This window comes from Prionailurus bengalensis, chromosome E2, assembly GCF_016509475.1.
Source record: "Prionailurus bengalensis isolate Pbe53 chromosome E2, Fcat_Pben_1.1_paternal_pri, whole genome shotgun sequence".
Classification (NCBI taxonomy): Eukaryota; Metazoa; Chordata; class Mammalia; order Carnivora; family Felidae; genus Prionailurus; species Prionailurus bengalensis.
The window spans coordinates 32821618-32891796 of record NC_057352.1 but is presented as its reverse complement, the minus strand read 5'-3'; the positions used below and the strand labels follow the sequence as shown (position 1 = coordinate 32891796).

At 51.7% G+C, this 70179-nt stretch overlaps 1 protein-coding gene and 1 long non-coding RNA gene across 4 annotated transcripts; one reads left to right on the top strand and one right to left on the bottom strand.

The window, feature by feature from the left end:
- Positions 1-34335: 34335 nt before the first annotated feature.
- IRX5 (iroquois homeobox 5) lies at positions 34336-54797 on the bottom strand. 2 transcript variants are annotated; one of them, XM_043599215.1, is made up of 4 exons: positions 54098-54797; positions 52626-53031; positions 51678-52457; positions 34336-34450 (listed from the first exon to the last, which is right to left on the bottom strand). In XM_043599215.1, the coding sequence occupies exons 1-4, from the start codon at positions 54344-54346 to the stop codon at positions 34386-34388; spliced, it is 1500 nt and encodes a 499-aa protein (XP_043455150.1). In that variant the 5' UTR covers positions 54347-54797; the 3' UTR covers positions 34336-34385. The 2 variants fall into 2 exon arrangements, with proteins under 2 accessions (XP_043455150.1, XP_043455151.1); XM_043599216.1 differs by lacking the exon at positions 34336-34450 and having other exon boundaries at positions 51114-52457; positions 54098-54794.
- Positions 54798-56369: 1572 nt separating this feature from the next.
- Positions 56370-67089, top strand: LOC122494212. 2 transcript variants are annotated; one of them, XR_006300125.1, is made up of 3 exons: positions 56370-56782; positions 61829-61895; positions 66811-67089. It is a non-coding gene; the product is annotated as an uncharacterized LOC122494212 (long non-coding RNA). The 2 variants fall into 2 exon arrangements; XR_006300126.1 differs by lacking the exon at positions 56370-56782 and adding an exon at positions 56939-57070.
- Positions 67090-70179: the final 3090 nt, after the last annotated feature.

Genomic DNA, 70179 nt, shown 5'->3' with positions numbered 1-70179 from the left:
TCACTGGGCACAAATCCATGGGCGTGCACTGGGCGTCTTGTTAAAATGCAGATTCCGCTCCGGCCAGTCTGGGCTGGGGCCCAAGTTGTTGCGTTTCCAGCAAGCTCCCCGGTGTTGATGCTGCAAGTCTGAGAAACCTCTAACAAGCAAGGGTTCTAGGACTTGTCTCAAAGATGCGGTTGTAATCGTGACTTAGATTGTACCTGTATCTGAAGAGGCCTTGGGGTAGCTGGTGGAGCTACGATCCTTTGTGACTTCCCTTTGCCTTTGGAATCAAGTTCAAACTTCTTCCAAGACTTTGGGAACCCGCCATCTCTACCCTAGACCCCTCCCTGTCTTACCACCCCCAGACCCATGCTCTGTCCACCTCAACCCTGTTTTCCAGAACATCCGGTCATCTGAACTGCTTACGAGATCTGCACACCTCCATGCTCTGTGGCTTTGGGGCCTTTTCATATGCTGTTCCCTCTGCATGGAACCCCAGCGCCCACTTCTCTGTGTAGCGAACTTCTTTGCTTTCAGATTTCAATTCAAATGACTTTTCTTCCAGGAAGCCCTCTCTGACTGGAATGGTTAATTTTATTGTGTCAGCGTGACTGGGTTAGGGGGTGCCCAGCTATTTCGTCAAACATTATTCTGGGTGTTTCTGCATGAGATTAACATTTGAATTGGGAGACTGAGTCAAGCAGATTGTCCTCCCCAGTGTGGGTGGGCTTCATCCAATCCATGGAAGGCCTGAATAGAACAAAAAGGCTAACACTCTTTCCAGTAGCAGGCAACTCCTCCTGCCTGACTGGACATCATTTTTCTGTTTGTTTGCTTGTTTTCTCCTGCCTCTGAACTTGAACTGAAATAGCAGCTCTGCGTGGGTCTCCAGCCTCTTGGCTTTCAGAGTAGAGCTATACCATTGGCTGTCCTAGGTTTCCAGCTTGCTGACCATTTGTCAGCCCCCACAACCACGTGAGACAATTCTTTATATATGTATGTATGTATATATTCCTTATACAGTAAAACCTTGGTTTGCGAGCATAATTCATTCCAGAAACAAGCTTGTAACCCAAAACACTTGTATGTCAAAGTGAATTTCAAGAACCATTGGCTCATGGCGATCATGCGACGTCCAGCATCACGTACTGCTCGTATTGCAGGACATCGCTCATTTGTCGAGTTAAAATTTATTAGGAATGTCTGCTCGTCTTGCGGAACTCTCGCCGAACAAGTTACTCGCAATCCAAGGTTTTACTGTATCTGCATGTATACCTTCCTTATATGTGTATGTATACTTATTTAAAATTATTTTTATTATTGAAGTGTACTTGGCATCCAATGTCAGCTTGAATAATTTGGGGGTTGGAGCACCACACCCCCGGGCAGTTGAAAACTCGTGTATAGTTTTTGACTTCCCCCAAATTTAACTACGGATAGCCTACTGGCGACCAGAAACGTTACCAATAACATAAATAGTCGATTAGCGCAAATTTTGTATAAGTATTAGATACTCTATTTATACAAAAAAGTAAACTAGAGAAAAGAACGTGTTATTAAGAAAATCATAAGGAGGAGAAAATACATTCACAGTCTTATAGTGCACGGAATAGAATCTGCATGTAAGCTTATGTTTTTCAAGAGTCAACTGTAAACATATATGAGCGACTATACGTGTCTATTTATGAATATTTATCCCATTGGTCCTGTTTCTCTGGAGAAAGCTGACTAACACACTGATCCATCCGGAAACTTCTCTCAAATCTGTTGTCCTTGCATTTTCAACCTATACAGGGATCTCCCCTTTTACCAGTGAAAATACCTTAGCTTTATTTTAAAGCTGCACTATCCCATAAGATAGCCCACTAGGTATGTGTGATTATTGAGCACTTGAATCAAGAAATATGAATTGAGATGTGCTGTAAGGGTAAAACACACATAAGAATCTGAAGACTTAAAAACAAAGAATTTGATGACTTAGTATGAAAAAAGAAAGTAAGGGGCGCCTGGGTGGCGCAGTCGGTTAAGCGTCCGACTTCAGCTCAGGTCACGATCTCGCGGTCTGCGAGTTCGAGCCCCGCGTCGGGCTCTGGGCTGATGGCTCGGAGCCTGGAGCCTGCTTCCGATTCTGTGTCTCCCTCTCTCTCTGCCCCTCCCCCGTTCATGCTGTGTCTCTCTCTGTCCCCAAAATAAATAAATGTTAAAAAAAATTTAAAAAAAAAGAAAGTAAAACATCTTACTAATAATTTATTGCATTGATTACCTGTTGAAATCATAATAATTTTGATATATTGGGTTAAATCAAATACATTATTAAAACTAATTTTACTTGTTTCTTTTTCCCTTTCTAATGTAATTACTAGAAAATGTGAAGCATGCATATGTCTTCTGTGTATCTTTTTATTAGACAGTCTTGCTCCAGAGCAAGGAACAGAGTGAGAAGTCCAGATCTGACGATGTGGAAAATGCTGGAAGTTACCAGAGCCTTCCAAGCTCCAGAAGTTGAATTCCCTCAAGATGGTTTCACAATCAAATATATCTCAGGGCACTAGAGTAAGGAGGGTTAGGCCAGTGGGCTGAATCCCACCTGACACCTGCTTTTGTAGGTGTCAAAGTTTCACTGGAACAGAGCCACATATTATCTTCTTCGCTCACATCTTATCTAAGGCTGCCTTCGTGCCACGACAACCCAGGTGAGTACTTGTAGAAACTGTCTGGCCTGCACAGCTTAAGATATTTGTCATCTGGTCCTTGATGACAAGGCTTGCCAACCCCTGGTGCGAGGCAGAAAGTTGAAACGGCCGCTCCGGGAGACGGACGCCAGTGACAGGGTGCCGGCTCCAAGGTGCATTCCCTGGTGACTCTGGGCGTGTTACGGTGGGCCTCCGAGCCTCAGCTGAGTTGTCCGCAAGACGGGATAATTATAATAGCAGCTACTTCATGGGTCCGTACGAGGATCGAGTCAGATGTTGCATCTCCAGTGGCCGGTGCCTAAACAATAATAATCGTGTACGGTGTGTGTTTATTTGTTCGCGTTGCCGACTTTGGGGCCCTGCTTTGTGCCTTTCCGGCCCCTCTGCAGGGCTATCTTTCTGTAAAACATTTGCCTGCTCCCCTGGCTGCCTCCTTATCTGGACCCCGAGGTCCTCCAGGACAGAAGAGCGCCCCTTGTATCCACCAAACTTGGGCTTCCTTTGGTGGAAGCTGACTGGGGCCTTCTCAGAGGAAGATGGGTGAGAATGTGGCTACCGCGAGGGCCTCCTCCACGCTGAATTCTCCGAACTGGTCTCTGCACTTGGGGCCGGGGGCTCTGGGACCTCGGGGAGCTGGGACAGATGACCTTGCCCCCACGGCACGCCCCCCAACCCGTCGCGTCGAGTGGTTTCCACCTCAGCTGCTTCTGGGGTGCCTCTGAGTCATCGAGGGACCCGGAGCAGGCATCCAGGCATGACAGAAGCCTAGTTTTGTCCCCTATTGATCTCCCTTGCCCAGAAACCATCAGTGGCCCTGCCGCAAAATGGCAGCTCCCAAAGGCAAACGCCTCTCGGCCTCTCTGGCCGCCGGGTGCCCAGCCAGCCGCTCCCGGCCACCAGGCGGGAAAACCAAAATAACCTCCCGAGACAGCCGTCCAGGCCCGGCCCTGCTGGGGCCCTCCGAAAAGGGCTAACTTTGACCCTTTCTAACATTACCCACGGCTTTTCTTGTCTCGTCTTTTTTGAAGCAGTGATAAAGCCAGCCGCTAACTGGTCTGTGTCTGCAGTTCTCGGCTCTGCCTGGCAGCTGGACCGAGGTGTGGGCTCTCGAGCCCGGGAGAGGCTCATTCTCATGGAGCTCTCGGTGGCCCACAGGGTCCCGCACTTGCAATGGAATAAAAGGGCCCTCTCTACAGCCGGGGCCCAGGAAGAGGGTGACGGGTCGTTCCCACCTCAGCCGGAGCCCTCTGGCCAAATCCCCCCTCCACTTTCCTTGCCTCCCGAGAGGACAGATGAGCAAGCCCGCCTCTTAGGCACCCAGAAGTGCCCTGCCACGCGGGGGTCGGCGGGGGCGATACAAAACGCAAGCACAGGCTTGGAAGCTGGGCGGTGGGAACCCCATCCCACGGAGGGCCAGTGAATGTTTGGCAAGGGACTCTCTGGGGTGGCGGGAGTGGCCCTTACGGTGGCATTTGGTGGCATAAGAGTATATAATATGTGTAACGTACAAAATAGGTGGCAATCAGCTATTTATGTCATTAGTCAACAGTAGGCTATTAGTAGTTATGTTCTGGGGGAATCAAAAGTTATATGTGGATTTTCGACTGTGTGGGGGTCGGCACCCCTAACCCGGTGTCGCTCAGGGTCGTCTGTGCATGCTTTCACGTAGAGATAGATACAGGATAGTGAATCACTAACTTGTGAACGATTGGCAGGGAGAGATAGGCATTGGGTGGAGGAGTCCTGGAAGGCTTCCTGGAGGAAGCAGAATCTAGATCTGGAGGACAGGAAAAGGAGTGGGTAGAAGATTGGGGGCCGGGGCACAGAGAGAGGGACGTGTGAGGGCACAGAGATGGGGGGGGGGGGTCAGGAGTCAAAGGGAATGACATTTTAGTACAGAGGGCAGGCCCGAGCCCGCCATTAATACGGGCTCTCTGGCACACGGGACCTGAGCCAATGGCCTGGGCTCTCTAGGAGGGGCTCCCGATCGCCAGGCCCAGAGCAGCAGTCTGGGCCAGGGGCAGTCTGGAGCAGGGCACCCGGACCCCTCGGAGTTTCTCTGGCAGGCAGCGTCCTAGACAATTGGTCTGAGCAGCAGGTACCCTACCCCCGGTCGCCCAGAACTTTCTGAAGTTCCTCCCTCCGTGCCTGCTGCCCCAGCCCAGCTCGGCAGCCCCGACTCGGGTAATTTCCAGCGATAATTATTGAGTGCGCACAAAGGCCTGGCTTGTTTTCTCGTCCGGGTGGGGGCCCCGGGCAGCTTTGTTTGGGCCGGGAATTGTCGTCGGGCCTCTGTTTAGCCAGCTCTGTCTCCTCTTTGTTAACATTCCTCGCTAACTGTGGCTCCTCTGGGGCTGGAGAAGAGGGAGAAGAGGCGGTGCCCATGTCCTCGAGCTTCTGCGACCTCGCTCCCAGCTCCTCGAACCCCTGGGAAACTCTGGCCCTGCTTACCTCTCACCACCCCCCGCCGGGGACGGGAACGTAGGGCTGGCGGCCGACGGGCTCAGAAATAACTCGGCTCACCTGGCAGGTGCAAAGCCCCACATCTCAGGCAATTGCTTTAAACACGGGGCCTTTCCCGTTACCCGTCGTGGGCTGAAAACAGTCATTAGGTGTCACTTTCTATGGCAGCCTTCTCTGTCTTTGGGGGCAGAGCGGATAATTACACACCTGGCCCTTCACTACCTTGCACGGCCCCCGGGACAAATGCTACCTAGGTCTTCTCGGTACTTGGAGCCCATTCCCACCCAGCACTTACACAGCCGACAAATGAATGTTTTCGCCTGTCCTCGGTTCACATAAATAGCCACAAATTCCTATAATTAACTACAGTAAGCTAGGCTGGGATTAAAACAAAGACTGGCTTGTTTACTGGGATGTTCTGAAACAAGCAATTTTCAACATTACAGTGTCAACTCCTGTCTCTGTCTTTGTTAAGCAAGGCATGGGGTAAGGGGGGGGGTGGCAGGCATGAATGGTGAGGGGCCCCAGCTGGGAGATGGGAAGGAGGGATGGAGATGATGCTTTCTGATGTTCCAGCCAAAAACCCTTTGTCCCTGGGTCATGGGGTCCCGAAGATTCCGGGACCCACTCAATCTCCAGTGGAGCCAGGCATAGCCAAGCAGGCACCCTCTCCTCTTCCCAGATGATGGGGCTGGAGGGCCCCCAGAAGTTACTGCTGGCGAAACCGGGTCCTTCCACCTAGCCAGCAAAATCCCTGAGATTTCCACCACGAAGTATTAAAAGCGAGGGAGGGCTCTGGAGCCCATCTGCCCCGGGCCCTCCTTTTCCAGGGAGGGAAAGTGAGCCCCAGAGAGGCGAACACAGCTAACTGCTCCAAGTTACTTGCTGGGTTGCTGATCCAACAAGGTTCGAACCCGGATTTCCCGGTTACTGCCAGGGTCGGCCCAAGGGCCGACCCTGCCCGCCATCTGCCTTTTTTATAGCCTGTGAGCTACGAATAGCCTTTATATGTTTAAATGGTTAAAAAAAAAAAAAATTAAAAGAAGAAAACTATGACGTGGCACCTGAAAACTACATGAAATTTAAGGGCCCGTAAGGAAAAAGATTTACCGGAACACAGTCTCTCTCTCTCTGTCTCATCCGTTTCCATATTGTCTCTGACTGCTTTCAAGCTATTCAAGGTGAGTAACTGCAGAGACTGAAATATTTCCTATCAGACCCCTTGCAGAAAAAGTTTCCTGATCTCTGCCCTGATACGTTATATATGCTGCCTTATTGCTCTATTAAAAATAAGGCAGGATTTTTTTTTTTTTCAATCGTTTATTTCCTACTTGGCGAAATTCTTTCTTCACACAAGACCTGGGGCTGACTCTCCGTGTGTAAAGCTCGTCAAAGGGGGGCTGTTCTGTGAAGTTGGGTGGGAGTGTGGTAAGAGCCGCGAGGAGGCTTTGTGGACCCCCCCCCCAAGTAGCCAGAAGAGTATCTAGAACCCCCAGGGGAAAATAGCCTCTCCTTCTCAGACCCCCACGACCTGAACCAGAGGTGCAGGGGGCGTGGGGGGGTCTATACCTGCCTGCGTTACAATTTCAGCGGACAGGCGAACCCCAAAAGAGGAATTGCAAGGAGACTTTTCCGATGGGGTGAGCTGACTCTCCACGTGTGTGGGGCAATTGACCTTAACGTTCAACAAATCTCTCCTGAGCTCTTCCTCTGTGCCAGGTGTCAGGCTAGAGCTCGGGGGATACTGAGGGGAGCCGATGGGACAAGGGTCCTGCCCTTACAGAGCTGACATTCTAGTAAAAGAGACAGAGTAATGTCAAGGAGTCACTCATTATAAGGAAGAAAAATAGAGTAAGGAGAGAGAAAGGTAAGCGTGCAATACTCCTCAGGAAACTGAGGAGATAGATTTGAGCAGGAATGAATGAATGAATGAATGAATATAAAAGAGTAGAGGAAACTCCAGACTTTGGACAGGGTTGGCCAGGCCCACATGGGTCGCTAGATCGAAGCCTCGGGGAAGCCCAGAGAGAGGCAGATGTTGACATTGAAAGACGGCCTTGGGAACCTAGAGATCTGTGGGAGACCAGGGTGGGAGTGGTCCCCCTGCAGTCACACCCTAAAACCCTGTGTCCCGTCAGTTGTGATCCTCGCCTGACCCGAAACCACAGATGCGTGTCCCCATTGGCAAGACCTCTTGTCTGAGGCAAAAAGAAGTCAACGGGGTCGGGGGTCTAGTCTAGGGTCGGGGTCTCCTGACTTTCGGGGGAAGCCTTCCTTGCAGAGGCGGGTGGGCTGCTGGAGGCCACACGCAGAGAGGCCGACGTATGTCCTGCCACAGCGTCCACACTGCCGCGGACGGAACTCTCTGGCCTCCGACCCCATGTGCGTTTCTTTGTTAATCTTGACGATTTGCCTCAATGGTGCCGCCGTAAAGGCAACTCGGGGCGTGGCAGGATGACACAGCCCATATAAAGTTAAAAAGGTGCCAGCGCTGCGTCCTGGGACCCGGGACCGATTGCTGCCCGCGCATTAGCCAGAACGGGGGAGAGGCTCCCAGGGGGACAAAGGGAGGTTAACGGGGCGGTGCACTGTGAAAACAGGGAAAGTCAGGAGCTTCTACCCAGCAAGTCACTTACCCTCTCTTGGCCTCGGCTGCCACCTCTGAAGCATAGGGGGTGAATGGGATGATAGCAATACAGCCCCTCGGGGCTGCCGTGAAGAGCCGATGGGGGCACGTGCCCGAAGCCCTAGAAAACGCGTTAAAGAGACCCGCGGGCACCACAGGCGGCATTACTAACAGAGGCAAGGCAAAGAGAGTCCAGTCCGGCCGAGGGAAGGCCTCCGCCTCTCCGAGCACCACGGGTCTCATTAAACAACAGATTGTAGGCGCAGAGATGAAGACAGGGCCTTCCGGGGTCAGGCCACCCCCCGGGGTTCAAATCCCACCCCGGGCTCCGCAGGGATCATGCAGTTGGGGCCAAGTTGCTTGATTTCTCCGGATCTTAGTTCCGTCGCCTGTAAAATGGAGCTACCAATGGGTGTCACGTGTACTTAGGGGTTACTCCCGGAACTACCTGTGTTGGTTACACAAAGAATGCGGTCAGGGGGCGCTCGTGTCGTTGTCACTAACAGGCGCCATCCCTGCCGCCCCGGGCCGTCGCGAGGACAGGAGGCAGGTTCCGGGCACGCGGGAGGGACTAGCCTCATCTCGCGGGTGTCTGGGGACCGGTTTGGGGAATTTGGTGCCGGCCGGAGCCCTGCTCCTCGCCTTCTGTCCCTTCTTCTGGTTTTTCCCACACTGCAGAAGCCGAGAAGTGACCACATCTGCTGTGCCTTGCAGGTTTCTTCTTCATCCAGTGATTTCCCAAGTCATGTGGACTTTATCGAGCTCCAGGCATCAGTCTGTGTGACACGAAGGGGGATGGACAGACCAGTGCCCTGCCTTGGGGAGCTGACTTCTCCCGGAGGAGACCAGCAATACACATGCAAACAGATACAGACAACCAGCGCCCTGGGGAGTGGCCAGCGCTATGATTAAAACAAAGGCGGGTAAGGGGCCAGTGGCTGGGGACTGTTTTCACAGAGTGCCCAGCGCGTGGATTCGCTCTGGCCTTCGGTTAGGGAAGGATGTGTGTCACAGGGAGGCCCGGCCACTTTGCTGCTGCCTTCAAGGTTGGGGGACAGGTTGTCCTGATTTGCCGCAGAGGCCAGAGGCCGGATCCCGAGGTGTCCCTCCTCTGCAAGCCCGGGGCCCGGGAGAGGCAGGCACCTGGCTTCTCAGAAGGAGCGCTGCAATCAGCCCTAAGGAGAACTATTTTTTATTCGGGCCAAAGGTACAATTAACAGCCTCCGCTTGGGCCTCGCCCAGCCCCAGGGCCTCTGCTCATGCCTGACTGACCAGCAGGAGGGAGGGGACCCTGTGAGTACCCCTCGGTCAACTGCCAGGGCTATTTTGGTGGCTGTTATTTGGGCAAGGAGTGGGCTAGTGGCTTGTGGGAGGGAGGGAGAGAGGGAAGATGCTAAAAATACCGAGGCCAGACTGGGGTGACTGGCCTCTACCCTCTCACGGGCCTGGCCTCCCTTCTTGGGTGAGGAGAGCCTGGTCCTCTTCTCTCTTGGGGACAGGCTGCTGAGGGCTCAAAACAACCAGCGAGTCCTTTTGTTTTGGCTAATGTTAGTCATGGCCACCATTAGTCAGGAGGTCCCGGGGGCGTTAAGTGACCTGCCGAGGTCACACAGTCGGTAGGTGGAGGACAGACGTCTGGGGTGTTGGGAAACAGTAAGTGGAGGAAAGGCCAGGCCAGTCAGAGTGGCATCCTGCTGAGGATGGGCTTTGGAAGCCATCCATGATGACATCACCGTCCCCCAGGCCCCGCCAGCCCTCCCCTTGCTTCTGGAAGACCCCGGCCAGCCCACCGCCAGCGCCCTTTGTCTCCGCATCTGAATCCCACCAGCCAAGGTCGTCTCCTCCAGGATGGCTCGTCTTCTGCAGGAGAACTCTCCTGAGCCCTGGCTCAGTTACACCCTGATCTCGGGGGATCATGGACCTGCCCCCCCAACCTCCCGGGCCTCACGTGTTTGGCTCTGACCGCCTTGTAAACAGCTACCTGGCGGCCTCGCGGGGCTCCCACCAGATGACAGCTTCACAACCGGGTCTGTGATTTATGCAGCCTGAAGGTCAAGGTTGCCTGCATGAGTGAGCCCCGCTACCCAGGGAGGCGGAACACATCGGGGGAGAGGACCTAAGAGGCCCTTGGCGTTGGGATGTAGTCATTCCTTCGTTCACTCACTCATTTGCTCATTTGCTAATTCATTCCCTAAATGCTTTCTGGGTGAGCACCTTGTACACGGAGGCATTGTTCCAGGAATCCGGGGCGGGGGGGGGGGGGGGGGGGGAGGGGGAAGCCCCACGTTCTCGTAGAACGTACCATATGGAAGGGAATCGACGGCTCACAAAGAAATGAACCCACACGTCTGGGTGAAAGAAATCGGGAGTGGGGCTGTGGGTGTGCCCGTGTACGTGAGTGCGCGCGTGTGTGTGATCGCGTAGGGGTACCAGGAAGTGAGAGTATGAGCCACTCGGATACCTGCGGGGAGGGCATTCCAGGCAAGGGTGTGAAGTACAAAGTTGCTAAGAGGGCAGCGGGCTTGCGGGAGAAAGGAGCGAGGCCTCCGCCCCCTTCATCCACCCTTCTCCTGCCCCCGCAGGTCCCGGGGGGGGGGGGGCGGAGGTGACCCCTGTACTCTCTCTTTTCCATCACAGCACCCTCTCCCCAGGGCGGTCCTCTCTCCCCTCTGAGCCCCTGGTGAACCTTCACCCTACAATTACCATCCTCTGCCCAGGGCTATTTCCTGCAGACTTGTAAATAGAACCTCTTTCAGCTCCACACACATTATGGTTTGTCTAAAACGGTGTCAAAGGAGCCAATTTTCCTGAACGGGGACCATTGACAAGAGGTAGAGTTTACAGAGGACTCCCGCAGGCTTGCCGGCGTGGAAAACAAGGGCTGGGGGTGACGCAAGCGCCCAGCAAAGCGTGCTAGAATAGACTAGAAGAGAGGCGCAGACCTCGGGCTTCTTGAGGGGTGGATTTTCTTTGGGACGTGGAAGTAAACAAGGGGGTCGGCTCACAACCCGCCCAGCGTTATCAGGGAGGGGCCCCAGCACAGGTTCAGGGAGCACCTGCCCGGCTCCCCTGCTCCCTCTCCTCTCTCTGGACCGCTTACCCTTTGCGAGCAGACGCCAATCATAATTTGCCCTGCCAGCCACCTTGCAGAAGTGAAGAAGTTTTTCTGGCAGAGAGAGAGAGAGAGAGAGAGAGAGAGGAAAGAGGTGTCGAAAGTAAGTGGCTGCTTCCAAGGCCTTCCACCCTCCACGCCAGCCGTCAGTGGCAGCGCAGGTGACCTGTGTGCCCAATTCTGGGCAGAAGGAGCCCACAGGCACAGGGTTGGGGTGAGCGAAAGGCAGGCCGGACTGAGGTCCCCCTGTGAAGTTGGGGTTATTCTCTCCCACCCTACAGGGAAAGAAGATGAGGTCCAGAGAGATGTCAGGCATTTCAGGCTCATGTTTGCTAAGTGGCAGAGGTAAGATCTGAACTCAGGCCAGCCTGGCCCCAAACCCAGGAGTCTTACATTGTGCCAGACACGTCTTAATTCTGACTCCACTCTGCCTCAGCAAACGCTGGCCAGAGCCCCGTGAGCAGGAACCTCAGCCGACTGTGACCTTCCCGCGGCCCCAGAGCGGTACCCCGTGCCAGCTCCGTTGCTCCTGGCCCTTTCCAGGGCCCAGACCTGAGCCCTACAGGGCAGACGCCGCCTGCTTCTGCTTCTATGAATAAAGGTTCAGAGAGCATTTTAGGAACCAAAACCACCTAGCAATCTTCCCTGCCTTTTTAAAAACAAAACAAAACAAAAGAAAACAAAACGCTAGAACAGATGTTCAAGGAACATCTCAGCGAGAAAAGTCGGCTCGCTTGGATCACATACAAGTGTCCCAGAAAGCAGAGAGGTCCGGGATCGGGTTCTGGACACAGACTTCCCTCAACGTCGTTTAATTTCCCCCACATTTCAATCAGTTTGATTGATCATTTACCCCGCAAGAGAGGTGTTACTATGCATCTTGTTACTATCCCATTTGCCTCTAGAACTGGTTGGGTGAGAAACTCAGGGGTCAGGAACAGACGCACTTGGGTTTGAATTCTCAGTCCCACCGTTTTCTAGCCCCGTGATCTCTGGTCTCTGATAGTCCCCACGGCGGGTCTCAGTCTTCTCGGCTGCAAAATGGAGCTAACAATCCTTGCTCTGCCTCTCTTCCATGATGAGCGTGAGGTTCCTGGAAAGGAGGAGACTGTAACGTACCATAGGGTTTTCCTGCTCTCTCTGACGACTTGTAGCTGTCCCAGGACAACACACAAATATAAAGCAATTGTGCATCAAAGATTTTATTTAACTCATTAATTCAGGAGGCCACTGTCAGGGATTGCAACTGCTCAATGGAAAATCCGAAGAACCACAGACACAGGCAATTGGGACAGCCGGAATGAATTGATAAATAAATGCAAAAATAATCTAACCGTACGTCATCCATCAACTGCATTCGGACCAAACAAAATTCGTTTGCATTCCTATGGACGAGAGGCATTTGAATTATTATTCACGTTCTACAATTTTCAAAGATGTAAAAATAGCTCAAAGACCGAGACGTGCGGGGATAATCCAGAAGAATGAGCCACACAGGACACACTGCGTTTTGTTTTTTTTTTTCCTGTTTCTTTCAAAGCCTTTCACAATGTTTCCTGACATAGTAACGTTGCCCTCCCGGCACCTCCCCTCCACTTCCAAAACAGAGTAGCAAAGAAATGTGTGTCTCTTGAGCCAGTCAGATCAAGGTGGCAAGGAAAAATTTCACCTTAGGGATGAGTTTCAGTGAATCAATAGCAGCTAACTAGAGAGAGCTGTGTGGAGGAGACTCTGAGGTTGCTCAGCACGGAAGGAAATGGGTCTGACCTGGGGGGCGAGGAGCGCACAGGACTCTCCCATACCTGCCCCCCACCCCCTCCTGCGTGATCCTCTGTGCTCTCTCCCTTTCTGGCTGGCCGGACTAGAAAAGCACGCCAGAGTGACATCGGGAGTCAAGTGCTCTAAAGGAAAGAGCTACAAGAGGGAGGGTGCCTGGGTCCCTGGATCGCGGGAGAACCTTCCAATCCGAGATACTGGACACGAGTGAGCAATTCACCTTCTTCTGTATGAAACCGCTGAGGCTCTGGGTTTGTGTGTCGTAGCCCCCGGGATTACCTTACCCTCTACAGCCTTCGCCTACCTGGATTTGAACTCTCGTTTACTTGCTGTGTGATCTTGGAAAGGTGACTTTGCTTCTCTGAATTGTGGATTCCTCCAGTGCACAAAGCAAGGATTATGATACATGCCTCACAACTTAGTTGGGAGAATCAAACAAGAAAATGTATATGGTAGGAGCCCATGACCCCTTATTTTACTCTCATCCACGAGGCTTGATCCCATCCCTAGCCCCCCTTTTGGGCTGGTAGTGACAGAGCTGGGAAAGCCTCAAAGGGGGTCTGTTGGGGGTAACAACCTGTGTAGGGAACCCCTTTCCCTTTGGGGAAGCAGAGTGTCTTGAGGATGGGTCACGGCCGCCATTTTGAAGAGCTCAAAAATGCCTGTGTATGGACAGATATGGGAATATTTTTTTAAAAATGTAGGAGAGAGAGTCATCAGGAGGATAAAGATCATCCGTGGTGGTGGGGGGTGGGAGAAGGCAGAAACCATCCCAGTAAAGATCTAGGTTTGTGAGGACCTTCATGAAATAAGGGAATGGCCACGCTAACTACTCCCGACCTTTGTCTCTGTTGCCTTGTCTTTTCTGAGAAGTAGCTGAGCCTCAGTTAAGACACTTGACTGTTACAACTAATAAACGAATCCCGCACAGTTGCAGGATACAAAGCAATATGCAAAAAATCAGTTGCCTTTCTATAAACTAACAACGAACTAGCAGAAACCTCAATTAAGGAAATCATCCCATTTACAATTGCATCAAGTGGAACAAAATGCCTAGGAAGAAACCTAGCCAAGGAGGTTAAAAAAAAAAATACCTCCCTGGAAAATAGAAGGCATTGATGAAAACAATTGAGGACACAAATAAACAGAAAGGTATTCCATGCTCACGGATTGGGAAGAACTAATTTTGTTTGAAAAGCCCACGGTACCCAAAGCCGTATCTACAGACCCAGGGCAATTCTTATCAAAACTTTGACGGCGGTTTTCACAGAAATAGAACAAACAAGCCTGACGTGTGTGTGGAAGCTGAGAAAATCCCAAATCACCAAAGCAATCTTGAGAAAGAAGAACAAAGCTGGAGGTGTCCCAGCCCCCGATGGCAAACTATGTCACAAAGCTATTGCCATCAAAACAGAATCAAACAGACACCTAGATCAATGGAACAGAACAGAGAGGCCAGAAATAAGCCCACGCATATACAGCCAGTTAATTTATGACCAAGGAGCCCAGAAGGGGGGTGGCGGGGAGAAACAGGAACTCCAAATGTTGACACCCTAGTCTGGAGCCTTTGGTGTGGCAAACACCGATGAGGAGGCATGGCGGGAGGAAGGGGCCATCAAGGGCCAGTATGACTGTGAAATTAACAAGTGGCACCATCAGCTCCCCCAAGGTGGCACAGGATGCTTGTATAGAAGCATCTAGAACAAGGGAGCCGTTGGCCTAGCACTGATCAGACACCTTCGGGGCTGCTGTATCATCATCAGCGCCATCGCTAGGACGTTCGTCTTCTTCGTCCTCATCATCATGACTCCCATCACTAGCGTTAATATTCATTACTACGACCTTACCAGCTGGCACAGAGTGAATACCAAGGTTGCCGAGCTGGTAAGAGGATGCTTAAGCGAGGAAAGGGAAGAGCTAACAGCTCTGTCAGCCATAAGCACGCAGGTGTCTTACTCCCAGAGAAGAACTAAGCTGAGCCCAGTTGCCTGCAATCCGGGACCGAGGGTCACCTGGTACCACGTGACAGGAAGCGGACACTGCACAGGCGCGGTCCCAAAGTATTGGTGCTTCTGGCTGGGGAGACTAAAAGGGCAACCCCCTTCAGAGTGAATTGTAGGGGAACTTTATGAGGAAACGTAGACTAGAGGAGAAGAAAAACTTGGGTGCCAGCCCTTACTGTTGCAACTCCCTCTCTCTAGGTCCCAGTTTCCACTTCCGGAAAGTGGAATGCCAGTAATCCACATTTCCCAGGACTGTTCTAATGGTTAAATGGAGGCAGGCATGCAAAACCAAATACTGCTGGACCAAATACTGTCTGCTGTCATTATTGGTACGCTTTATCAAATGTTATTACTCATCAGAAGATTCCCGAAGCTGGGATTGGAGCTAGGAGCATGGAGATACCGGAAGTGGAAAACGCTGTGTATGGTCATAGCTCGTAGGACCTCAGCTGGCTTCATTGTTCATGGACGCGCCTCTCCTGTTTGCACGTTCTTCAGATGAGTCCTGGTGTGATGGTTAGTTGTTTGTCAATTTGGCGAGACTGTGATGACCGATTGTTTGGTCAAACATCAGTCTAGATGTTGATCTAAAGATATATATATATATATATATATATATATATATATATAACATATATAATATATATATTTAGATGTGATTAACATTTGCTCTCAATTGACATCAAGTAAAGAAAATGAGCCTCATCCAATCAGATGAAGACCCTAAGAACAAAAACTGAGGTTTTTCAAAACGGGAATTCTGCCTTCAGATCGCAACATAGAAATTCTGAGTTTCTAGCTTTTGTGCTCAAGGTTGAAACGTCAACTCTTCCCTGAATCTCCAGCCTTGCCAACGTGCCAGCCCCCCACAATCATGTGAGCCAATTCTTTAAAATAGATCTGTCTCTCTGGAGATTATGTCTATATCTATGTCTATATCTATATCCATACACTTAAATAATATAAATATGTATAAATAAATAATATAAATAATGTATGTATAAATACATTAATAATGTATAAATAAATAAATAATATAAATATGTATAGATAAATTTTATAATTATAAATATATTATTATATAAAATATATAGTGTGTATACTAGAGAGAGAGAGAGTTGGAAATGCTCAGGAACCTGCAGGAAGCACTTTACTCTCAAAAGATGAGAGGGGCGCCTGGGTGGCGCAGTCGGTTAAGCGTCCGACTTCAGCCAGGTCACGATCTCGCGGTCCGTGAGTTCGAGCCCCGCGTCGGGCTCTGGGCTGATGGCTCGGAGCCTGGAGCCTGTTTCCGATTCTGTGTCTCCCTCTCTCTCTGCCCCTCCCCCGTTCATGCTCTGTCTCTCTCTGTCCCAGAAATAAATAAAAACGTTGAAGAAAAAAAAAAAAAGATGAGACTAAATGGAGTCTGAACCCCCAATGAATGCGGCTGCCTTTGGAGAAAATACTGGCTAAATTATGCAACCCGTGCAGACTTCCAGTCACATTCCCTTAATATCATGACCGTGATAGTTGGAGTGACCATGAACTCTGCAGTAAGACCTGGTGATTTTCCGAGCCACCTGTCTTACAAGCCACACTTTCTGCCTTCAGATGAGATGGTTGCTGCTCAAGTGGAGGTGGATGGAACCCACAGGTAGAAAGTAGAGTCCTTCCCCTGCACGCTGAGTGGCCACCCACAGACATGGGGACACACATCACTCTTGTGAACAGGTTTACAGCCAGTGACGGCTTCTTGGAACGGAAGCTCGACAGTTCCAAATGCATCTATCATCTTGTCAACCTCCCTGGCTGTTGGGGGAAATTTGAGAACTGACTTTTTAAATTTAAACATTCAGAATGGCTCACTCTTAAACTTGGCCACTTTGAAGTGGAAATGTACTTGGCACTCGGAATGATCTTTTACATCGGTGGCTCAAAAACTCTATGCTCCAGCCACTGAGACGTGCCATACTTTCTACCAGTCTTGCCTGCTTGTCCCAGAGACTGCATTCCCAGCTGTGTGAGTCACTGGGAGAAGGATGAGATTTGGAATGACTGGGACAGGGACTTGAGTTCTCCATCTGAACGTTCCTAGCTGTCTGACGTTGAGCAAAGCACTCAAACTCTCTGTACCAGAGTCCTTTGTCGTGTAAAAATGAGATAACAGCGATTGTACTCCCTACCTTACTGAGTGTATCAGTCAGCACAGGCTAGATCATGCTGCATAACAAACAGTTTCGAAATCCCAGTGGTTTAAAACAAGAGTTATTTGCTCACTAATACTACATGTCCATCACATGTTGGCAAGGAGCCGTGCTCCCTATCATATTCATCCACATAGGCCGACAGAGGCACCAACTGGAATACCACTGGCCATCATGACAGGGTGGAACGAAATGTGGAGACTGACGAATTAACTCTGAGATGCTTCCGCCCAGAAGTGACACACTCATTGGTTTGGGTAGGCTGCAAAGCCACACTAACTCTAAGGGGAGAAGGAAAGGCAGTTCCTTCATCCGTCTGGAAGGAAAGAAGAACCAGAGTCTGGGGAGAAGCATGCGGGAGAATCCCTTTGATCAGAGGGGGCTTTGGAGACTGTGAAGAGTTTTCCTATTCATTACTGTTCTCAGAATGTTCTGGTCACTGAAAGTGATGAGCACCTTACAACTGAGAACCGCCACACAGTCCAATGCCGTGCTTACTTTTGCATTTACAATCACATTAGTGCCAAGAAACGCAACTGTCAGGGCGCCTGGGTGGCTCAGTCCGTTAAGCATCCGACCCTTGCTTCCGCCTCAGGTCAAGATCTCACAGCGTCAGGAGTGCGAGACCCGCGGGGCTCTGCGGTGCAGACCCCACTTGGCATCCTCTCTCGCTCCGTCTCTCTGACTTTTCCGCCACTCGCACTGTCTCTGTCTCTCTCAAAATAAATAAATAAATAAACTAAAAGAAAAAATACAACTGTAATCACGGAGGGCTAAAGAGAAAAGAACACAGAGAAACTTCAGGATGCGGTGGCTGCAAGTGAGGACCAACCGACAGATCACGGGATGCTTCTAGAACTCCAGAAGAGCATTGGCGTAGCCGTTAGCGCCACATCCGCATTTCAGGTGGTGATTTGGCTCTGCAAAGCAAAACTATTCTTCATCTTAAATATTTTTATTTCACAATTTGAATGCCAGTAGTTTGAAATTTGAACGCTACTGCCTTTTTGGCTAGGTTTATCTTGAACTCATCAGCGCATTTGCATTATGCAGCTATATGCGGGCCACAGGGTAGTTTTACGTTTGTAATTTGCAAGGGAGACTTGCTGATCTCTTTTGCCGCCAGGGTCTGCTTCCAAATGGAGAAGTTTGACACCGCCGGTGACTTGCTTTCCCCGCCTCCCTTGCAGCTAGAAGACAATCACATGACCTGGGTCCACCAATCAGTTGCGCTCTCACCAGATTTGGCTAAGAAGCTTTTTTTTTTTTTTAATTTTATTTATTTATTTATTTATTTATTTATTTATTTATTTATTTTAACGTTTTTATTTATTTTTGAGACAGAGAGAGACAGAGCATGAACGGGGGAGGGGCAGAGAGAGAGGGAGACACAGAATCGGAAACAGGCTCCAGGCTCTGGGCCGTCAGCCCAGAGCCCGACGCGGGGCTCGAACGCACAGACCGCGAGATCGTGACCCGAGCTGAAGTCGGATGCTCAACCGACGGAGCCACCCAGGCGCCCCAGTTTTGGTTTTTTTTTAACGATGTTATGGGGACTCCTTTCTTCCTCTCTGGTCTTGCTGCTCTAGGGAGACTCTTTCTTTTCAAATAGAAAGACTGAGGATGTGACAGAGGAAGGCACCTGCCAGGGTCCCCCAGTGGGTGAGCCCAGACCAGGACCCAGACTGCTTGCCTTCAGGCTTCAAGTGCCTTCCAACGAAGCGGCCCAGATGGGGGGCATACTGGCTTTCTCTGGGGCTGTGGCAGGTGGGAAGGACATGACAGTGACCAGGAGCCGGTAGTGGAACCTCATTAGGTGCCTGCACCCCTCTGAGCATCCTGGCAAGGGGCACCCCAAGACCGGTCACTAGGGTTGCTGGCCACGGACCCAACAGCCAGGGAGGGGGTGGGGCGAGAAGCCGTGGCCCCCGGAGCCACCAGACAATCGCCCCACAGTCCGCCGCCCTCCTGTAAACAAGCTGTTGTGCCTGAGAGAACATGTTAATAGCAGGCCCTGCCATCCTGCCCTCTCTCTATGTCGGGGTAGGTCTACAATTACCGTCTTAACCGACTCAGATATGGTTCACAAAGGGTAGACATTTCCCGGAGCTGTATACAATTTCTGCAAACGTTCTCCCCCCCGCCGCCTCTTCTAGGGCTGGGGGGCTCAGGCTCCCTCCCTCCAGCAACCCTGCGAGGCCAGTGGTGAGGCACGCTCAAGAGAACATCACTCCAGAACCTTCCTTCCTCGCCCATAATACATCCACGGTGCCAAATTGGTCAGGCTCGAGGAGGGGGAGTTACAACGCAGAGAAGTCCCCGCCAAATGTCCCTGGCCAGACCTTCACTGTGCCTGGACCTCCTCCGTCAAAAAGAAAGCTTTCGGGCACGTCTACACGGAAAGCCGACGGTTCAGAGGCCTGGAAAGGCACATGTTCAAAAGTATATCTGTCCGGGCATGAGCCGAGTGGCGGGCAATGGGAATCGGGACAGGCCTGACCTGGGTCTCTGAAAAGCAGTTCTTGGAACACACAACCCCCCACACGCCCCCACTGTACACCTCGCAGGCCCAGAAACTGGTGTCAAGGAGGTACCCTGGAATGAGGAGAGAGGCTGGGAAGTAGACAGAGTGGGAGCCAAGGAAACTTCTAGGCTGTCGAGAGATCCACTGGGAGCGCCTGAATCCGACCTCATCGTCGCTTTCGTTCCTCGCCCGTAAAACAGGGGTGATGACTCTACCAGTCGGGACAAGCCAGATCATCCTGAAACTACAAAAGCTCAGAGGCTTCCAACCACACGGATTTCCTTCTCGCTCATGCCCCAAGTCCGTTGCGGGTCAGCCAGGAGTCTTTCCTCGCGGTATTCGGAACAGCTACGAGCTCAAAGGTTGCTGGTTGCTGACCTGGAGGGACAAAGAATGGCGAAGGTCTTGCTCTGGTCGGTGAATAACCCGTGTCCCTTCTGTCCACACTCGTTGGCCGGAACCCGTCCCCTGACCCATCCAACCACAGGGAGCCAGGAAGTGTGGTCCCACTGTGTGTCCTAGAGGGGGAAAGTCCAAAATACCCGGTGGCCAGCATTCGTGCCTACCGCACCAATCAGAGGATGTGCTTCTAGGGTGGCTGAGAATATCAAATGATTTAAATTCACGGTAAGTTCTCCAGAAGTATAGGCTGACTGTTTGGGGACGACGGTGGTGGTCGCGGGGCTTCTCAGTAGTTAAGAATATTAAAAAAGGACCCCAGGAAGCAATCGATGAAGGTGCAAACGCCATTGTAAACTGCTGTGAAAATGACATGAGAAAATCTGATGTGCCGCCCAGAAAGGGTAAATCCTGGCGCTCCCACCAAGTTACTGTGTGATCTTAGGAAAGACGCCGTCTGTCTCTGATCATCTGATTCCCCTTTTGTGCAATAACGCTCCTGGGCTTGCCACCGGAGAATGAGCCTGGGGTTCGTGGGACGTGAAGCAAAAGAGTCAAGGGGTTGGCTTTGGCTCACCCCAGGACTCGGGGAGGCATCTGCCCCTTCCTTGGTGCTGAGCTCAGGAAAATCCTTGACATCGGAGCTGTCTGCGCCAGGCTTATGAATCTCGATCCCTAAATTATGGGTGACAGTGGCTTCTTAAAGAGGAAATGAATTGTTGCAACACAATCTAGCCATGTTGTATCGATATGATTAGCTAGTTATCCATGGAGTGCAGTAATTTGCTTTGATTTTTAAGTATCCGTTAGCAGCCAAGTCCTAATGAGGCGGCTCTAAATTGATTAGATACTCCAAGATACAGCACGGTTCACAGATTGTCTCAGAAAACTGTCAAGATCCCGAGACTGGCATTTCATCGGATTTAATGATTGCCGGAGAAGGTGTGCATCCCAGCCAGATACAATCACATTTGTCAGCGTGATCCTTTTAAGCACAATTCAATTAAAGTGTTATTCTCTAATTTTATTAGAACCACAGCCCAGAGCTAATGCAAGCTCCTGATATTGCGTCAGGAGGGGAGTGTGCACAATTTAATTTCCCTAATTGGAATTTAGTGATCTAACATGCTTTTCATATCTTAATTCTGGGGATAATCTCCAGTTTTTGCACCTGCTACAATTCCTTTAATGGAAACGAGGGATCAGATGCAACCAGGTTGTGCCTGGTGTGGAATCGCCGGGTCACATCTGCCTCGTTGAAGGGAATTTGCACATCTGGATCCTTTGCTTTGACCTGGTCCTTTCCCGCTGATCTGGGCCTTGCCTTTGATGAGGAGCTTCTCTAGCCTGCATACGATCCGCATCGCCAACCCGGGCCGGTGGTCTCAGAATGAGGCTGTGGGAAGAGCATAGGCTGGTTTGGGATCTCAGCTCCATCAGGCACCCATCCATCCGCTCGATCAATACTTAGTGGGCACCTACTGTGTGCCGGCACCGTGTGAGGTGTCGAGGGTATACACGCGAGTGAATCAGGCATGATCTCTGACATCACGGGACTCCGAGCCCGCTGGGAAGAGGGTCAGAAAATAGCGATCACATGAATCACAGGACAATCGCCCTTGTGATAAAAGATGTGTAGAGAAAGAACAATGTAAAAGAGATCTTGTTCTACTCTAGGCTTGGTTGTAGGGAGGGCCCCCGAGGACTTAATCCAAGACTCTGAGGAGTTCCTGTGGCCTTTTGGATGAGGGCCAGGGGAAGTGCTTGGAGCGCCCAGCCCCCCCCCCCCCCCCGCCCCAGACAAGGCCTATCCTCCAAGTCTTGGGCAGTATCCCAATGTTGGAAGAAACTCGGCACGTCTGTGGAGCCAGGAGTGGGCCACTTAGTTTAAATGAGGCAGAAGGCGCCAAGAAATTAGATTTGAGAGGTCGGTGGGGGCCAGATCCTGTAGGACCTTATAGGTCTCCGTTGACATCTTTTGTCCCCTGCCCCGGTGTGGGAAGAAAATTACAAGGTCACCCACTCACAGGTCACGATGGGGAAGAACATTTTATTCCTGACATTGTCTCGCGTGGCCGGGGCTTGGTGATGATACAAGGCTATAAGAAGAAGAAAAATAGCGAAGATGTACTGGGCTCTCATGTCTTCTGCTTTTCTTGGCCTTGTCGCTGGATTCTTTTGATGGCCATAGGAGGGCGCTGCGATTGTGTCCTTGCTACGGATGGGAAAACCGGCTCAGGGAGGGAGGTACCTTGTGCAAGGTCATCAGTTAGTCAATAGCGCAGCAGGCTAGCTGAGCCTTGGCTCACTCCGTTTGCCCGATGTTATATCCCTCCCCAGCCCTGAAGCGCGGGGCCTGTGAAGCGGGGGAGTTTCCAGAACTTCACTTGGGTCAACTTGGATGTCTAGAGCCCTGTGGACCCCGCACCCCCCCTCTTCAGCTCTAGACTGGCCTAAGTCAGTCTGGCTCTGGCCAGCATTCAGTGGCAGGACACCCGGGGCCTCCCTCCTTCCTGACACGGCCACTTCTGGGAACTGTCCTGGCAACATCAGCAGCTGCTGGCCTTGGTCGGTCCCAGAAGAAATGATGCCCTCACGGTGGTCACAGCTACCTGACGGGCACCGGTCAGAAACGGCTTCCCGTTGGGCTCAGAATCAAACCGCCCGTCCTCTCTGTGGCCCGCAAGGCTCTGGAAATTTGGCCCCCGCTCTATCTCCAACCCTCTCTCCCAGCACGCTCCCTCTTCTTTGCTTCGGCCACTCTGGCCTCCTTTAGGCTACTGCCTTTCTTCTCAAGACCTTTGAGCTCCCTGAACCCTCCACCTAGCACATCCCCGATCTAGAATAGTCTCCCCACAGATCCTTTTTCAAATCTGAGCTCAAACGTCACCTCTCACACAGGCTTTCCCTGACCGGCCAGCCGAAACTGTCCCTCCATTCTGAATCCTGTCCATCCATCCAGCACCCGTAACTATGAGAAATTATCTGCTGTATGTATTTATTCGTTTATCGTCTCTCTCCCCTGATTAGAATGTAGTTCCACGAGGGCAGGCCTAGTCGGTCTTATTTTATCCAACACCTGCTACAGTATCTGGTCCACAGGAGATGATGCATAATCGTTGAATGAATGGATGGGTAGGTGAATGGCTGGCTGGCTGGCTGGCTAGAAAGATGAGGACATATATTGATGGGTGTCACAGAAAGAGCAACTGAAGAACCATAGACTACCAGGTCTCGAGCAATCTTCAGAAAGAAGCTGAAGTCCTGAGACCAGAATTGACTCATCCAAGCCCAGAAACCCGGCTTCCAGTAATGCTTTTGATTCTGGACCAAAAAAAAAAAAAAAAAAAAGCTGACGAACCAGAGGAGGTCCAAGTAATAAAGTGGAAGGAAGACCAGAGTGAGACTCAAGCATTCTGCCGAATGGACTCTTGTACCCATTCACGTATCTAGCCTCGTATTCCTGAGTCAATTTGCCTTTGTCCCACGTGACCACCCCCCACCCTCGGCCGCTTGGTTAAAAGAGGGTAACTGATCCGAAAGCTGCAAATCCACTGCGGGGGCAGTAACCCTGTCTAAGCACGTGAGCTAAACCAGTCCCATGTCCTTCCCGGGGATGTGACCCAGGAAACACCAGGGGAAGGAAGCGTTGCAGCAACACCGAGTCATGATAAAGAGCAGAGCCGCAGACGAGGACGTGCAAACTTGTTTCATTCGGCCTTCAGAATAAAAGCTTAGAGCTGAGATTAGCGGCTAACATGTGAAAAGCAGACATCATGGAGAAATCTGGATACCTGCCTTTGCTGGAGAGATCAGATCAGGCAGTGCTAGACCCACATGCCTGTCGGGCCACCACTGGCAGGCACTGAGCAGCGACTGCTCCTTGTATCTGTCACTCAGAGAGCATCCAGGAAGACCAGACCCACGCTAGGAGTTCAGCGGAGGGAATTTAATGCAGGTATTTAACTCGGAAGGTGTTAGAAGAGCTAAAAAATCAATGAGGAGGCGGTGACGCAATCCTGAGACTAGCAACTGGGACAAAAGGGACAGAGGGAGGAGGCGATGTTATCACAGCTCAGGCATAGAGACTCCTGGGAGAATCCAGAACTATGGAGGGCCTGCCCTACAGAAGTGAGGCTTGTGGAGAGAGGTCGCGAGCCAGAAGGAGGAGGAGTTATCCGCGAGAGAGAGAAGGGGAGAAATACCCTGACTTCTCCCTTCTTCTCAACCGCGCCCCCTCCCCCCCCCCCCCAGTCTCCCACCAGCACCTCCCATTGGCTGAACCTAGCCGGAAGCCGGTTGTTAAAGGATCATGGGAAATGTAGTTTACAGGGATCCACCCTGCGATGCAGCACCCGGCCCCGGCCCCGGCCGGAAAGGGAAGGGGGGCCGGTCTGAGAGCGAACGGGTGAATGACCAACCCACTCTTCCAAGGGCAGAGGTGTTATCCGCCTGCCACCTGGCCCACGGCACCCGTTGCGTTAGCTGCCTGGACCCACGGGCAAGTGCGTTCGTGACCCACGGCATCGAGAAAGGGCCTAGACACCAAGCAAGGGCGAGTTGATGTTGTAAGACAGCAAACGCTCTGAGAAAGTGGGTCTGAGAGCAGGGGAACAACTTCCTGGGAGGCTGAAGAAACAGCCCATCCGCGAGGCTTCAAGGGTAGTAGAGCCATAGAGATATAACCCACGCGTTCGTGACTGAAGGCGGGAGCCTCGCGTCGATTCCTGCCCTTCCGGAAGCTGTCCTTCTTTCTCTGGTTTTTGCCTGGGTGCCCTCCACAACACGAGGCCCCTTGAGCGAGGCACTTTCTTGCCACCCGTAGAACCCAAATGGGACAAGCAGCTTCGAGCTCTGTCGCGCTTCTGATCTCAGGACGTCTGCTTCCTGATTATTTTCTTGGAGGTTCTGCGATCACGTGGGAAGCGGGCAAGCAGCCATTCCCACTTGACAGATGGGAAAGCTGAGGCCGAAGAGAGGGAGTTTGTCCAAGGTCACACAGGGAGTTGCTGGCCTAGCCAGGACCTGCCCCGTGAGGCCCGGTTCTAGGACTTCGCGCCTCATCGCCTTGCCCAGGGTATCGCTACCGTGAGATCCCTCCTAAGCGCTCAAGTCCCCTTCCGCTTCCGGAGGTGGCGCTGCTAGCCTGAGTCCGTCAGAAGGACTTGGGTTTGGGCAAAAAGTAAGAGCTCCTGCCTCAAGCCACCCAACACAAGGAGTGAGGAGAGGAGACGAAACCCTTCAGAGACAGGAGGCAGGAAAGAAGCATTTTCTGGAAGTAACCAATCACGACCAACCCCTGCCCGGGTAGTGCTTGGTGCTAAATTACTTAAATTAACTCCCTTCATCCTCCCAATAACCCTATGAGGTTGGCGGGGGGGGGGGGGGGGGGGGGGCAGAGGTGACACTATTATAGGGAGACAGAGTACCTGAGGCTCAGAGAGGCTAAGGAACTTGTCCAAGGTCACACAGCTAATAAGTCATAGAGCTGGGACTTGACCTCAGAAGGCCTGGCTTTAGAAGCTTTGTTCGTAACGTTCATTAGCTCATTTCAGCTTCCCAGCACTCCCGTAACCAGGTACTCTCGGTACTGCAGAGATAGTAAGTACCCAGCACTGCAGAGATAGTAAGACTGAGATCCAAGGAGGAAACGCGGTTTGCCCAAGGTTTAAGACTTGTTAGCGGCAGGTTAAGAGGCTTGTTCTATTTGGGTCCCGGCCAGACGGCACCTCCCATGCCTCACATCCGCATCCCCAGGTTGAGACATGAGCTGATAGATATAACGACAACGAATACAGGATGTGTACTTGTAAATGTATCAGCTACTGTTCTAAGTGCTTTACAAGTATTAACACATGTAATCCTTACACGAACCCCATGAAGAAGGTACGACTTAACTGCCATCACAGATTAGGGCACAAAGGCCCAGAGAGGTTAGGTGGTTTGCCCAGGATCACACAGCTGGGAAGTGGTGCCGTCTGGTCCAGAGTCCTTCTGCTTTTCTGTCTTATCTCCTAGACAAGAGCCCCCTTGAGGCCCGAGGGGCCCTGAACGCTGTACAAGAACAGAGGGATGGGGGGAGGGACCTAGGGGGAACACTGGCCTCCTTGACTCTGAACCACACCAGATAAATAGCGGGGAGCCCAGATCAAGGGTCAGGGGGCACTCTCGGCTGGGACAGCGAGGGACTCGAGAATGAGACGCTCGTGTCTGATGCCCCCCCCACCCCGGCCCCCGCCCCAGGGGCCGGGGTCACTAATGGAAACCCACAGGGTGTACCCAACGGGAGATGTGGCTGATGGGGAAGGTAGGCCTGTTGCTCTGCACAGGGGCGATCTCACCGTCAGAAACCATTAGGGGTCAGGTTTGTCTGTGAGCCAGGCTGGGGGCCGGGGCAGGGGAGCGGGAGGATGAGAGGGGGCTATTAAAGCAGAAAGAGAAGCAGGCAGAAGAGGGGGGAGCGGGGAGGGGGCGGGAGTGAGATTCAGAGAAAGGGGGAAGAGGAGAGAGGCACATTGAAGCAACTGGGGGGGACGCGGAAGGGGAGAGAGCAATTGTGAGCGCGCACTTTTCCATCTCCCCCTCCCCCACGCCTCTCATCCCATGCCTCTTTTCCTCCCCGCACTGAAGTGGGTGACCGTCATCCTATAAATAACAAACAGAATGAGACTGGCGACCTGGCGGATGATTGAGGGAAATGATTACCTAATTGTCTTCGCGAGCGGGGGGGGGGGGGGGGGGGGGGGGGGGGGGGGGGGGGGCCGAATTACAATGACTCTCTCCAGCCTTTCCTGCCCAGGATGGGGCTGGGGTGGTGGGGGGGAAGGGAAGGGGAACCAGGTCACAGGCCTGCTGGGGGAATTACCTCTCAGGCTCTCTCCTGGGTGGTGAAGATTCATTTTATCTCATCATCGGGTCTGGCTGTCCCGGCCAGGTAAGTGCTCACGACGGTGAAAAATGAGAGGTGGCTTCGAAAAGGGCAGCGGAGAAAAAAAGGCAGGTCTCCAGCCTCCATCCCGGAGTGGGAGCCCAGCAGCCAGCACCCGGGATGACCGGGAGCCCAGGAGGGTCCCCTGAGACGCCCACAGGTTCTGTCGCCCTTTGCCCCACCGTTTTAGGGCAAGGAGCCTCTGCGACTCTTCTGGACCCCAGGAGAGAGAGGCTCACCCTTAATGGCGCCCCTGTTCCAACAAAGCTGGGCAGGGGCGAAGCCAGGGTTTTGACGCTCCGTGAGTTTCATGTGATCAAAAGATAAGCCCGTCCCCCCCCCCCCCCCCCCCGAAGAGCAACTTGGATAACAGGCTTTCTTCCATGACTCGAAATCCCGAAGGCAGACCTTCTGGTTAGAACTCCTAGCTACAGGTGACCAGCTCCTGTGAAAGTCTTTGCAGATCGTGACTGCTGGGATGTCTTTTGGCTTTTGTCCTAACAGAAGCTTCACAGGGCGTACGGCTCCTTCCTTCCCTCCTTCCTTCCTTCTCTCCTCCCTCCCGTGTTTCAGCGAGCATTTACTGAGCACCTGCTCTGCCGAACCCTGTCCCAAGGTCTGAGAATGTAGCGGTGAAGACGAACGAGGCCCCCGCCTTCATGTCGTTTGTATCCTGTAAGAAATGACAGACCATAAATAAACCCACAGACAATAGCATAAATAGTGTTCGGTGCTATTTATTTAAAAAGGGGGGTCATGGGTGGGGCGGGGGGGGGGTGCTGGCGCCCGACAAGGCTGGGCAGTAGGGAACGCATCTCGGAGGGGGTCCGTGAGGGGGGTGGTGGGTGGGAGGTGAGGTCGGGATGGCAAGACGCAGGGTAGGTTCGTGGGGGACCAGTGCGACTCAGGGTGACGGTCTTTGGCTGCTGGGTGGGAAGAGGACCCAGGTGAGCCGTGCGCCAGCTGCGAATGGTAAACCGGGGGAAGGGGGGGCCTGGGTAGGTTCTGAAAGTAGAGTTGGTCAGATTTGTTTAGAAATTAGAGAAAGAGTAGAATTATCTTTTTTTATGTTTGTTCATTTGTTTTGAGAGAGAGAGAGAGAGAGAGAGAGAGAGAGAGAACCCGGGAGGGGCAGGGAAGGGGGGAGAGAAAAATCCTAAGCAGGCTCTGAGCTGTCAGCATAGAGCCCGTGCGGGGCTCGAACTCACAAACCCCAAGATCATGACCTGAGCCCAAACCAAGAGTCTGGCGCTTCACTGACCGAGCCACCCAGGCGCCCCTAGAATTATCTTTGAAAGATGACCCAGTGAGCGCTGGGTGAAGGGCAGGCAGGTCCCCACCCGGGGGTGCAGAAGTGGAAGCCCTCACCCCCTAGCTAGGCGGGCGCCTCCACGGTGGGAGAGAACACCTTGACCTCTCTGGTGGCCAGTGGAGAAGAAGGCACTCCGCACAGAACATTTATTCTTGCCAGCCCTGGCGGGGGCCTCTCTGCAAAGTGCTATAACCCCCTTTTTGCACGAGGAAAAAAAAAAAAAATATGCCTCGATTTCCATTCATCCAACCTGAATCAATGCTTTTAAAAAATCTCACGCACATTTGGCTTAAGAGCCGAAGCATACATTTTATGTTTTGACATGGTGTCATCGATCGGAGGCACGCGTGTGTGCCCCACCTGCCGGAGCCCCCCGCCCACCCCGGCAGCCGGCCTGGTCGCAGTGCGTCCTTAATGGCCTTGCCCCCGCCTGCACCTTCCATGCCTCCCCTGGCCCTCAGCACGGGGCCCTTTCTCAGGTTTTTTGAAAGGATCGATAAGGTGCTGAGGCCCCCCGCTGCGGCCTGTCACTCACACTCCGCCAGACCATAAATTATGTATCTGCCTCTCTCTCTGGCTCCGGCTAATTTCTATTGCACGCGTCCGTGGCCCTGCGACGGTTGACTCTTCCCAGCCTCAGAAGCAGGGGTGCAGTTGAACTTCAGCGAGGACGTGGGTCGGGGCAGCGGGCTCAGGAAGAGGGGCGGTAATGGGAGGAGAGGGACGGGGCCGCTGCCAGCCGGAAGGGATGGGGGGGGGGGAGGGCGTGGGCTGGGGCTCAGGGGGGTACCGAGCTGTCCTGGGGTGTTTCCAGGGGGCAGGGGGCCATCAGGGGCCATTTTCGCCACCTGGGAAGAAGGAACATATTTCTGGGGGAGCAGGAAGGAACGGAGGGTCACGCGAAATGGGTCTTCTGCCCTGGCTTTTATGCCAGCGGGAAATTGTGCCCAGACGGGGGTAAAGGCGTCAGTAGTGAAGACAGTGGGCACAGCATCGCTTTGCTGGGTGGTGGGCCCCCCTCGCTCAGGAGCCTCCGGAGAAGCCACCCAGAGTGCTGCCCGGTTAGACTGTGCTCTTCATCCCTCGGTCCCGCTCCCCTTGTGGGTCCCAAGGCCCCTTCCTGTTCTCCTCCTCTTTGATTCTCTTAGAGTCTGTTCCCATGGGCTCTGCGCTCTCCCTTCCCCGCCCCCTGCCCTCAGGGCCTTCCCCAGCTACAGTCCCATCAGGACCCCCTTTCCTACACCTTCTCGCCCGCTTCAATCTACATAACCACCATGAGTTATGCGTTGGTATGACAACAGCGCCCAATGGATTGGTCTGTTTTCCCCACCTAAGGACATTTTGGCAATGAAACACAGAAAGGGATCTGAGCCAGAAAGCCAGGCCCAGAGCAGGTCCTTCCCTCCATTTTCACCTCAGTTTTCTCATCTGTGAAACGGGTATGAAGTCATGGATGTTTTATGTGCCTCTTGATGGACACGATGAGGAGGGAGAGAAAGGGGTCATTCTTCAAGATCAAAGTGGACAACCAGGGACTCGAAAAATGTGAAGCTCTAAAACACCGACACGGGAAACAGATGGCTACCAATATTTTCAAACGTGCAGTGTTTTATTCCCACTCGGGGGAATAGGACTCTAACTGATGCTCTGGGTGACACTAAACAGGAAATCGGGAAGATAATCTGGCTCTGCGAGGTGATAGTCACCTGTCTACTGGCTCCCGGGGTTCCACTGAGGCCCGGGGCAGCTCCTTGGACAACGAACAATGTTTCCAGCCTGGGAATAATCACAGTCGCCCCAATCCCCATCCACTGCTATGAGTAGTGTGTCTAATGGACACAGTCCCCAGACCTACCAAGCTCAGAGCTGACAATATCTGTCCGCGTCTGGCAGGGACGAGGGGTCTCCGGCCGGGAGCTGAGAACCAAGCCCAGGCACTCATGCATTTGATATTCATCCGCAGGCACACTCATTTCGCGAGTAATTAGTATCTGGGAATTACTTGGCACAGTGCCTGGCATACAGTAGGTGCTATATAAGTGCACGTCTGCATCGTGTATTCATCATTCGACTCACTCGCTACTCAGTCACAGCACTGGTTTGCACAACACCAGGGGATGACCCTTATATGTATCAGGGGCCTTGCTCATTCTCTTTCTTTTTTTCTTTTTTTAATTTTTTTTAATGTTTTATTTTATATTTGAGAGACAGAGAGAGAGAGAGAGCATGAGCAGGGGAGGGGCATAGAGAGGGAGGCACAGAATCGGAAGCAGGCTCCAGGCTCTGAGCCGTCAGCACAGAGCCCAATGTGGGACTCTAACTCACAAACCGCAAGCTCATGCATGACCTGAGCCCAAGTCGGACGCTCAACCGACTGAGCCACCCAGGCGCCCCGCTCCTTCCCTTTCTGAAACCTGACCTTTGGCCAGGGCCTTTGGGCCTCGCAGATGAATAAAAGAGCCCCCTCCCAAGGATCTCACAGTCTGCAGCAGGGGAAATGAAGTTGTCTGTAAACATCAATAATTCCAGCCTAAGGTGGAAAGCAAGAAATAGCCCTTGCAAGATAAAAATAGACAGAAGAGGAGGAGGAAGGGGAGGATAAGGCGGGGGGGAGGAGAGATCTCAGTTGCCTTCAGGGCTCAGGCTGTTAAAGTCAATCAGAGGTGGAAAAAAAAAATCTAGAAATGCCTGCCCCACCTGCAGGGGGCAGCAGTGAGCCATCTCCGGGCAATTGCTTTTGTTCGGAACGGTAGTGGGGCCGGGATCACCCGGCCTTCTGACTTCTTTCTGGAGAAGCGGGAAATCCGGATTTTGTTGCCATCTTTTCCGATCTTTAAAAACAGAGCGCAAGCCAACCAAAAGGGCAACCAGTTTGCAACCCTGCAACTGAGCTTTGCAAGAAGCTTTGAGCTTTGCAAGAAGAAATCAACTCCTTCCCGGGGAAGGCTTCACCATGGTGGGGGAGCCTGACCTTGAGGACGTGGTAAGAGTGATGTGTGACGTGTCAGGACAGGTTTACCGGGGACCCTAGAGGGAATCCATTTCATTTCTCAGATCATTAAGCCGAGGCCCAAGGGACTGGTTCCTCTGGGCTGCCGGTTAACAGGGAAAAGGGACAAGAGTTCTGAGGGGTAGGTTGAGGACAAGCTGCAGAGAGCCTTGAATGCCAGGCTAAGGAATCTGGCTCCAAATAAGCGTGGATGCCCCAGAGCTAACACTTCGGGGCGCTTACTGGGTGCCAGGCTTCAGGCACCCCCTCGCGGGATCTTCGCGGGGCAACGACTATCTTGCCCCATTCTGCAGACGAGAAAACTGAAGCCTGAGAACCTGGAAGACCCATGCCAGGCTCCCATGGCCAGAAAATGGCAGAGGGGCTCCTCACGCCTAGGCCTCGCCGCCCCCAAGGCGTGCGCGCCTGACCCCCGGGTTCCACCGCCGGCGAAACGGAGAGCCAACGGATTTGCAAAAAGACCTTCCGCCGCCTACCCGTATTTTTTAAAGCCTCTAACCCATTTACTCCCAGGGCCCTGTTTTGTTTTATTGACTTGAAGATTAGGTTTCCACGTTTCTGGAGGACTCTCTCCCCGCCCCTTTTTAAACACAGCTGTCTTTGAGGGTGGGGAGGAGGAGTGTTTTAAACAGGAGTTGTTTAACTAATTGCCAATTATCTCTGAATAGGGTATGGTTTCCAACAGCTGTAAGGGATTTTGGTCCCCATCCATTGCCTACCGTTGCTGTACTTGGAGTGTGTTGAGATATTGTTGGCCTCTGGCTTCAAAGAGGCGAACCAGTGCCTCACCGCACCCCGCCCCTCCCCTCCACTCCGCCCGCCTCCCCCATTCCTGCAGACTGTCTCAGCCCCGGTTTGTACCGGCTGGCTGGCTTGGGAGGCCCTGACTGCTCCCGGACTGTACGAACATGTGCAGAGAGTCTCTCTCTCCTTCTCCTCCTGAGTGCGAGTGGCTTGGTACCTGTCGGGGCAGAATTCTCCCCCAGGACTCAGGGCCTGGACTGTCATTTTTTTTTTCAGTCTGTGTTAGCGTTTCCCTGAATGCCAAGGGTTCTTGCCCAACCATGACGCCAGACTTCACCTCCTGCCTCTATCCCATCTAGTAGGAGGCTCAAAAACAAAAAACAAAAAACAAAAAACCCCAAAACCGAAAAACGTGAATACGAAACGCCAGAAGACCCCAATGCAGATGGGTGACGTTAATTGTCCCTTCTGGCTCTGTCTGCTGGATTCCTGGGAACAGGCCGAGGGGCAAACCTTTGTAAATGTTAATCTCCTTATGCTTAAGATATCACCCTGTCTTTGATGTTCCTAAACATGTTGACTCCTATCTTGTTGGAGGGTGTGTGGCCCAGACAGGCCAAATGCTTGTTTTGTCTTTCGTTTTCCTCCAGGAGGGCTCCGTGATAATATGTTCACCTCCAGCTGCAATCTGAACAAGTCCCTCTTCAAAGACAGGTTGGGGTGGAGGGGTGGGCAAGATTCGGTGACACTTGGGGCCACTACACCCCCATCCCCAGAAACCAAACTCACTTTCTCGCCCAAGACCCGCTGGATTGGAGTGGGTGACCCTGTCCGTTATAAACTCCTCCCACCGAATAGAAAGGAGAAAGAAGAATCGATTTTTGAAAAATCCATACATTTCTGTACAGTGAGGGCCAGGCTAGTTGCTGTAACAAATAAAACCAGACATGTATAACGGCTCCGATGCAATGGAAGTTTATTTATTCCTGACGTCACGTCCAAAATGGATGCTCCTGGTCGAAGGTGGCTTTTCCCCCGAAAGATGACTCAGGAATCCGCAGATTCCTTGTCTTGAGGTTCTTGGTTCCCAAGGTTCTTGGTTCCCAAGGTTCTTGGTTCCCAAGGTGGTTGTGTTCATCCGCAACAAGCTGTGAAGGGAGAAAGAGAGTGCGGGGAGGGCACAGTCACTTCTTAACAACGAGCTCTCGGAGGTATCACTTCCTACCAGAGTCCGTGAACAAGAACTCGGCAGGTGACGCCGCCTAGAGGCCGGGCTGGGAAATGTAGTTCCGGCTTGTGGCTGCCGCCAGGGACCGCCTAGACCAGGGAAATGGAAGCGTGGACCGGGGGGGGTGGAGGGGGACAATCAAGCTCTCTGCCACCTCCTTGAGCTGTGAGGAGACGGCTGGGATCTAGGCTGAGTTGGAGACAGAAGGTATAGATTTGACTTTCAGAGTCTGGCTGTGGCCTTTTGGGCGAACCCTTTTACCTCTGAGAGGCTCAGTTTCCTAATCTGTAAAATGGAGCTAAGGCAGAATGGGAAGGGATCGTCAGCGTGACCGTGTCAGATGCTATCGAACATTCCACCTGCAGTTGCCCAGTAAGTTTGGATGTAACAGTGTTCTAGGGACAATGTGATGGAGTTGATAATGTACGTGGATTTCAACTTGCCCTGAGTTGGGGGGGGGGGGGGGGTGGATTCGTGTATGGCGGCCATCGGCTAGAACTGAATGTTGAAGAGGCATCACCGCGAAGTATCCTACAGTCCCCACCCCTCCTGTGGGGTCCGCTTTGCTCATTTCCACGCTGTCTGGCCCCTGTTGGCAGGTAAGTTTGAGACTCCTGAGCAATCCGAGCGTCGTGCATGCCGATGAGGACGATCACGCTCGAGCTGCAGGAATGTTTTCCTCCCCCTCTCCTGCTTCCCAAAGAACGAAGGCATTGCCAAGCCTCCTCCACCCCGGCTACAGGATCTTGTGCCTTGGCTTAATTAACCGATCGGCTCTAGAAATGGCTTATTAAACGACGAGGGCCAACGTATATAATTTTTTCTTAATTGTTGACGTTTTAAATCTTGGCAGAGCGTTATGCGATGAATACCACAGCGCAAACTTCAGGGGTTTGTCAGTTTTCATAATATAATGAACGGAGAAGGCCTGCTTCAGAGCCGTGTGAGTCCGGTAATATGATTAGGAGGCTGGCCTGCTGAGGCCAGCGCCAGGGAGGATGGCTGGCTGACTGCTGTAATTGATTGGTGCTGGCACTGAGGCCAGGGGGCAGGGCTTTGTTGGGGCAGGCTGGTTATCTCCCGCCAATGTCCACTTGGATGTCACCGGGAAGGCAGTAGACGAACAATCATGGAAACCTTTACAGGTCTGTTGACAGAAGATAAGTTAAGAAATAGAGTTATGTAAGGCTGCCGGGCAGAGCAGGGCGGGCAGTGGAAGGGAGAGAGAAAGAGGGAGGGAGCTGGGCGGGGAAGAAGGGGGAAGAGAAGGAGAATAGTTCTGAGTATACTGGCTGGGATACGCTAAGGTGCGCCGTTACAACAAATGACCCCCAAATCTCAACGGGTGGAATCAACAAAGGTTTATTTCTTGCTCACGGTACAGATCCATCGAGGGTCAGCAGGGCTCTCTGCTCCACATTGTCCTCGGTCTGGGACCCAGGCTGATGGAGCCTCCGCCGTCTGGGACGTCATCATGGGAAGGAAAGAGAGAGAGAATGGTAAATCATGCACTGACTTTTAAGGAACCCCACCTAGAAGTGAGACGCATCGCTTCTCTGCACGTTTCGTTGGCCAAGGCAATCTTGCACCACCCCTCGCTCAGAATTCCCGGAACGAGGGCAATCCTACCGCCTGCCCGGGAGGAAAACTGGAGAGGCTGTGAACAGCCTCCTCTGAAGGGTAGCTCTCAGGGTTGCCGGGAGTCTGAGTCTGGAAAAGATGTGTACCAGTTGGGTTGCATTGTTGGGTCCCATATGGCAACTTCTTTGGGTTGCACTGAAGGTGACATTCAAACTACATAGGAGGGAATTTAAGTCACAAACCCTCAAATCCAGCAGTAGGTCTGTTTGCCTTCAGGCAAAGCTTAATCCAGGGGTTCACAGTCTCTAAAGTCTGTTCGCTTTCCATCTCCCAGCTCCGTTCCCTTCCACGTGGACTCTATTCTCGGGTTTCATGGTACCGGGGTTCAAGTCCAATGGGAAAAGAGAGCTTCTGCCTCGCTTCCATTTTAGTATTTAATCCTAAGCCTCAATCTCATTGGACCACACTGGGTCATGGGCACACAGCTGAACCAGTCACTGTATCCCGGGGGATGGAATGTTTGGAATGACCCCCATCCTATGGCCAGCCCGGGAACGAGACTCGGACTCACTTCATCAGAATTGTATGGACCGAGGGGAGGGGTGGGGTGGTTCTTGAGGAAAACTCAGGATGCTGGGCTAGAATGGGTGTTCAAAAGACATAAACAAATGAAACAATACGCGCCCACTGCAGGATGTGGAGATGCCCCCACCCGGTGGTCTTCCAAATGTTTTGTAGACGTGCTTCACGCACTGCCTATGAAGGCTAGGATGGGGTTCCTGCGCTCTGTTCATTTCCCTTTCAATCCAAGCAATTGTGCTTTATTTGCTCTAGACATTAGGATTCCACCTAAGACTGTGTTTAGAGCCAAAATAAGAGGGCTTCTGCTTAAAAGGGGGGGGGGAGGAGAGGAGATGAAACATCACTGCTTTTTGATCCCACCTCCTCATTTTAGAAGAGGCGGAGATTCAGAAAGATGAGATTTCTTCTCATGTCTCATTGGCCAGAACTAGTCACATGGGCACCTAGCCGCGAGGGATGCTGGGAAAGTAAGCATCTAGCAAAGGGGAATGAGATGACCACAACCCGCCTAGTCATAAATAGCACATCCCCTAAGGCTGGGCACATTGCCACCCCCAAACAAAGTTGGGGTTCCTTCAGGAAAAAAGAAGGAAGGAAAAGGAGCTGTCAGCTATGGAGGCATGAGCCTGATCTCACTGACAATTCCTTAAGGCTACAGCTGACCCTTGTGCCCCTGTTTATGCCTTCACTGATCTATGAAATTTGCCTGCAATTGTCTCCTTCATTTCTCCCCCCAAATCCTACGAGATAATGAATCATACACCGACTTTCAAAGTGTCCACCCAGGCTCAGTCGGTTGAGCGTCCGACTTCAGCTCGGGTCACGATCTCACGTTTCCGTGAGTTCGAGCCCCGCTTCGGGCTCTGGGCTGATGGCTCAGAGCCTGGAGCCTGCTTCCGGTTCTGGGCCTCCCTCTCTCTCTGCCCCTCCCCCGTTCATGCTCTGTCTCTCTCTGTCTCAAAATAAATACACGTTAAAAAAAAAAAATTTAAAAAAATAAAAAATAAAGTGTCCACCCAGGGGCACCCGGCTGGCTCAGCCAGTAGGGTGTGGGGCTCTTGATCTCAGGGTAGTGAGTTCAAGCCACACATTGGGAATAGACTTGACTTTACAAAAGCAATAGGAGCATCTAGGTGGCTCAATTGGTTAAGCGACTGACTCTTGGTTTCGGCTCAGGTCGTGATCTCACAGTTCGTGAGTTCGAACCCCACATCGGGCTCTCACTGACAGCACAGAGCCTGCTTAGGATTCTCCCTCTCCCTCTCCCTCTCCCTCCCTCTCTCTCTCTCTCTCTCTCTCAACATAAATAAATAAACTTTTAAAAAAATTAACAAATTAGAAATAAATAGTGTCCACCTGCAATGGACTTATCACTGATTGCGTCCCTTTTACAGATGGACAAACTGACCTGTAGAAATGAATTGCATACTCAAGGTCACACAGCTAGTATATTTTGCTGACCCTTTACCATATGCCTTTAGCACAGAGAGAGCCAGAGTGCTGAGGGAGGGGAGAGCTTCAAGCACAGACCTTTTACTACGTAGGGATTGACTATAGAAAGGTGGGGACAGAGTGAGGATGTGGGCACGCCAGGCAGAAGGAACAGCATGTGCAAAGGCCCAGTGGCCAAACAAGGCATAGAAATGGAAAACAGTTTTACAGGTTTAGACTATAAAGTCTGAAGGAGCGTCGTACTTAGGAGTTTGAGCCTCGTGTGAGGCCCATAGAGAGCCACTAAATATTTTAGGTGGGGAATGATATCATCCCACATGCAATCTATCTTCAGTGGGGGGAAATCAACTAACTGTAGGACCAGGACGAGAGCCGGGGGGCCTTTGGGAGGTGGCAGTGATCAGTGGCCTGGACCACAGCGCTGGTGGCAGAAATGAAGGGAAGTCGAGATTCAAGGGAACAACGGGAGATGTGGAATCCCAAATCTGAATCCAGATTTGCCAACTGGAGGTGACAATTTGGAGAAGCTGGGAAAAGCCGAGGCTGCGTCACAGCTTTCTAGGTGCCATTTACGCGGGTGGGGCAGGTGGGAGGTAAACACGGAGGACTGGAACCCAGGCGGCCTGGAACCCAGGCGTGCATTCTTAATCACGACGTGCTCCGGACTCGGGACTCAGGACTCCGGACTCCGGACTCGGGACTCGGCCTTCAGGGAACCCTGATCAAAGTGAGGAAACCTCTCTCACTGGATACGGGGACGCTGGACTTCCCAAGCCGTCACGCAGCCAGCTCTGGACCCTGCCTCAGAGCCACCAGGGGCCCTTGCCCCTCCCTTCCACCCAAGGTAAGGCACCTGAGCCCTCAGGCTGGCCTCAGAACAGATTACCAGGGGGCCTGATATATAGAGATCCTGATAGAACTCTGGTGTGCACTTTATTGCTTTCTCGGTCTGTATTCCCCGCATCTCACTTGCCCGCTCTCAGCCCCATAACCCTGAAGCTAAGCCTCTGCGCCCCGCACAGTATTGTATGGAAAGGGTAGGAGGATAAATGATTTAAACGCTTGACAAATTCATCTTAAAACCTCTGTTGAAGAATAAATGGCCCCAAATAGCCGCGTCAGATGGTTTCCAAAAAGGAAAAACCAAGAGTCAGGACCGTCCTAAGACACACTGCAAAGCCATAGTAAGACCAAGGGTACAGTACTTGCTTAAGACAAATAGACCACGAGGGGCGCCTGGGTGGCTCCGTCGGTTAAGCGGCCGACTTCGGCTCAGGTCACGACCTCGCGGTCCGTGAGTTCGAGCCCCGCGTCGGGCTCTGGGCTGACCGCTCAGAGCCTGGAGCCTGCTTCCGATTCTGTGTCTCCCTCTCTCTCTGGCCCTCCCCCGTTCGTGCTCTGTCTCTGTCTCAAAAATAAATAAACGTTAAAAAAAAATGGAAAAAAAAAAAAGACAAATAGACCACGAGAGACTAGAACCGCTCCGTGTTTACGGAATCATCCGTGCAAGATGAAAAGCCAGCTCAAAGCTCACAGAAGTGTGGGCTTTCTGGAATCATGTTGTTTCCATTTCAACAGACTGGCGCTGCGTAGGTGACTAACGAACATGTCGGTCTCATAGGCAGTGCTAGAATGAGTGACTTCCTAAAACACCCTGCAGACAGGCTCCCACTTATTCCAGCCCGACTCCTTCCGGGACACAGATACCATCATCATTACTTTACTGTGGGGCAACTCAGGCTCTGAGAAGTTAAGACCTTTGCCCAAGGTCACACAGCTAGGGCGTGGCAGAGGTGGGAGGCCAACCCAGCTTTCTCTAAGCCCAGAGCCAATACGCTCTGCTGTCTCTTCCTCAGCAACAGCCTCACGTGGAGAGAAAGTAGTATGGGCTGGAGCCACTGAGAGAGCCTAGAAGCTTCTAGAAGCCCTGGAGCTCAATCTCTGAAGCATGAGTGGATTTAGGCAGGTGACCGGGATGGATTGTTCCGAGCCAAAGAAACCAGCCCAGGAAAAGGGCTTGGGCAAGTGAGGGTTCATTTAGCCAGTGGGACCACGGCACAGGATACTCGTGATGGGTCTTGGGAGACGGAGCCCACACAGAAGAGAGGGTTCGGACTGAGGAAGAGTCCCAAATGACAGAGAGGAGATGAGACTTTTGAAGTCGCTCTCCTGCTCTACAACCTTCTGTAGCTCCCCTGGCTACGGTCTCTTGGCTAAGAAGGGAAGAGGATGCAGATGTGGGGAAAGACTGGAGACAGAGAGACCTACGAGACGTCACAGTCCGGAAGGGAGAGCACACGGTGTGCAGGGGAACGAGAAAGGAAGAGCGTGCGTTTTGGGACAGGATTTTGTGTGAAGTCCCCTACCCACCCCCCCCCCACCCCCCCGGGGTCCTACTACCCTCATCAAATTAAGGGTCACTGCTTCCCTGCAGCAGCAGACAACATTTCAAGTTTAGCGATGAGCAGGTGACTTCTTCTACCCACAGAAGTGAGCCGTGGATAGCCGGGAAAACATCTACTGCCTAAAGCAGCAGAAAAGCAGCCAACAACTCCCCCCGGGTTCCATCTCCACTCCCCCCGGGTTCCATCTCCACTCCCCTCCGGTTCCAGGTTCCATCTCAACCCCCCCCCCCCACCCCGGCTCCATCTCAACTCCCTCCTGGTTCCACCTAGCCCCAGAAAATAAGGGTCAGGCACCCCTGGGGGCTCGTAATCGCACTTTGACACCTGCTCAGGCAAATAAACCTTTCAGTGCCTTAGTGTCTTCATCTGTAAAGTGGGGATAATGATAGTACCCATTCCATAGGTTTGATGAGGCTCCCCCGAGATCACGTATGTAAAACCTTTAGCATAATAACTGGCGTATACTAGGAGCTCAGTAAGGTAGCTATTGTTGTTGATAACAAAATAATTGTTTAGGGAATATGTTAGCCTCTCAACCATGTGATTAGCGGCTTTCAGCAAAAGAATTGGTGTCAAAATCTCAAACATCATGTATTTTAGATAGCCCTTGCCCTGCAAGGTGGGGGCACGGGCCTTACGACTTAAAAAATATATATATATATGTCAGAAGGTGAAACGCATTCCATCCCATTCCATTCAAGAAGCTATGAGTTGTCATTCTTCCTGCCGTGGAGATTGCTAATTATAAATGGATGGGGAGATAGATGGACAGAGAGTGAACCACGAAAGCTAAATATGCTTTCTCTCTTTGAAGTACTGATTGCTATAAAAAAAAAAAAAGGAAGGAAGTTTACAGAGAGAAAAAAATAAAAAAATAAAAATAAAAAAAGGAAAGAAAGAAAGAAAGGAAGAAAGAAAGAAAGAAAGAAAGAAAGAAAATGGAAGGAAAACCGGTTCCCCCTCCACAAGCCTCTGCTTGTGTGACAGAGGTCCAGTGTCACCTCTAGGAGTTTTTCATTACTCAGCGGTTTTTGGAATGAGTGATTGATGTAATTAAGGTTATTGGTAAAGAAAAGACTCAGTTACCAAAGACGAGATGAGTCAGCAGAAAGTTTAAGTAATGAAATAATGTTCCGAGGAGCGATTCTTAAAATAAGGTGGTTTTTTTTTTTTTTTTTCTTTTCCCTCCTTAACTCTAGACATCTTAACCATTGCTGGGCAGCAAAAAGAGGGGAAGCAGTTAAGCCGTGGGAAAACCACACCCCGCGATTTTAGAAATTCCCAGGTGGAGTCGCTTGCCATTAAAAGACACCATATTTATTGAGTAATGTGAGGTGAAGGTTACGTTCATGGAGCGTCAGCCATGCGCTTCGGTGAGCTTGGCCCACATGATCTCATTTAACCCTCGCCTCTGAGGTAGATTCTGTTGTTATCCCTGTTTTCGAGGCGACGGCACTGGATTTCAGAGAGGTTCAGGACGTTTCACAGGGCTGCACAGCAGGCAAATGGCACGGAAGACAACAGAGGCCAGGCAGGCTGGCCCCGGAGCCCACCCGTTCAATCACCACCGCGCCTCCTGAGCCTCGCTGTTTAGATTTCTCAGCCGTTTAATCCGGCTCGCGGATACACTCACGGTAACGGAGCGCCGCCAGGATCTGAACTCACATCTGTCTGGCCCCAGAGCTGTTTCCAAATTCCCATGTGTATGGGAAAGTGCAAACCAGCGCGTGGGCATGGGATCCACTCATCTGTTTTCATTTCCACTAACATGGAATACTCTGGACACACGAGGCTTTAGGCTCTAGGTGGGTGAAGGGGACTGGGGCCGGGGCAGGGGAGGTGGGGGGACCGTCAGGATCATATGTGATAGTCCGTGCAACAGATGATGAAGGCTCAGACCAGAGCAGTAGACAGGAGGCAGTTGAATGAGATCCCCTGGAAGGATCTATTGGACCTGGGGTGGGAGGGCATAAGAGGAAAGAGAGGTGTGTGGGGTAAGTCGTTCCAAGGAGGGAAGGGGAGAGGGGAGGGTCGGCCCCGTGAGCAAGCTGTGCTGAGGGTCCTCCCCCGACACCGGGAGAAAAAGGGGGAGGGGCAAAATGTGGTGGGGAGCCTCGCCTTTGAGTGACAGTACAGAGAGGTCCCAACAGTCCCCCACTTAGCAGCAGTAAACGGGGTTACCGTGTGTCACCGTGGGTGGCTTCAGGAGAGAGGAGAGTGGGATGGGAGCCTCCCACTTGAGAGCAGCTAGAGAAAAAGGGCACGTTGGGACTGCTAGGGGCAGGAACCTGTCAAAGAGGGGCGGCATCTACCCCCCTCAAGTCCGCCGACCCCCACAACTTTGTTCAAAGCTGGACGGCCCGGCCCCCTCTTCTTTCCCTGAAGAAGGAAGGAAGGTCCAGAGTCTTTTGTGGTATGGGAGGGTATAGTGGGCTGTTGGCCTTGGCCACTCACCCCCCCAAAAAGAGTGACCCGTGCTCAAGAGAAAAGGGGCTTAGGCCTTGCAGTTCGGGTGGCTTAGGAGGAAACGGTTCAGCAGGTTTGCAAACATCCTCCAGGTTTTGGTCTCGCCTCCTCCAAAGCAGACGTGGAGAGGTGGATGACAGCCCAAGGGATTTGTTAAGAAAGGAGCACGGGGAGGGAGAGGGGGGAGAGGGGGGAGCAGGGTGGGCACGGGGAGGTAGCCATCCCTGGTTGTGTCACCAACCAGCTTCGTGAGCTCGAGCGCGCTGAACAAGTCAGGGCCTCCGTTCTATGAAATGAGCACTTAGAATTTTCCAAAGGGCGGCAAGCCCATCTCTGGGGCCACGCGAGATGACGTTAGTTAGGGCGACGCGACGCTCGTGTGGCCCACATCACTTTGAAGGCAGCCCGCAAAGGAGTCGCGTGGGGTTGGGGGAGCCCCTGGGAGCAGCCCGAGAGCCTGAGAGATGCTGGTCACCTTCAAAGCCCAGGGGACCAAGGACTTCATTGAACGAATTCGCTTTTTATAATTGTCTTCTGTCCATGGCAAATGATACTTGTTTTTCCATTACAGCGGCGGTATAAATATTCCTCTCAAAATAAGTCAGTGGAGACAGAACCCAAAGGGAGTCATTACATTCACAGTAGTTGCAAGTGTCGGAGGTTATGACAAGGACTAGAGGGTGGGAGCACCGAGGGTTTTGAGGAGCACTGGGCAAAAGCAAGGGCTCCTTCCTTGCAGACCCAAGTCCTGTGGAGCCTTCTCAGACAACCCTTCTACCTGGTCTAGGACCTGTCAAGTGTTTACCAGATTAGAAGGGAAAATTAAACAGGAAAAAGAAAGGAAGGGGGAAAAAAAATCTGGAGAGAAAAACAACCCCGCCGACCAAAATAAACCAGGCCAATGATCTTTCTACCACACTCTTCAGGAGAGCAGAGAGGTGGTGTTTATTCTAAATGAGCCCTTTTCTCCCAGTTGCCACTAATCCACGCTTTTATGTGATCCAGGAAAATCGGTCCTCGACGGCCAATGAACGTCTTCGCACGTCTGAGTATTTGGAGAAAGAGTCACCTATTACCACAGGGTTGGGATTTAGAAGGTGGATACAAATAGAGAGCAAACACAACTAACAAACAAACAAAAAAACCTCGTGGTTTGGGATCTAAAAAAAAAAAGTCTCAGAAATGACAACTATGCGGTAAGTCTGATGTCAAACCGAGTTAGCTGGGAAGGTGTCTAGGATGCTATGGAACTGTGAAGGTATTTGGAATCTAGGGCTAGCAGATGTCTCACTCTGCTTGAAAGATGTCAAGACGCTGTTCGTAGGGGCCTGTGGGTTCCCTTGGGGACAAAGCCACTGGTAGTTTTAAAGAAAAAGAAAAAAAATGCCCCAGCTGACGACCATATATCTACTACAAGGAATCAAGAAAAGAATTGAAAACAAACACACAAACAAACAAACAAACAAACAAGAGGCAGTCAAGCTGAGACATAAGGAAAGAGAGAAGGAAGGAAGGAAGGAAGGAAGGAAGGAAGGAAGGAAGGAATTCAAAAATAAACGCGCGAAAAGATTCACGAGATTCAGGGCCTTGCCCCCCACTCAAAAATCTCTATTTGATCGAAGTTGGTCTGTAAACCTATGGGCACGGGAACATACGTTTTTGCTTGAATTATTTGGATAAGGGTGGGCGGGCAAAGTCACTTCCAACTGAAGAAACGAGCAAATCTTTTCAGATAGCAATTATTTAGGGAAGAAAACCTTCCTCGGTGGTGGTGGTGGGGGGGCAGCAGTCTTAGGTCCTCCTTGTCGTTGAGCGTCTGGGAGAAGAGAGCACATGCCTAGCTTCTCCCTCATCCTTACTTCACACAGGGAGTCCTGAAGAGGCAGCCGTCCTCCAGCAGCATCGGAGGAGGGCTAAGATGTTTCCTGGCCCAGCCTAAAAATATCTCCCTTGACAGCCTGTCACAGTGTCTGAGATTGCACCATTATAAATTCATTCCTCTCTGTTAAGGCATTTTGTTTCCAGTTCTCTGTTAAAATACAGATATCCCAGAGAATTTAGCTCGGGCGAGGCACCGACAGAACACCGCCTACGCGTGAAACGACCTGGATTTCCAGCTCGGTGCTGCCTGGAAACTCACCTTGTGAGCTTGGGCGAGTCGTTTTCACTCTCCGAACCTCAGTGTCTCCACTGATTTTTAAAAAAAAGAACAAGAAAAAAGACAGAAATAAAAGGGGAGAGGGGGTGGTCAGAGAACTCGGAAGTGTCTGCTTTCTGGAAGGAGGGTCTGTTCATTTTAGGATTTGCCCTCGACTGTGCGCTTTGCCACTGTCCCCTAGAGCCGTTCTTTTGGGTCAAAACGCTTGGAAGTCAGGTCGAAGAGTGTCCACTTTCTCCCTCTCTAAAAAAAAAAAAAAAAGAAAAGAAAAAAAGAAAAATCCCTGTTCCTCTCTCATATACGACGTCTCAGCAAATGGCATCCCCAAGCTTCTGGGGGCTCAGGCCCAAATCTCTGGAGGCATCCAGAACTCCCTTCTGCTCACCACCCTCGCCTTCAGTCCATCAGCAAAGCCTGTTGACTCTACTTACAAAAAATAGCCTAAACCTGATCATTTCTCCCCACTTCTCTGGCTACCAACATGGTCCATGACAGTGCTACCTCCCCTTGGATTCTCCAGCAGCCCCCTCGCTGGACCTTGCTTCTAACCCAAAGATCTCACCAGGACCAATAAAGCCCCATATAACCTGAACCCGGCTTTGCCTGGGCCTCATCATCTCCCACAAAGATCTCCTGGCTGTGGCTCAGGCCTGTTCCTGCCTCAGGATCTTTGCACTTGCTATATCCCTTCTGCCTAGAAATCCCCCCCCACACTCCAATATCGTCATGGCCTATGCCCCAACCTCTTTCCGTGTCTGCTCAAGCATGCCTTGCAAAGGAGGCTTCCCAGACTGCTCTCGCTAGGAGAGCACACTCCCTTCTGTGTCCTCCCCTTACTTAATTTTTCTGCTAATGCTCATCACTGGGACACTGTGAGAAGCCAGCATCACAGGCATTTGTTCACTTCCTGTCTCCCCCTCCAGGGTCTACGCTCCAGGACGGCAGGGGCTTTGTTTTGTTCACAGCTGCATCATCAGCCCCTGGAACGGGACATCTGGAATATTGTAGGTGCTCAATTAGCATCCATCGGAGGAAGGGAACTACACTGACCTGGAGGCTAACCTAAGCATTCCACTGAAGAGGTCAATGCCAAGGTCTCTCCTGCACTATTTCCCCAGGGCAGGATGTCCTGGGGAACCAAAGGCAGAGCGGACTCTGCGGGGGAGGGGTGACATACTGAAGGACATCTATGTGCCACTCACTAGAATCCTCACAAAACCAGGGGTGATGCAGGCCTCCTTTGACGGATGAGGCCACTGAGGTTCAGAGAGGTTATCTGATCTAAGACATGCAACTTAGTAAGTTGCAGGGTAGTACTGAGCCACTAAGGCCCAAGCACCCAACCAAGAAGCTGCAACAGCCTACCCCTCCAACCCCAAGATGCCTGGGACTCCCCGGTCACACTCTTCCTAGCTATGAAGAGCCTGAGGCTGGAGAAGGCCCTCTCTGGGCCTGCATCCACAGGAGCGGGGCCTCCCCCGAAGGCCTGAGAAGCCCACCCGCTGGGGACGATGGTGGCAAGACTGGAGTCGCCCGGAATGCAGGCTTGGCCAGCAGAAAGCAGCTAAGGTCAAGGAGGGCGCCCAGGGCCAGGGCCAGGCGCCGGGGGAAACCCTTGCAGGGCTGAGCGCCCCCCTCCACCACCTGCCCCCCATGCCGAACCCCAGCTGTGTCGAGCGCCGCCGCCAGGCCGCCAGTGCGGACGCGAGCTCTCCAGCCCTTGTTTGATGAGCAGCGGCCAATAAATTCATTAATCATCATTTTATGCCTCATCAAACCCCCTCCAAGCCCCTCCATGGGAGTTACACAAATTAGCCCCTGAAAAGACAGTAATTTCAGTATAGCGAGGTAAGTGCTTTCTGATGGGCTCCGCGCACAGAGCCCTCCTGACAAGCCAATCCATCAGCGCGTCGGGGATGGGGCGCGGCCGGGCCGCCCAGCCTCACCCGGCCCAGCCCCGGCCGGCCTCCCCTGCTTCGGCCTCCCAGCCCTGCCCAGCCTCGCCTCCGGGGGCTACCTGGCGAAGGTCTCCGACTAGGGCGCCCCTTTCCCTGGCTCCTTTACACCCATGCACCGCAGGCTGGGGCGTCCGGCCTCCAGTCCTCAGCCACCTCGATCTCCTCCCCAGCCCTTCCGAACAGAAGAGAAATTTGGCGGAGGGAAAAAAAATCCCAGGCCCCAAATTGGGTAACGAACCAAGGATGGCTGAGGAGGATGCGCTGGCGCTGAAGTTCCGAACTCCAGCCCCGCGGAGGGGAGAGCCAAACGGCCCTTCCTCCCGCCCTAATGTCTAGATGTCGGGGTCCCGTGACCCCTTGAAATTATTGAAGGGCTGTGGGTATTGCGTGTGCACCTTTTGGGGGCGGGCGGTAATCCATGGCTCCAATCCATTCCTGACGATTCTGAAAGAAATTCCAGGCTCCAAAAGAGAGCCATCTGGGAACAGAAAAGGGGGTCCTTCTGTATAAAGGGCGGCTCCGCCGGACCCTGGTGGCGGGGATGGGGGGTGGGGCGCGCCTAGCCTTTCGCGTGGCCCTGGCGTCTTTCTCTCCGAAACCGCCTCCTGGAGTGAAAGATAACGCCAGGGGAGGAGAGCAAGAAAGGATTTTTCTATCGAGTGGGCCGGGCCGGTTTGACTCCAGCACGGAGAGGAGGGTAAGAGAGGAGAGGGGAAAGAGCCGGAGAAAATTGTGGCGAGGAGTGGGGTGTTTGGAAACGCGAAGCCAGCGCCGCGCCTTCTCACTTTCTGATCCTGGAGCACAGAAGGTCCCACGGGCGCCCTGCCCGGCGGGCAGGGCCCGTGGAAAGGAGGTCGACGAGGAGCCGCAGGCCAAGCGGAGCCTACCGGCCGCCGCGCTATGACCGTGGAGAGCTGGAGCGCCGAGCGACGCGCAGCTCCTTCATTAGCTTCCCCTCCGCGGCGCTGCATGCCTCGGAAAATAAGTTAGCAAACGGGGAGCCGTTTATCTCTTTTATCTTGGGGCCTGATCCAATTAAATAAGTGCACATTTACATTTGCATCCATCAGGCGGGAGCGCGGAGAGCCCGGGGTTTGCTCGGAGCAAATAAAAGCAGATTTCACTGGGAAAAGTGGCGTCTGGGCGCGCTGGGCTCGTCCGGGCGCGGGAAACGAGCGTAGCCCGGAGGGCGGCCTTGGGGACCCGGAGCTGGGGCCTGCGGCCCACAGCAGGCCAGAGACCCGCTCAAGGTCCGAAGGGGTCGGCCTGGGCAGGGGGTGCAGCCAGAGCTCCAACCCCTCCCCAGAGGCGATCCTCCGTTAGGCCACAACCTGGGCCCCGCCTCGGGCCCTGGACTCAAGTCGCATTTAAACGAAAACGAAAAGGAGACCAACTCTGGCCTGGTCCCGGCGGGTGACCTGCGGAGTAGGTCTAGGGACAGTCCCGCAGCTTTGGCCAGTTTGGAAGGCGGGCAGGTGGCAAGGTCTCACTCAGGCCCGATTTTCCTATTCGGTGGCCGAAGTGAAAAGGGATTCCAAGAGTCAGGCCGAGGACGCGCCTCCGCTTTCCCCCAAGATCTCTGCACCAGGGTGAGACCAGTCAATACTAGCGGTTAGCGCTTCTGGAGGGGCGACAGGGGACGCCCAGGCGAGCGCCCCTTGCTTGGCCACGCCGACCTCATTAAAGATGCTTTCGAAATTGGAGGGTTTTGAGAATGAGAAGGTAGCTTTGTTTCTTTTTCCTTTTCGTATGGATGTCCAACCCCCAGGTCAAAGGGCAGAAACGGTTTTGGGGGGGGGTGCGGTTGCGGGGTAGACCCCAGGTATGCCAAACCGCAGGTGAAACAAAACCGCGCGGGGTGCAGAGCCCCGACGTGGAAAGGCCCGCAGAAGCGGAAGGGCGCACCTGAAGCGGAGCGGGGACACTGGCTCACTGCCTGGGCCGCGCACTGCTGCGGCCCCCCCACCCGCACACTTGTTTCAGCCGTCGGCGTGTTTCTCAATTGCCTGCTGCCTGGTTTCCGGGACTGTGCCCAAACCGTGGAGGGCATCTGGAGGGTTAAAAGTGTTCTGGTTGCGGGCCCTGCTCTCCAGATCTCCAGTGCTAACTGGGTCGTGGGACCCGCGCCGCAGAGAGTGGAGTGGAGGAACAGTTTCAGTTTGACCCGCTTGGGGTTCAGAGCTAAGACCCTGCTGGGGGTGGGGGGCACAGCCGGGTCTTGCCTAACTCCTCCTCTCTGTGAACCGTGTGGCGCCCGGGGACCAGTAGGCGGCGCCCTTCCTAAACTGCATCCGCGTCCGGCTCCCTCTCGGGAGCGCAATCACATTCCTTTCACTTTGGGCGCTTTGCAGAGCGCTCTTCCCTTGCCTCTGCCGGCGATGGCAGCTAGTTGTGGGGGACAAGTGGGCTGGGAGGCACGGCCGCTTCTGAACATGCACGTACGACCCTCCCCTCAACCCTCCAGGCTCCAAGAGTTGCGCACCCGTCGCAGAAGGACAGGCCCCGCAAAGCTTGCAAACTAGAAGGCCTCGACGCAGGCCCTACACCCAGGCCAGGGAACAACATTTCGGGCCCTAGCACCCCCAGCCGAGGAGCAGGAAGGGAAGCAAGAAGGTCCCCTTTCTGCGGTCTCTCCTCAGTATGCGCTTATGCGCCCTCCGGGATTGACTGGGCTGTTGTCTCTTCCACCCCCGAGTCCCATGAATTGATTTGGCCCCCATAGAGGGGTAAGGAAAGGGACCCAGCTCGTTCCGGTTTGGCGCTGCTTCAGGGGGCTGACTGCCTAGACCCCACGCGGTGATCCCGCTGCCCTCGCTGCCTGGGGTTCAGCCCTCCTAGCCCCTAAGTGCCAAGCTAAACGCTCCTCGAGGGGGCCAGAACCAGCGCAGTCCCGCGCAGGTGGCAAACGCCCGCGCGGCCCCAGCGCCCAGGTGTCTTTGGTGCGGCCTCGCGCAACTTCCGCGCCCCAGTCCAAGCCTGCGAACAAACCTCGACCCCACTGCAACGCCGGAAATTCCCCCCTCGCCCCAGCGCCTCCAAGACTCTGTGCCTTTGAGACGGCCAAGCGGGGCTCGAGGAGGCACTTGGGACAGTAAAGACACGAAATTACTTCGGGGATTAAGCGCGGGAGACAGCTCCTAAATACCTAAACCTCGGACTGCCGGGCAGGCTCCCCCACCCTGGAAAGTCTCCGGACACCAGAAGAACCACTGGCCACGAAACCCAGCTGTGCAAGGAGAAAACCCCAGACTTTAATTGGAGGCTTGTATTCAAGATGAAGGGCGCAAAGACACCCGTGGACCCTGCAGAGGCCAAGGGCAGGAGGGGTACGGACCGGGGGCAGCGACTCGGGCACCAGGCTTCCGGCCCCTGGTGGCTTCGCTCCCCGGCCGGGAGGCTCCTCGCACCGCCCCTCGTTGGGGAGAAACGCCGCGGGCTCCCCGGTGCGCGGTTCCCGTTCCCAGGCAGCCCCGCGGGCATTCGGCTCCCAGCCCCGAGCCTCCGCGAACAGACTTGGGAGGCCCGCGCCGCGCCATTTGCATATTCCCGGGAACACAAGGAGGCCTGTAATTTTCTTTTTAAAATCGTTGGGCAGGGTTTAGGGCCAGCGCTTCCAAAACCCCGCAGAGTTGATGTCGTCCTTAAACTCTCTCTTAAGAGAAGGGGACTGGCCTATTCTTCTGACTTTTTTAGAAGACAAGGTGGCTCCTGGGGCTGCATATTCAACAGGGGGGAAAAGATGATTGTGAACCCGGCTGTCGGCGGGGTGGGTGGAGGGGGCTGGGGCGCGGGGGGCGGGGGTGGCGGTCGGTCGTGGGGCTAGTCATCTCTGGAATTCGATTGTTGAAAAAAATCATTTATAATTAAAGGGACAAAATAAAATACGATCGTCTCATGCATATTTAATCATTCACACGTCCAGCTTTGAAACCACTTTCCCGGCGTGAATCTTCTCACTAATTTAAACTCTTAAGTCGACCGCTGTTTGCAAAAACATCTGGACAAGGCAGTTTTCAAACTTGTTTTAAATTCGAATAAGCTAATGGAGCCCCATCACAGGTTAAAACAAAACAAAACAAACAAAACAAAACAAAACAAAACAAAAAAAACATAGCAAAAGTTAAAACTCTGGTGTAAGTTTGGGGTGTGTTAAAAAAAAAACAAGCAGGGTTCAAGTAATCTTGAGCAGAAATGCAAATATGTGCATTCTGATTTAGCCTAATTAAACCGGTGTTATGTGCAAACACATTCTCTCTACACTCAGGCTTGGGCTTAATAGAGCAAATTAATTCCCCTCGCTGGAGTATGTTTTTCCTATAAACCCTCCCCTCCCCCGACCACCGAAAATTTCCCACGAAGTAAAAACACGCCCGCGGTTCCAACTCTCCCGCGCAAAACGGAGACCATAACACCGACAGTGTTGGCGGGCCTCGGGCACAGGGCGAGGGCTCTTCCTCATTTGGGATTGAGACTCATCCTGATGTTTCATTTTGAGATGAAATATGCGGGATTCCAGCGAGAAAATAAAACCTCAGAAATACTTTTGTAGCTACTCGGACTCTTGAATCAGCGACAGGAAAAGTGCTAACGCCACAAGCCCGATCGAGTCCACAACAGCCTCGTTATCTAGGCAAGTGTCCTCGAACTTTTGAAGGCCCCTCGTCCAAAAAGGGGGCTCGTGCGGGAGCGGGGGTGGGGGGAGGGGGGGTAGGGACGCCCTCCGGGCCCTTCGGGGCTCCCCTCACTGCCCCCAAGCGACTGTGGTGCTCCCTCCCCCACTCCGCCCACTCTCTTCCAGTCTCCGACTCTGCAAAGTGCAGGCTTGTAATTCAGGACAAGTGTGACACCTACCTGTGAAAGGGGGGAACCGTCCCCTAGACGGTCCCGCGGCCCCAGCCTCGCTGCTGCGCGGGGGTCTACGGGGCCGCCTCCCACCCGCACTGGCGCGGCTGGAACACTTACTAATTTAATCAAATCCAAGGAAGAGATCAATGCCCAGTCTTGAAGGGGTAGGGAAAAGAGTGACTTGGGAAAGCCTTCTCCTTGGCATCCCCTTACGCTCCCCTCCCGCCATTAGCCCATAGCACCTTTGAAATAGTAATAAGGGCTAAATCCGGCATAAAATCGAACTCATTAGCAAAGTTCACCAGCTGATTGCTTTGCATAAAACACGACACTGATTGGAAGTAATTAGGTTAAGCGACGGACCTCGGATGGTGCGTGTCTCTAGCAGGCTTTCTCCCTTCTGGGCACACACTTGGGTCGCTCTCCTCCTTCCTCCAGGGTCCAATCTCCCCCAAACCGCCCGCATCAGTGATCCAAATCTGCATTCCCCTCAGGGCCAGGGTCCCCGGGGCTTGCCGCCTAATTACGGTTTCCCCCCTGGCACGCCGAAGTTCTATGGAACCTTTCATTGCCCACTTGGGGGGTGGGGGGGGGGGGGGGAAAGTTGCAGTCTCCACCTTTTGTCCAAGGCGATGGACAGTTTATTGAGGCTTCTAAAAAGTAATGAGTGGCTCTGATTATGTTAAAATCTCTTTTAATTAAATATTTTGCATTTTACAAAGGCGGCTGCAGTTTCTTTTACTTTTTAAATCTAAGAGTATAACCTGTTTCCTTTCTGTAATAATACTTTAGCTCATATCCAGAAAAATCAATAGGTGTAAAAAATTAAATTAAACTTGTATTTTTAAACTATGAAACAGTTTCGGGGGAAACACAAATGTATATATTTATATTACAAAAAAAAAACATTAAATGCCTGTACAGGTGTCTTAATTTCATAATTTACTTCAAAGATATTGAATTATCAATTTAAATACAAAAATGCTACATTAAATATACAGAATAAGATTTAATACAAATCCTTTTTTAAATTTTTCTTTTCGGTTGGTTAAGACATTTTTGTGTGTGGAGATGTTTACATTTTTATGTTACCCATCTCCGAGAACTATAAACTTTTTAATAGGAGGGGTAGTTTTGTTTCTCTCTCTTGGTGATGGAAAAAAATAACTGCCAAGGCCATGTTTCTTAATAAATTAGGAAAGTCCGGGACCGACGCAGCCCGCGTTAAATGTCGGACATACCTTTCTTCAATTCATAGGGAGAGTCTTTGCACAGATCTAGCTGGGACTGGCTCCGCAACATTTTCGGGTCTTTAGCCAAAGCGTCCGCTCGGTTCAACACGGTCTGGTTTAATCCATTGAAATGCGAGCCCGGACCGGTTGTGGGGCCCGGCCCTGGCCCTGGGTGGCCGTGAAGGTGTCCGAAGGAGCCATAGTTCGTGTAGCCGGGATAGAAGGGCGCCGTGTAGTAGAGAGGCCGGGACAGCACCGTCCCGCCTGGAAAGGGACACTGCGCCGAGGGGGAGCGCGATGGCGCCGGGGCCGGCGACGCGCGGCTGCCTCCTAAGGCTTGCCCCGCTACCGGCCCGGGGCACGGTGGGCATGGGGAGCCTTCGCTTCCGCCGCCCCCGTCCTTGACCTTGTCCGAGGAGGTGGCGATCTCTGCCAGAGACCACAGTTTGGGCTTGGCGAGCACCGCCTGCGGCGGCGGCGGTGGCGGAGAGTGTATGACCGAGGGCCCGCCGGGACCGGGGGGCAGCTCTCCCGCGGCCGGGTGCGGGCCCGGAGCCGGCGCGCCCGAGGGGTAGTGAGGGGCCGGGTCCTCCGCCAGCCGCGCTGCCGCTGGCCCGGCCGGGGAGGGCCCGCCGGCGCGGGGGGGCCCAGGCAGGGCGTCGAGACGGCCCTCGGATGGCGGCTCCTTAAAATCCGAGTCGCTGAGGCTGCCCTCAGTCTCCTTGCCGGCGGGGGTGGGCGGCCCCTGCAGCCGCTCGCAGCCCGAAGCCGCCTTCTGCTCCGCTCCTCCTGCGGGAGAAACCCCAGGCCGTCAAGGGGCGCGGAGGCCCAGCGGCGGGGCCCAGGTCCCCGGCCGCAAAGGCAGAGAGACCCTTGCCCCCCACCTCCAGGCTCCCCCCCCCACCCCCACTTTCCCCCTTACTCCAGCTCAACACATCCTTCCCCGCGTCCACCAACCTGCTTCGGGGCCCTCGGAGTCTCCCTTGTCCTCCGGCTTCTGGGGCTCATCCTCGTCGTTCTTCTCCAGATCAATGTTCTCCTCCTCCTCCTCGTCCTCGCTGCGGTTCCGCGGCGTCCACGTCATCTTGTTCTCCTTCTTGAGGCGCCGGCGCGCGTTGGCGAACCAGGTGGACACCTGGGTGAGGGTCATCTTGGTGATGATGGCCAGCATGATCTTCTCGCCCTTGGTGGGGTAGGGGTTCTTGCGGTGCTCGTTCAGCCAGGCCTTGAGCGTGGCGGTGGCGTCTCGCGTGGCGTTCTTCCGGTACGCGGGGTCCCCGTACGGGTACGAGCCCAGCGGCGCCGCGTATGGGTGGTACCCCAAGGAGCCCGCCATGCCCGGTGTGTGATCGTAGGGAGAGCCCTGCGAGGAACAGGCAGAGAGAAGGTGAGAGTGGGCCTTGGTTCCCAGTCCCACCTAGAGGACCGAAGCCCACTCTCCCTGCGCCCAGGGGTCCGCGAGCTGCGAGGCCCGAACTCCGGGCTTTCCCTGGGGTAGGGCTGCCGGGCTCAGACCCAGGGGCAACTCCTCCTCCTCGGAAGGCAGCGGGGGCGCCAACTCCTGACTCCGGTCCTTAGGGAGCCCTTGAAGGCCGTCCTGGCCTCAGTGGCACCCTGTAGGCCCCCGTCTGCGGGGGCAAGTCCGCCCCCCAGGCGCAGAGCCGGCCGCCGCGGCCAGGCCCTCCACCCAGAGGCCTGGGCAGCAGTGGCGACTCCCCACTTCGTGCCCGGGTGGCTGCGCGTTAGGCGCAGAGAGGGAGAGCACGGGAAGTCGGGGCATTTTTACCCCCACAGAGAAAGGCAAACGGAAAGCCAAGCCTTGCCCCGGCACTCCCACCCCTCCAAAAATGTTACCCCAAACCGAAGCCAGGGCGCTTTTCCAGAAAGTGCACCCGGCCGAAAAATCCCGGATGCACCGCAGCTCGGCCGACTTTTCAGAAATTTAATACCTCCAAATCGGATTGCGGAGATAGGATTACGGATTTGCAACATTTTGGAGGACTAATTAAAGGCGAGGCCAAACACATTTACATAGACTTCGCACGCTTCTGCTCAGATTTCTGGTCCATTTCTTTTGAACTACTTTTCCAAAACGGCAAAACCAAAAACACAAAATGAAATAAAATGTGCAGGACGGCCTGGAGCTCACGTTTGAACCAAATGCTGCTCTTTAATTGCGGTGACCTCTCCCCCGAAAAACCCTCGTCGCCAGCTCAGCGACCCAAGCAGGAGGCGGCTCTGCTCTCCGAGCAACTCCTGAGCCGGAGGCCCGGGCGAAGCCGACCGAGACAGTCTCTCCCAAGTTTGCAGGGGCCGCGAAGCTTGGCGGGGGCGGTCCGCGGTGGCGCCGAGGCCCGCGTCCCCCGCAGCCCCCGCCCGCCCCGCGCGGCCCCAGCTGCCCTTGCCCGCCGCGGCTCCCGCTCACTCACCACGTACGAAGAGAAGGCGGCGGCGGCGGCTGCCGCGGGGTCGGCACCGTACTGGAGGTGCGAGTTGTAGCCCGGCGAGGGCGCCGTGAACGCGGTGGAGCCGGCGTAGGGCGAGAACGCGGAGCCCGACGACGAGCGGCCGAGCTCATCCGTGCGGGGCCCCGAGATGACGCTGGTGCTGTACGCCGGGCACGAGTAGAGCGCCAGCGAGGCGGACGGCTGGTACAAGTAGCCCTGCGGGTAGGACATGGCCACACACGGGCATGGGGCGCGCCGCGCCGCGGCCGCCAACGAGCCGGGCGGCGCCCTGCGAGGGCGAGCGGGCGGGCACCTGGCCTCCGGCTGCCCCCGGCTGCCGCTTCTCGGGCCCCGGCTCCCGGGCTCCGGCCCGCGGCGCCTCCTCGCTGGCTTCCCGCGCGCCTCCGGCTGCGACTGCCGAGCCCGCTCCTCTGCGCGCCTCGCTCGCCCCGGCTGGGTTTCCCCCCCGCCCTCCCTTGCTGCTTTCTCTTTTTCCCCCTCGCTCTTTGCACTGGGGGGTTCTGCTTTTGGCTTCGCAAAGGTCCTGCCAAGATGCTAAGTTGGAAATTGAGGATTCTGACGCCTTGTGCGCGCCTGAAGCTCCTCCTTCCCGGGGTGTAGTCGGTGGGAGGACTGGCAGGAACCTCTGGGCGGCCGCAGCCAACCCGGCCGCCAGGCGCGCCTCGCCCTCTCCCTCTTCCTCCCCGGCTCCCTCTCCCGCTCGCTGGCGCTCCCCTCGCCCCTCCCTCGCGCCCGCCTCTCCACCGCGGCCCTCCTCTCCCCCCTCCTCTTTTTCTCCCCCCTCCTCTCCCGGGTCTCTCTCCCTCTCTCTCTCTCTCTCTTTCTCAGACTCTCGAGCGCCGGCCCCAGGATGACAATCACATCCCAGGCGCGCCGATCTCTTCCAACTTTCCTTCCCTGCTAAGTCGGGGTGGAGTGGCAGTTCCGACACAAGGCGGGCCCCGGTGGGCCAGTCCGGCCGCCCCGAAGCACAAAAGGCGACCAGGCGGCGGAAGGCGAGCCGGCGAACGCTTTGCTCTGTGCTTGCCACAGTAAGCCGCGAAGTTAGCGGATTTCTTGTTCGCCAAGAAGCTGGGTTCCGAGGCGGATCGCCGCCTACTCTCCCCTGGCTTCTCCCCCCAGCCAGGGAACCAGAGAGCGAGTTTGGAGACCCGAAATGGAGGCCCCCGGGAGAGACGGAGGGATGCCCGCGTCCAGGGCGCAGGGAGTGCGAGATGATTGTCCCTTTCCGCCAGCAGCAGCAGGTGGGCGAGAGACAGGCCTTGGACATCTGCACGTCTCCGGCCCGGCCTCCCTGCCACCAACTAACTCCCTGCCAAACGGCGAGGGAAGGGGGAGGCGGGACGACGGGGGTAGCCTTTCTCTAGAGCAGAGGTACTGGGCAAGAGCTGCCAGACGGAGAAGCAGCTATACCGGAGTCGGTCTCCGGACCCCACTACACCCCTTCCCGCCCCCGGCCGTGAATGGCCGCCTCTTTCTCCCGGCTTTCCACCCGCAGCTCCCCCTGCCAGGCCGGTGGTGGTGGTGGACTGTGCGGGTCCCCTTACTCTTAGCACGCACTTTAGCACCCGCCCACGCTCCATTGTAAACGCTCCGCATTGCCCAACCCAACCCCTGTTTGTTCAGCGAGGCGCTGGCAAGGCAAACACACACAACTGAGTCACAGGCAGAATTCTTGCCCACGACGGGCCACACAGAATACAAAACAGACCCCCTGCCTGTCTCTCCACCCTGCGCCGCCACAAGCCACAGACGCACTCGAACTCTGGGACAGACAGGGGCGCTGGTGAACCAAAACAGGGGCAGGCACAGTGTTGGGCACCCCACTGGAACTCAGTATATCAGGGACTTCGTGGCCTTTTATAAAATTGGGCCACACGCAATCCGAAGCACAACTACACAGCTTCCCGCGATGACTTTCACAAGTAGGATACACTTTATTTCCGGAGCTTCAGTCCCCGCACACTAACCCACTCTGTACCCTCGGACACACTTGGCGGCTGGACTTCACGCACGCGCGCTAACTCCTCCCCTCCGTCAGCTCTCCCCCTGGCTCCGCCCCTCAAGTGGACATTCGGCGAATCTCTCGGTCAGCCCCGCCCAATCCCTCCATGCCTCCATCCCTAATTGGACGCTGGCCTCCATTGGCTCCTCCCCTCGGCGACGCGGTCCCGCTTCCCTCCGAGTCACAGCGCCGAGGGGGTGGGGCCGGGCGGGGCGTCGGCTCCCTATTGTCATGGAGACGAGAAGCCGACGGCGGCGGAGGCGGGCGCAGCCGGGCTCGGTTGCCTGCCAGCCGGCTGAGACTGAGGCCGAGCGGCCGGGCCCGCTCGATCGGGAGGGAGCGCGCAGCTGGCCAGTGGTGGCTTTGCGGGCAGGCAAGGGAGCTGTCCTCTCGGGCTCCAACTAGGCCGGGTGGTCGCGGGGAGCGTCCCCGCCCCGCTCCCTTCTCTCCCGCCTCTCGCGGCTCTGGTGCTCCTTAGCGCCCGCCCCCGGCTCCGCCCGCCGCCGCCGCCGCCGCCGCCGCCGCCGCAGCCCCTCGCGCTAACTAACGGTCGGTAGCGGCCCGCGCGCGCCGCCCGCCGGGGGCTCGCGCCAGCCACGAGGGAGCGTCCGCGGCCCGCGCGCCCGCGCGGCGGAGGCGAGGTGAGTCCCGGGTCCTCCATCCCGCCGAGTGCCCGCCCCCGGTCGCGGCCGGGACTCCTGCCCCTCGAGCGGCGTCCGCGTCCCTTCGTGGACCGGATGGACGCGGCGGCGCCCCGCGCGCCGCCGGGCCCCCGGCGGGCATGGGCCGGGTGAGTGTCGGGCTGGCCTCTCCTGAGGTCCCGGTCCGCGGGCGGGCGCGCGTGGGCGTATCCCCTTCACCCACGCGCGGCCCCTTCACCCTTCTCGGCTCTCGTCCAGGAGGCCGTTTTCTGAAATGGAGCCATGGAGGTTTGTGCCACCGAGAATCGGAGTCTGTCACACAGACAACCTCATTACATCATTCTGCCACTCTGGGCTGCTAGGCTATCCGCCCCCCCACCCCCACCCCCACCCCCCTTTCCTTTTACTGTCTTGTTTTTGGTGTCAAGGACTGGAGAGAATCCTGAAAAGATTTTGAAGCATTTGGAATTTATGGTTCTGTTGCTGTGGTTGTCACCTCCGCTCTGCGTCAAATTTAAGACTCATTTCTTTAAGGATGTCTCTATTTTCTGCTTTATTTGCACATTGATGGCTCTGCTGCTCGGCTGACCACAGCCGCCTGGCCCGGCGTCTCAGACTCGTGTTAATACGTGAAATGGAAGAACTGATCATTAGCAGGCAGATGGGATTCAGATAGCATCTGGCGGGTGTTCTTGGAGTTCATGTGAAAGTTTTCACGTTTTTGCTGACAAACACGAGGTTTTTACCTTTTGATCTTGGTCGTGGTGACGGTTGAGGTCCCCTCTCCCTTCCCTTTCTTCTCCCGTTTGGGAACCTGCTTACTCCTTAGCTGTGGTTTCACTAGTCTCTGGTCACTGAAGCTTTCTCCCCCAGCAGAGGTGGGAGCTATCTCCCTCTTATTTCAGATGACCAAGATGACTCTTTTTCTTGCGGGGCGGGGCGTGGGGGGATTACTCTTGCGTTTGTACCTTTCCTGAACATTTAACTCACACTAGGGGTAGATATGCCCTGATTGTTTTTTGACGTAGGGCTTAAAAGAAATTCTGCTCTTAAGACTCCCTAAAGGTTTATTGGTTTGTCGTGTCCGCACGGACCCAGCTATGCCTCACTCTTAACATTTAAAGCTTTTAAAATAAGATCCACCATTGTATTGCGAAGACATGGCCACAGACCTTGTTTCTCGAGTTTGGGCTATACAGTTGTCCTTGTGCAAATCAAGTGCAAAAGAGGTTATTCCTGTGTGTTTGGCGTAATAGCTGTTTACAGTTAAAACTTTAAAGACTCCTAAAAGTAGGTCTGCTGTGTTTTAAAGATCTCATCCTTCTTGTGGGGGAGAGACACAACACCGGCACCAGGAGAGGCAACAGATTGTTTCTGTCATACCGCTTTGCTGTTTTGGAGTGTACTTAAAGGATTATGATTGATAAGGCTGTCTTGCCAGTGAATGTTGACACAGGTGTGCATCGTTATCTTCATTAAGATCCTGAGAACACGTTGTCTATAAAATGGTGACGTAAGAAGGGCGGCATGTTTTGGTACAGTTTTGCTTTGGGAGAATTTAATTGCACTTGAAACCCGTCTTGGAGCTTCCAGATTTTGTGAGCACGTTGGCAGCAGAAGTTCCAGAGAGAAAGGGTAGGTTCGTGTGAAGTGCTCTGGCATGTGGCAATGCTACTTGTGGCTTTTTGGCCAGTGCCTTTGTCAGCTTTCTTTGTGCCTCATCTTTGTGGAGTGATGGCTACTAATTTAGAAAGAAAAGCATAAATGGGACAGCCTCGTATGAAGCACACACTTATTAGTGTGCAGAATCAAGCTATAGATGGAGGCGCGCTCAATGTGCAGAATCAAGGATCTAATTGAATTGTAAATATATGAGAAATTCATGCCCCTTTATATTTGGGGAAAACCGTCTCCTAGAATGTTTTAATGGTGTAAGAGAGTTTCTCTCTTCATATTATCAAGTACTTACCTTAGTTGTTTATGGAATGCCTTTTTTTTTTAATTTCCAGAAATAGAAAAACAAACAAACAAACAACTGTTTTGTTTCTTCCAAAATGTTGTCCGCAAATTCGAATTATGAGCCAGTGGAAATAGTGCATTTAGCCTCTTATTAGCTTAAGGATCTGAACCATAACCTGGGTGACCACTAAAATAATATTACTCTCCTTTACTTCCAATTTCTGAATGCAAAAACACTAGCAAGACGGATGCTGCTGATTATATTACCCTTGGCTTACCCAGCACCTAATACCCTTTAACATAAGTATTGCATTAAGATCCCCGCCCCCCCCCTTCGTAGCTCATGATTTCCTGGAAGCTGGCTGTCCATCAGTGTGTATGTAAGATGTGTGAGTGTTTTTCTTTAATATTCAAACTCAATGTGGAAAGAGGCAATGACAGTGGAGGAGGCCAGAGGCATATGATCGGAGAAGCCAAGTGGAGTCACAGCTCCTTCGTGACTCCAAGGATAATTAGCTGGCTAGAATTACATGGTAAACTAAAATCAGAGAAAGGCTTATTTAGATGGGTTTGCTAAAACTAAAAAACAAGAGCATTAATTTTGACATAATTGCTTTCCTCATCCCCCAACTATCCCCCTGAAGATTTTTGTTCTGGCAGCTCAGATCAGCATCCCTGTGCTGTTGTCCGTGTATTCTTTTCAAATTTTATATGCTGTATTAAAAGAAATCAAGTGCAATCGTGAACTAATTGCCTATTGTCTGTTGTAATGAACAACACCAAATATGTGTTCACATATTTTTCACTATAGAAACCTTAGGAAAAATGTAAGTTGATAACATGCAAGTAAATGCAATCATGTAGTCGTAAGTGAATTAAATTAAACGTGGCCTTTAAAAATAGAAATACGAATCAACTCTGAGATAGCACGGCCTTTTTTGTGGTGTTAATAGCTCGCCGTCTGTGTGTATTTCCCTACAATTTCTACATTTTATTGGCTCCTTTATTTCTAACACCTTTTTGGTATATCATTAGCTGTTTTGTAGAGAATAATTCTGCTTCAAAGATGCAACCGATGTACCTCCAAGAAGACGTACGATCCCGGAATTGTTTTTTTCTTGTTCAGTAATGACTGTGGTTTGCTGTCACAACACAATTCTGAAGTGTGATACTTCTAACTTATTTCCACATAAACGTGCAGAATTTTTATAGCTAGAGTATACCTAAGCACCAGTTTAGCTTGGCAAATTAACTTAGATGCTTCAAAATTGAAAACCAGTATATTCTAATGTAGTTTGAGTTTAAATCTTTATTAGTAAGGATGCACTTAACATTTGTTCAGGAGAAGGAAATGTAATTTTCTCCTGCGGTTGTCATTTACGTAATTCATTTTTTTCCAGCCTTTTCTCGGGCTAATGATATTCCACACCTTGATACAGCCTTTATTTGTTTATTTGGCATAATATGGAGTGATACCTTGGAGGAAATTAGATTAGGTATTCATACCTAATATCCCCAAAGTATTTAACTAGCCTGCTGTGTTTCTTTAAACAGAATCATTTCCATTTTTGTGTGCAGGTTATAAGTATGATGCTTCCCTAATACATTCGGATGTTTTCAGCCAAGTTGACTTCTGAACTATGGGTTTCCTCCAAATGTTGGCTGAATTTTTTCCTTACGTATCCTCAAGCTCATCTGCAAGTGAATGTCTGCAACACAGTGTGTGTGTGAAGTAAACCCAAAATAGCCTCCGTGTTGGTTTTACCAGAGTATTTATATTGGTAATAGGAACTAAGTCAGAATACAAAGAATGTCACTTGAGGCCTTTGATTATTAAAATTTTACCAAATGCATTAAACATTCAGTAAAATAGAAAAATGTTTGGTTCGTGGAAATACACTGAGTAATTTATTTTTAATGATGTCATTGGATGGGGAAATTTATAAACTCGGTGCTTTTCTTGAAAGCCAAGACTGGGCTTCTATTTGATAGAAATGGAATCGTTATTTAAAGGAAATGATCTGTTTATGCCAAATTAGAGTTTTTTGATTATTTTCATTACCCAGCTCTTTTAAGAATAAATTTAATGGGAGTATCAGCTCCAGGCATGAATACTAAACCCCTTTAATGCGAGGTGTGTGTAAAACTTGTCATTTCTCATCAAAATAGGGGCTGCTGAATACAAGCAGATGAGAAAAGTAGGGGAAGAAATTGTTTTGCAGAATATTTGTGTCGTCTATTGGGGAGAGCAACGGACTGGATTCAGTGATAAAGAACATTTTGCTAATTAAGTTAAGAAAAATGGTTGTATGACCAAAGAAAAAAAAGACTAAGCAGAAGGCAACCCTAGTTAGTACAACAAATGCTTCTCTGAAAACTTTCAGAGAGGGTAAAGTGACTTTTAACAGAAGATAAAGCACTATACAATTATTTTTAAATAACACAGTGCATTCCCCTATCTCTGATTGGGTCTTACAGAGACGAGGTGTCCGGTATGACCAAAAGGGGACGCGTCACAACAAATTCGAAAATACACAACCCATATAGTAAGGAAAACGTTAAGCAGTGCGCAGCCTGATTCCTCCTCTCTGTTTGCCTTTAAAGCCTAAACTTTTGTGTTGTTGTTTTTATCCACGTGTAAAGTTGTTGAATTTAAAAGCCAGAGATTGGGCGAGTCCCCCCCCCCCCCCCAGCCTGAAATAGGAAAAATCTAAACATATATGCACATTGGTTTTGGTTTCTGTTGTCAGCCAAGATTTATTAGGAAGATTCGTAGCTGTCCGGATGTCCTGAAACTCGTACCCCTTTTATATCACATAGGTGTGTGTGGGGGGGGGGAGGGTGTCCCCGGTTTAAAAAAAAAAAACTACGAAGAAAACACGTCCTTTCAACAGTAATGAGTTCTGGTTGATTCATTGAGAAGGTTGTACTAAGTGACCTCCAGTGGAAATAGCGAGGGTATGCTTTCTGAGAGATGTGTCATTCAGGAACAAAATCAATTGAAGTATTGGTAATTAAACTGTAATTCCATGAAGGAAGGAAGTGGCGGGAAAGACGCAGCTAACTATTGCTGTTTTTCTTTTTAAGAATCCGCAGTTCATAATGGAGCTAACTGTACTGGCTGTCGGAAGGAGGAGATTCTGAAGATAGGGAGGTAATATTATCTCTTTTAAGAGAATACTTTCCTCTGTAATCCTGAGCCTTTATTACATATAAGAACTTTATCTACCAGACAGCAAAGTCTTTAAATGCGGGGTATGGAACGATCTGATTTGCCGGTGCTGAGTTGTGAGCTGCCGCTCCCAGGGCTGCGGGCTGTGCCGGGAGAGCTGAGAAATCTCAGCCAGGCATACTCAGCACCCTTAAAATAGCTTCTTTCTGAGAATTAGAGCCGTGATGGTGGCCTCCCCAGCGCAAGCAGACATCATTCTGGTTTGTGGCCGGTGCGCGTGCGTTCAGCGTGTTGCTTCGCCGTCTTCCGTGTTGCCTTCTCTGCAGGGCGATATACTGCCAGCCTCGACCAAACTCGGAGCGGGAGACTTGGCGGTTGACAAGTGGCTCCAGAGCTCTGCCAGGGAGCGAGCTGGGCCCAGCCTGGGCCGCTCCAGTGCAGGGGTGCGCGCGCGCGCACACACACACACACACGCACACACGCACACACACGCACACGCACACGGGTCCTGTTCCTCGTTCACCCCTTTCCGTCCCTTTGCATTTTCCTCGTAATCCCGGGCTACGGGTCACATTTTCCTTTTCCTCTCACTAGGTTGGCTTGCTGCTTCCTCTGCAGCTGTTGCAGAAATTCACACGGAATGGAGGCCTGGGTTGTGTTCTGGATGGTATCTTTGATAACTGACCCGTGTGTTATTTTTTGTCATTCTCAAACATCCAATGTTAGGGTTAAAGGACGAATCTAAGATCCTCGAAGAACAAAATTCATGCTCGGTTTGTATCAATAAGAAAAGCTTCTGTCTTCTCGAGCTGGGTTGCCATGTGGAATATGCAGGTGAAATTAAAAACGGGGTAAAACCCTTTTATAAAAGACCAGTGACTGTGTCTGAGAATGTTTATATAGGCTTAAGTTGTGGAATGGTATTTCTATCTGTTTTCTTTCCTTCTTAAGACAAACGATACACTTTTCTAGTCACCAAAAATATCTACTTCCTGAATTATACCTATGGAAGGATATTAATGGGACAATAAGGGGTTTCATGGTGTCCGTCCGATTATATAATTAGGAAATCGGTAAGCAGTGTGGTAGCTGAAATCAAGTTCTTCCATGAAAGGGGCTAGTGTGCATTTAAAAAAAAAAAACCTGCAGAGAGAAGGCTCTTTAATCTTTAAATCGTACGATGTATTTGGTTAACACAACAAGAAAGGGAAGTATACCAATCTCAGATTCTTGTATTGATGCCTAGGTAGAGGTTGTAAGCCAAGGAAGCCGTTAAAATGCCGCCTGGAAGAAAATGGTGATATCCAAGTGATTACTTGGAAAGCAGTTTACATTTACAAACCGATTCACTATTATGACCTTGACCAACTTTTACACTTCAGACACTCGGGTTATTACTTCCGTTTTTAAAATATCAGTCTATAGCTGGTGTGCAGAACGCAGGGGTATTTTCGAATTGACTAGGTCGTGCTGGTCGTCTTAAAATCAGCTACAGTATTACAAAGTTGAAATGTAATATGTATTAATAGAAGGAAAATATAAAATTTAATATCCGGGCAACGGAGACCTCTACACCTACTTTAAAAGTATAATCTTGACATCTATGACACTATTTTTTGTCTTTGTTGTATGGGTAGAATTATGGATGTTCTACAATCCAGATGTCTTATTTATTAATGCTAAATGGTATTCTCCATAACGGACATTTGAAATAAAAGGTGTAGGTGGGAGAGTCAGACTTTGAGGCACAGGCTAATTTTTTACTAAGCATTAGGACGGAGAAAAGCCGCCTTGATTAATGTAGGCCTGTGAAAGAGGGCAGGTGAAAGTGTTTTCAGCTGAAATTTACTAATGCAGCAACCATTTAAATTAAATGTTTGTTAACATAACAGCGATGGCGTTTTCTCCTCCTCCTCCTTGTGGTTTTGTCCAACTAGATGTTACAGTGGCAGTTGCACTGACTGTTAAGTGTTTAAATGATGACACCATTATGTGAAGTGATTTTGAAATGAGAGATTTCAGCCAAGAATTACATCTGCTCCCATCTCCTTCAAATCATACTCTCTGGCAGTACAGATTATGATTGATTTGTTTGTGACAGATTGCAGGAAACAGTCATTGATTTTTCAATATTTTACCTTAAAATTATTTACAGTTGTAACCATGGGGAGGTATTTCCATGGGCTGTCAGCCCTTGAAAGACTGGGATAATATTCCCTGCTCTCTGACAAGACAAATTACCTATAATGAGTGCAGTAGCTGAAGGGTATACTTTTATTTTAAAATATGTCAATAACCCCAGTGACTAAACGAATATTGATTTAGCATAATGAAGCCTGAGTAATGTGAAAATGAGCTTTTTCCAGGAGCCTGGTAAAGACTTTCTTTTTAGCTGGTTGTAAGAAGCTTTCCATTCTTTTCAACGAGAGCTCGTGGAGATAAGGAGTTTTCTATGCAAACCTTCAGGAGTGATAGTGTTTGTTTGTGATAACAACCAGGGGCCAGATATTTTGCCCTTCCTCTTATCGATCCGTTTTTCACATCTTATTTGGAGTCTTACCTTTAGTCATGGAATTTGATTTGCTTGATCTTCTCTTTTACCCGACTTCGTATTTTCACAGTTGCGACATATTGTGCATTGGCACCTCCAGTACCGAATATTAAAATATAACTATGTGTACGATCATTCGCGGATGACATAATAATTATCTTAAGACATTTCAAATGGGTTATTGTAGTATTTAATGTGCCGCATTTTATGGTAGAGTAATTCCCAGTCCCTGGACATCAGCTTGCTTTCAGTGGGAATGAAGATTAATTTACTCAGGCATCAGTGCATATTTTCGTTTTTGTCCGACTCCCCCCCCCCTTTTTTTAAATGGAATTCTCAACTTTTTATGGATGAAGATCCCATTACATAAGGTCTTTCAAACCAGCAATAGTAGTAGAGAAGTATATAGCTGTATCTTGTAGTCCATCAAGGAGCCTGAAGACTGGGTGCGTGAATAAGTATCTTCCTATCTAACTTGGTAAGGAGAAAATAGGGTAAACATTGCTGGTGATACATAGCGGAAAAGTCAGTACTTGAACAAGACGTCAAACTGATACTCATGGGAATCCAATGTATTTTCGGAGAATTAATAGTAATAGAATCTTATTAAAAGCACTAGGCAAAGTCCCTTTAAAAAGTAGAAATGAGTTCCGATTGAAAGAAAATTCAGATGGCTCTTGGGGAGTGCTAGTTCTCTTGCAGGATGCCATGGGAAATGTTACAATAAAAGGAAAAATATAAACATCTCTTTCGATGGAAAAAAGGATAGACTCTGGAACAAAAAATTATCGTCGTCCCCCCCCCCCCCCCGCCCCAAGAATTTACCTAAGGGTGTGGAAAAGAGATGATCTTTGTCATATGTCTCAGTTTGCTCTACAGTAGACGCGATGCTTTAGAAAATACTCACCCCATGGTTTCGGATGCTGTAAGATTGGATTTCTCCATCCCCGCCCCCCAATTCTTTCCCTCTTTCTGTAAACAGACCTTTGAAAATAGAAATGTGAGGGCTACACCATCATCATATATGAAACTGGTAGCCCAAATTCTTCAATCACTAATTTGCTCTGTACTTTTTTTGAAGTTGAGGTAGCATCTGTTCAACTTACCCGTAGACAAGGCGATGTCTATAAGGTATGCCTTCCAGAAAAAGAAATGAATGTAGATTTTATTTTTCCCTCAGTAATTTTTTTTAAGGAAAGCGTATTTTTTTCGGACAAATCGAGGCTAAGGAAAACATCTATATTGTTGTTTAGTTTATTTTGGAATTAAATAATGAAGGTATTGTCGTCAGCACCTCTTGACCCCATCGTGTAGTTTAAACGTTGTGTTCATCTTACAGCGTGTGGGTATAGCTACTTTCGTGAATGAAGTTCTGATAAATACGTAGATAGAGTGGAGCTTTTTCTGGGGAAATTACTCTCTTCTGGATACGAGGCCCTTCTCCATGTTTATTTCCCTTGAAAAAAATACCCTGCCGTTGTTCTTCTTTAGGGAAAAATGATTTCCGTAGAGTGTTTTTAAATCATGCAAGTCATTGCCTGGGGTTGGCTAAAACCTTTATTTTTTGAAAGATTTAAAAAAAAATCTTTCTCGTATTTGTATCTATTAAGATAAACAGTTTACTTTGCTACGGTGCATACCAATCTATTTAGTTAATTTTTTTTTTTTTTCCAGAATTCATTTTGCCATGTTTGGTCTGACCTTCTATGATAGCTTAATGTAGGAACAAATTAGCATATAATTCTATTTTCCATGTGACCTCAACCAGTTGCAGAACCATACCACCACTTTTGGAGGGCAATTCGATAGCATACGTGGAGTGTAGCATTAAGTGTTTGCAAATGTCCAGCGCATCCTGGCTAACGTGATATCGAAAATGTCGAAGTTGGCAGTTAGAGGAAATACTCACCCTTATTACTAAGGTATTAAAACGCCTCCTAAAGGTAGCATATTTAAAAAAAATTTTTTTTTAATGTTTTTATTTATTTTTGAGACAGAGAGAGACAGAACACGAGCAGGGGAGGGTCAGAGAGAGAGAGGGAGACACAGAATCCGAAGCAGGCTCCAGGCTCTGAGCTGTCAGCACAGAGCCCGACGCGGGGCTCGAACTCACGGACGGTGAGATCATGCCCTGAGCCGATGTCGGACGCTTCACCGACTGAGCCACCCAGGCGCCCCAAAGGTAGCGTTTTTTAACTAGTATACGTAATTGATGAGCGATTTGTCTTCTCCCAAGCACAAAGCAGCATGGCAAAGTTCAGTGCGGTGGGTGAAGTTTGGGATACTAGACATTGACAGGGACAATGATCATGACAACTAAATGGATTTTTTTTTTTTTTCTTTTAGATTCAGCTGTCGGTCTTTGAAATTTCCTGTGGTCTGTTCCACCTGGATGCAGAGGACATGGAGCAGTCAAGTACGCAAGAGGTCCAAGCGTGTTTTGGATACTCCCCTTGATAGACTGCAGTATTTTTCCGGTTAAGACCCTCTGCTGTCGTGCAGAAGAAGGTTATTCTCTTCTTGGTCCATCCAGTTTCCTTGAAATGCTTAGTATTGTAGAGTATCACCAAACAGTTTCTGTTTTCATCCAAGCATAGAAAGAATAAAATCAATTCTATACGTTGACTTCTTTTCCAAAATGTCTTTCTTGGATTGAATGGATGTTTCTACCTGAAAAAGAAGGTTCCAAGAAAAATCCCTGTCTCCATCATAGCGACTCTCCCAGCAGTCCAACATCAGTTTCAAACGTAACTCTGTTACGCTGAGGGGAGGAAAAAAAAAAAAAAAAAAAGGCTTGCAGGGTATCCATACATATATTTCACTGCTCTATATTAGTCCCCCTGGAATGGAACATTCTCCCCCAAAATAAATGAGCTCAACTCGGATACCAGAAGATGCCGCCTTAACTGGCAGATCATTTGTTACAGTGTTTGAATATTTGATTTACGTAAAGAAAGGTGCCATCCGGTGCTTTCACAGAGTTATTTGCGTGGACCGAATAATGACGGGTGGCCTTGCCATTGGGAACTTCCTCGTTGTGGCCTGGGGCAGCGGTAGGAAAGTGGGAGGATTCCTCTGGCCTCTGCGGTGTGTGAGGGTGTAGTCTGATCAGAGAAGAGTCCTCCGCGGGGGGACTGGGGAGATTCACGGATGCCGGTGACCCCCGTGGAAATGTGGGCAGTTACTCTTCTGCAACTGACCCAGTTCGTACTTCATCCACTTTCCGTATTCTGATTCCGTATTCTGATTCTTTGCCAAGAATCAGAGCTCTCGATAGCGCAAAGTAAATTTACTAGGCTAGAACAATTTCTTTTTCTCAAAATTTTAATAAAACTTTATTTTATGAGATAATAGATGTCACATGCAGGTGTCCTACTTAAGGGAGGGGCTCCTTGTACTTTTCACCCCGTCTTCCCCAATAGTGACATTTATAACATGCAGTGTCACATCACACAACGTGGGCATTAACATCGATAGGGTCAAGGTGCCTAACATTTCCATCAGTACAGGGAGCCCCCATAGTACCATTTCATATCCAATCACCTCCTCTCCTGCCCCTCCCAACCCTAGCAACCGCTCACCTGTTCTCCGTTTCTATAATTTTGTCTGTTCGAGAATGTTCTAGAAGTGGAATTACATAGTATGTTACCTTCTGGGCCTGGCTTCTCTCACTCAGCACATTTTTCCTAGAGATTCAACTCGCACAAATCAGTAGTTCTGTTTTATTGCTGGGCAGCGTTCCGTGGTACGGCAGCCCCGCACATCGTCTAACCACCAGTCAGGACTTCGGGGTGGTTTCCGGTTTCTGACCCTTTTGAATAAAACCGCTATACACATTCGTGTACAGGTTTTTGTGTGAACATCAGTTTTCATTTTTCCTGGGATAAATGCCCAGTAGTGCAATTGTGGGTCATACGATAATTACATAGAGCATTTCTTTTTGTGACTGGACTTGATTTTGTGTGTGTGTCGAAGGAGAGACCAGGCAGAGATCGACATTTTTGCGGTGTTTTTGCCTTAACTGGATTTGCGTCTGACTTGAAAAATATGCAGACTCTCCTGAATAACCTTTAGCCAGATATCAAAAGCATTTTTCCACAACCTAGATTTTGCTCTTATTTTGAGAGAAATACTTTCGAAAAAAGTTGCTGCCCCTCCCCCCCCCTTTTTTTTTTTTGCGAACCATTCATATGTAAAGGAATGAAGATAGGTATATAGTCTAGAGAAGGTGCCGCAAAGCTGACGGGTCATTTGGAGAAATTGGGGGGTGGGGGATTTTCCAAGTGTTAGCAGAGACTTGGCGCTCGAGGATGTGTCGTAACAGCTTCCGAATTGATACACTTGCACCTTTGGCCCTGCGACCTGGCCTGCAGTTTTTAGTTGTAGAATCCATTCATCATCTTAACCGTTTGTATTCACTCGCCTTGCATTTCACGATCGTTTAATTCAACTCCAAGACTGGTGTGGGAAGAAAAAGAAGGAGATGAAAACCAAAACGTGCCCTTTTCCTAACACACGACCCCTAAAAATCCCAGCTACTTTATACGGGGCTGACTGGAAGAAACCGCCCTCGTCCCAGCGCTGGTGGAAATCACACTGTTCTGTTATACTTACCTTGACGTAGTGAGACATGTACAAAACCACGGATGCTGTACTTTGGGGGTGAGCCAATGAAAAGGTTTCCCAGGACGATTCTTACTCTGATTTGCCACCATTATACATGTGGACTTTAGACCTGTCGTAGCAACGTTGGGGGTCACGCACTGGTTACAATGATCCTGCTAACAAAAGTCAGTATTGCAAATCTTTCGCTTTTTCGAGTGAGGCACTAGGCTCAGGGGACCCCAATCTTTCAATGCTTCTAAATACAGTTTCTCTCTTCAGCCCTCATGTTCGTGGCCACAGTGATATAAATGACCTAAGACGATAAAGTAGTCCTTGCCCTTAAAAATGGCCTGGAGGGGCTCCTGGGTGGCTCAGTCGGTTGAGCGTCCAGACTTCGCTCAGGTCACGATCTCACGGTCTGTGAGTTCGAGCCCCGCATCAGGCTCTGTGCTGACAGCTCAGAGCCTGGAGCCTGCTTCAGATTCTGTGTCTCCCTCTCTCTCTGGCCCTCCCCCCATTCATGGTCTGTCTCTCTCTGTCTCAAAAATAAATAAATGTTTAAAAAAAAAATTTTTTTTAAAAATGGCCTGGAAAAAAGAGAGCATGTGCAGGTGCAGTCTTTAAATACCAGTAGTCACTCATCATCAAGCAGGTACTGACACGCCTCGCGTTCTAGCGCTGGGACCCTGACAGTAAAGAAGACAATATAACGCCTCCCCCCACCCCCCACCACCCGCTTCTCTTAGTCTGGTTCTCATAGTGCATCGATTAGGGGGTGGGGACAGAGGAAAAAGTAAAAAGAAACCGAGAGACCAACATGACTGTGCATGCCTAGAAATCCAGAACCTTCGGAACTCGGGAGAAGGCCCAAGACCACCGGAACTGCTGGCGCGGGCCTCACAGAAGATGGCGGACTTGAACTTCGAAGGAGCGTGTATTGTACACTCGGAGGAGGGTATCAGCAAGGAGACGGAAATGAGCTCTTGTGTGGTTTGTTGAACGTGGGGTGGAATCTGGTCTGGCTAGAATTTCCTGGGGCATCGGACGGGTACGTCACTGCCCAAAAGTCTGTTTAACAGCTTCCTATGTTTTCGGAACTGGCCAGAAATG

Coding starts and splice junctions, on each gene's coding strand:
- IRX5 (XM_043599215.1), bottom strand. CDS start 54,346: ATGTCCTACCCGCAGGGCTACTTGTACCAGCCGTCCGCCTCGCTGGCG. Junction 52,458..52,625: donor CTCCGAGGGCCCCGAAGCAG/GTTGGTGGACGC, acceptor TTTCTCCCGCAG/GAGGAGCGGAGCAGAAGGCG. Junction 34,451..51,677: donor TCCCTATGAATTGAAGAAAG/GTATGTCCGACA, acceptor ATGACGTCCCAG/ACGGCGGAGGCTCCATCAGC.